The sequence below is a fragment of the Macrotis lagotis genome, chromosome 6 (assembly GCF_037893015.1).
Source record: "Macrotis lagotis isolate mMagLag1 chromosome 6, bilby.v1.9.chrom.fasta, whole genome shotgun sequence".
NCBI classification, from domain to species: Eukaryota; Metazoa; Chordata; class Mammalia; order Peramelemorphia; family Peramelidae; genus Macrotis; species Macrotis lagotis.
This window is the reverse complement of record NC_133663.1, coordinates 81,271,165-81,343,253: the sequence shown is the minus strand read 5'-3', so window position 1 is coordinate 81,343,253 and position 72,089 is coordinate 81,271,165. Positions and strand designations below refer to the sequence as shown.

The following is a 72,089-nucleotide window of genomic DNA, read 5'->3' as shown; positions in this document are numbered from 1 at the left end:
TGTGGTGATTAAAGCAACAGTTCCTATGAACACACAAACACACACACACATACATACATATATATGTACAGGTATATGGTCTATGATTGAGGAAAGGTGCAGTGGATAGGCACTGGCCTTGGATTCAGGAGGATGAGAGTTCAAATCCAACCTCAGACATTTGACTTATTAGCGGTGTGACTTTGGATAAGTCACTTAACTCTGATTCATAACTGAACACTGGACCTGGATGTCTCTGGAAGAGAAAGAGGTTGGTGACTTAGCACAGTACCCCCCCACACACACACACACACTCAAATCCAGTTCATGTTTGTGTCATGGATCTTCTTTGAGAATGAAAGGCAAACATTAATTGAGGAAAATTTAGACAGACCTGCATTAAATTAATAACCTTTTTAACAGTTCAATTTTAGCCTGACCCCTGAATTTCTGCATTCTATGGATGTAGTTCAATTACTGCTAAAAATATTAAAATGTCTTAAGAGAAAAAGCTGCTTCTGTGGACTCAAATATCTTCCCCCCCTTCCTCTTTTGCATTTTATTTATTTTTTAAATTTTTTTTTGATTTTCATTCATGTACATGGATATTTTCCAACTTACAACATTTCCCTCCACCCTTCCTTCCCACCATCCCCCTCCTCTCAGTAGGGAACATTCAGGTTAGCATTTTACATTAATAGTTTGTTAAACATATTTACAAATTAGTAATTTTTGGCATGAGGAATTAGGATTAAGGGAAAGAGATCTGTAGGGAGATAATTTTTATAAAGTGTTCATAAGATTTGGTAGTGTTTTTTTTTTTATTTCTGTATGTTTTGTTTTGTTTTGTTTTGTTTTTCTTCCTCTGGTTGGGGATAATATAGACCATTACCAGTCTAATACGGTTGTCCTAGCTCTATTCTGTCGAGAGGAGTTTGCTTCCATCAAGGTTGTTGATCTCATAATGCTGCTGATGTGAACATTGTTCTCTTGGCTCTATCCCTTCTCTTAGCATCCAATCCTGTAAGTCATTCTATGTTTCTCTAGAGTTTGACCAGTTATGGTTTCTTATAGAACAGTAATATTCCATAGTATTCATGTATCATAACTTGTTTGTCCATTCCCCAATTGATGGGCATTTCCTCAATTTCCAATTCTTTGCATTACAAAAAGAACTGCCATGAATATTTTGGAATGTATAGGACTTTCCCCATTTTTTTGTTTCTTTTGAATATAGTTCTACAATTAGAATTGCTAGGTCAAGAGGGATGAACAGGCATAGTTCCACATTGCTTTCCCCAAAAAAGATTGGTCTGCTCACAACTTCATCGATGTTCCAATCCTCCTACAACCTCTCCAACATTGATCATCTTCCCTTTTTCTCATTTGGGCTAATCTAATAGGTGTGAGATGATACCTCATTGTTGTTTCAATTTGCATTTCTCTAATCAATAGTGATTTGGAGCATTTTTTTCAGATGATTATATATAGCTTTAATTTCTTCATTTGAAAACTGTCTGTTCATATCCTTTGACCATTTATCACTTGGGGCATGACTTGTGACCCTATAAATTTGATAACAATACTTTATATATTTTAGAATTGAAGCTTTTATCAGAACTTCTGGTTGAGAAGATCATTTCTCAGATTTCTGCTTTTCTTCTAATTTTGGAAGCATTGATTTTATTAGTGCAAACCCTTTATAATTTAATATAGTCAAAATCATTTATTTTGCAGTTTATAATGTGCTTTAATTCTTGTTGGATCATAAATTTATCCCTTTTCCATAGATCAGATAGATAGAGTAATTTTTGGCTATTAATTTATCTTGGTATCGCTCTTTATGTCTAAATCCTTTATGTCAAAATCCATTTTGACTTTATTTTGGTGTAGGGTGTGAGATGTGGATCTATGCCTAGTTTTTGCCATACTGTTTTCCAGTTTTCCCAACAATTTTTGTCAAATAGTGAGTTCTTATCCCAGAGGCTGATGTCTTCGGCTTGTCAAATAGTAGACTGCTGTATTCATTTATTGTGATTTCTTTTGACCCTATCCTAATCCACTGATCCATTACTGTATTTCTTAACCAGTACCAGGCAATTTTGATGACTGCTGCTTTGTAGTATAGTTTTAGAGCTAGACCACCTTCCTTTACATTTTTTTTATCCCAGGTCCTTTGCTATTGTTGCTCTTTTGTTGCTACAGATGAATTTTGTAACTATTTTTTTCTAGCTTGTTAAAGTAGTTATTTGGTAGTTTGATTGGTATGGCCCTGAATAAGTAATTTAATTTGGGTAGAATTGTCATTTTTATATTAGCTCGACCTAACCATGAGCATTTGACATTTTTCCAATTATTTAGATGTGACTTTATTTGGGTGAAAAGAGATTTATGATTGTGTTCATACAATTTCTGGGTTTGTCTTGGGAGGTAGATTCTCAAATATTTAATGTTATCTACAGTTATTTTAAATGGAATTTCTCTTTTTATCTCTTGTTCTTGGGCTTTGTTGTTCATATATAGAAATGCTGATGATTTATGTGGGTTTGTTTTATATCCTGCTACTTTGCTGAATTTGTTAATTGATTCAAGGAATTTTTCAGATGATTTTTTTCAGGTTCTCTAGGTATACCATTATATCATCTGCAAATAGTGAAAGTTTTTCTTCTTCATTGCCTATTCTGATGTCTTCAATTTCTTTTTCTTCTCTTACTGCTGCTACTAGCATTTGCAATACTATATTGAATAGTAATGGTAATAATGGGCATCCTTGTTTCACCCCTGAATTTATTGGAAATGCTCTGAGTCTATTCCCATTAAATATAATATTTAGAAAATTTGGACAGACCTGCATTAAATCAACAACCTTTTTTTTAACAGTTCAATTTCAGCCTGACTCCCAAATTTCTGCATTCTGGGTGGATATAGTTCAATTACTGTTAAGAAAAAATAAAAATGTTTTTAAAGAAAAATCTGCTTCTGTGGACTCAAAGATCTTGTAACTCAGTATTCTGTCTCCATTTCTGTATCTCTGTTTCACTGTCCTCCTCTTTGGCTCCATCTATGTGTCTGTCTATCTTTCTGTGTTTGTATCTGTCTCTCTAAAAAACAAATCACTTAAGTATGCAGGGTCTAGCAACAAGCCCAATTGAGTGGACCACAGGATCACAGGATCATTAGGTGAGAATTACAACAACAGTTCTTGTCTGGATCATTGTTGGAGCCAGAGCTTCTGAGAGAGGGTTAACATAGTCATGACATGGTCATAGGAATCAAGAAACCCAGGATTCACTCTCAGTATGGCTAGAAATCTGTGAACTTTAAAAATACTCTGGTATTGTGGAAGCCCTGAATTTAATCAGGAGGAAGTGAACTGTGACTTGGAATTAAAATATTCTTTATTTCTTTTTCACACACTTAGCTTCCCAGGGGACAAGGTACAAAAACCACAGTAAAAGTAGAAGGAGGATGAAAGACTACGTTGGTGATAGACATATAATTTTCCGTTATATCTAACAATTCTATTTGGCATTTCTACCTGTCTAGACTTAACCATACTTGAATGGTTCAGAAGTCATGTAGTTAACCTAACATTCCCAAAGGCATGTAAAATAGACTATAACCTGCCAAATTTAGGACTAGAAAGATCTGAGCCCCAGCCATGTCCTGGCTGTGTGATCTTGGGCAAATTATTTTACCTCTCTAAGTCTCAGTTTCCTTATCTGTAAAATTAGAAGATTGGACTGGCTTCTAAGGACTCTTTTAGTTTTAAATCTTTTACTTAATAAGAATAGGATTCAATGCTGAATTTAAAGAAGGGGCAAAAATAAACTTCAGCCCCTCAATAAAGTTTAATGTGTGGGATCCAAATTAATTAGATTTTTTTCTATAGTTGTCATTTATTCAGGGAGCATTTACTTTATTTTATTTGGTTTTTGCAAGGCAAATGAGGTTAAGTGGCTTGCTCAAGGCCACACAGCTAGGTAATTATTAAGTGTCTGAGGTTGAATTTGAACTCAGGTCCTCCTAACACCAGGTCTGGTGCTCTATCCACTGTACCACCTAGCTACCCCAGGGACCATTTATTAAACAGTACTGTATACCTACTAAAATTAAGATAAAACTTATGTAAAAAAATAAATAAATACATATCTATTGTAGTTACTATATTCTGGAGCTTATATATTTTGGACAGGGAAGTCATAGGTTTGGTGTAATAGAGTGATTGGTCAATAAATTAATTCATCCTTGCCAGGAATGGATTGAGTTTCAAGAGTTAGAGGTGGAAGCAGGAGAGGAAGCTGAGTCTCAGAGAGGTCTGTGTGTGTGTGTGTGTGTGTGCGTGTGTGTGTGTGTATGCATGTGTGTGTGTGTTTCTCTCTGCCTCTTTCTGTCACTTTAACTTTCTCTCTCTCTCTGCCTCTCTCTACCTCTCTGTCTCTGTCTCTCTCTCTGTCTCTCTGTCTGTCTTTCCGTCTTTCTGTCTCCCTGTCTCTCTTTTTCTCTCTCTCTCTCTCCCTTCTTTCCTTCCTTTCTTCCTGAAGTGTATGAACCCGATGAAAAACACTGAGATCAGAAGGAACTAAGTGCATGCATAGCTGTGTGACCTTGAGCAAGTAATTGCAATTCTGAGTACTCTATGAGTCAATGGCCCCAGTCCTTCTGGGTACAGCCTAAAAGAAATTAAAATGTAATTTAGAAATAATTTTTAAAATAAATAAAAATACAATAAAAAAGACATGATATTAATATATACTTTATTAAGTCAATATATGGCTTATAGGGATCCTTATGTATAATTTAGTGACCCATTTCTACTTCAGTTTGGCACCATGAGTGCTCTATTCAATTCTTTAATTTGTAGAGAAAATCAAGACTTGAATTGACAGTTTCCTCTTGTGAGAGATACCTGCATTAAAAAAATGAAGGAAGGAAGGAGGGAAGGAAGGAAGGAAGGAAGGAAGGAGTGAATGAACGACAGGGTCAGTCTCTTTTCTCTAGCATTTTTTTGGCAATGTCTTTGGAAATTTGTTAAAACCAAAAATCATTCAATCAATAGATATTTGCCATTCTTAGTGTGGAGATATATATTTTTAAAAAGTATCCTTACTAATGTTTAAATAAATAAACTTACAATGCCAACAAATAGTTTTCATGGGTGCTAAAAATATATTAAACTATCACAAGTAAATGTGTGTATGTGTGTGTGTGTGTGTGTGTGTGTGTGAGAGAGAGAGAGAGAGAGAGAGAGAGAGAGAGAGAGAGAGAGAGAGACATTGAGTATCCCTAACTTGGAGGTTTGAATTTGTTATGTATTGACATTTAAAGCAAATATTTCTACAAATGCTCAAAAATTTGTCCTGTTTCATCAGTTTTCATAAAATTCTTTAAAATATACTGCATAGTCAATTCATTTAAGAAAGAAAACATGTTATATATGGAAGATTACTAGTTAACACAAAATAAAGCTTGTGATGAATTAATCATTCAATTAATGGTTCATTTGGGGGAAAATGAATTTGACTATTATTGATTATTATTCTAGGGGAAATTATTTTAGAGCACATATTGGTGATTATGATCACCAATCCGTATAATATTCTAAAATGGCAACTGGAGCACAAGTAAAAAAATATATAATTTGCAGGTGAACAAAGATTTAGAGAAGAAATTATTTTTCTCAGGATCATCCAGAATAATTTATGTAATTTTTTTTATATTCAGAATAATTTAGTGAAAAGATGTTCTCTCTCTCAGAGTTGGAAGGTTTTGCTTCTTTTGACCAACGTTATACTTCCCTGAAAGATAGGGAGTGAGGGAAAGGAAGTACTACCCACAGTGACTAGGGACTGGATTTGAGATTCCCTAATCCAGTCCCTTCCAAATTGCAAATGATTACCTAAAATATCCAATTCTGTACTGTTAGAGACAGTTTGAAATATACTAAGCCAGTGCTTTCATTCCTTAGTGGATTTAGGCAATTTAAAAGATGAGTCTCAGGCAGCTAGGTGGTGCACTGGATAGAGCACCAGCCCTTGAGTTAGGAGTACCTGAGTTCAAATCCAACCACAGGGAATAATTGCCTGTGTGACCTTGGGAAAGTCACTTTAACCCCATTGCCTTGCCAAAAAAAAAAAAAAAAAAGATGAGTCTCTTTGGAATGACTAAAGAGTTCACATTTTAGAAAACAGAGGCCTTTGTGGTAAGACATTTGTTTCAGAAATTCTGAGGGACTGGGTAAAAATCAAATAACTCAGCTGACACAGGAAAACATTCTTTCAGCCTTGCCTTGCTGCAACTAAGACTTTATAATGGCACTGAATAAAAAAACGAGAGCTTATAATTGCAGGAAACACACAAGAAATATTTTATTAATCTCCAGATTGAGATAGGCAGAGAATAAACATATTTTAGAAATAGTCCATCACTCTCCTCACAGAGCCCACTTTGGGGTTCATGGCTCCCCAGTCTAGGTATCTCCTGTACTCCCCCGGTCTCAGCAAATACTGCCTTCCTCGGTAGTTGGGCAATTCATAGAGGATCCAACAACCCTCCAGGACATTGAAGGAGTGCATCTCCTGAAAGTGGAATCGATCTTGGAGAGAAGAGCAATCATCAGTAAGTTCCACCATCTGGCCTCTATAGTCTTCTCTCTCATAGATCCGAAGCCGATGTGAGTGGGTCTGTTGAAACAGGACAGAAGATGGAAATTCATAAGAGAGTTGCCTATTTTGGCAAAAAAATTCAATAAACAGGCAAATTCAAGGGATTGTTAAAGGTCTACTACTTTCAAGACCATGTGCTAGATGCTGGAATGCTAACAAAATGGAAAACTGGTATGTATGCTCAAGGAAAACATGTTCCACGGTGGGTGGAGGGGGTGGGGGTGGGGATTTGACATGTCAACAGAGGCCCATGATCTTTTGAATGAAAGAATACTGACAACTGCTTCAGGGAAGGGGAGAGGCGGAGGTAATGTGATCTGAACCTTAAGGATTTAAGAGGCAGAGGCGATGAAGGAAAAAGGGACAGACTGGTGAAGATGGAATGGCAAGTTCTGGGAAAAGCAAATAAACTAATTTGTCTGGAAAACAGAGTTCATGAAGAGGAGAAATGTGAAATAAGACTGGAAAACTTAGGCTAGAGTCAGATAGTAAAGGGTTTTAAATGCAAAATGGGGGGAGTTTTTTTATTCTAGGGGCAAATGATAGGCATAGAAATCACTTGAACAAGTGAGTGACACAGTGTGACTTGTACTTTAGGAAGATGATATTGATAGCCAATTGGAAGATATTAGGGGAATATGGAAATAGGGAGAATGATTGGAAGCCCAGAATCCAACTATAAGGATCACGCACCCAACTCTTCTTTGTCTTTCTGAGATTTAAGGAAATCGAATTAAAAGCAAGAAACATTCAATAAATGTTAGTAATCATTATTTTCATATTTTAAAGTCTCATATCTGTAGTGATCTCTCTATGTAACTCTGGGCCTCAGTTTCCTCATCTGTAAAATGAGATTTGGGCTAGATGATCTTTAAGGGTGGGAATCTCTATTGCTATAAATCAAAGCTATAAATTCTAGGATCCCAAGACTTTCATTGTATAGAATTGGAATCATTAAACCTTATGCACTCTAGAGAAGTATTCCAATATCTCTCTTTGATTCTCTATTCTATTAAATGAACCTGAAGGAGAGCAAGACTAGTTATTTCCCCATTCTCAGGCCACATATTATTAATGGCTTCAGAAAGATAGGTTGGTACATATACTCTCTGTTTTGTTGTTTTAAGTCTTACATTCTGTTGCCCCAAAGCAAGTCATCTTGCAACAGTTCCTATTTCATTTCTTGCTCCAGCTCACATTCCTGCAAATCTTTTCTAAAGATTGAGCAAAAATAGAAGCTCAGCCCTCAGGCTAGTGCTGAGGGAGTGCAGTAGAATCAGATGGAATAAAGAGGGTCCATGGGGGATGGGGCAGAGGGCTGTTTGCTTTTTGAATTTTCCTAGTTATTTCTATAGCTTTCCACTTCTGAGTATTAGTCCCTTCACACTCCCAAACCCCAACAGTCTTCTAGTGGTCTCTTCTCCCTTTTTTCCCCTTCCAAAACTTATTCCTGGGAAAAGATCTGCTAATGGATTCACACTGAGATGTAAATGACTGATAAAGCCCACTTATCACTTCTTCGTGGGGGGGGCGTATATTATAATAAAAACTTTAGCAAAAGCATATACATTCTAAAAGATGAAGTCAAAGGAATGAATCTCCAGTTGTTGATTTTCACGTATCTGTAGGTCGACACTTTGGGGATAATTCACCACTACAATTAGTATATCATATAAACAGTTGACTAACAACTCTGTGTTCTTATTGTAGATGTTGGAAGCCACTGGTATTAACATGGTTGCTTATTCTTTCTCAATCCATCAGAGGTTCATTAATTTTTAAATAACTTCTACATGATGAAGAAAAAGAGAATGTACTCTCAGCTAGACTCACAATTAGATACTTGTTGGGATTAATACTGAAATTTTGTTTGTAAAGATTATTTGGTCCATTATTGACCTAACTTCTCCTATGGTGAGATAAAGATAATACTGAACTTACAGGAGGGATGATCCGGCAGGATCTGATGGAATCATTGTAACCCATCCATTCTTGGTAGTCACGATATTCACCCCTCCGCAGATAGTACTGGCAGCCTGAATAATTGGGGTGTTCATAGAGCATCCAATTACCACTATCAATTCTTACAGAGTTGCAGCGGCTGAAGTAGGATTGGAGATTGGGGTGGTCACTACTGCACTCATAGTAACGGCCCTGGAAGTTCCGGTCCTCATAAAAGGTGATCTGAAATGGAAGAAAGAAGCTTCAAAGATCCGATCTTGCCCCAACCACAGAGTCCATTTTCCTCAAAGACTCTCTAGAAAACATCCCTGCTTGGCTTACCTTCCCCATGGTTGGTCAATGGATGATGGTACTAACAATTCAGTATTATAGGCTACAACCGCAGCAGCCCGCATATATATAGTAGGTTTGCTGCTGCATTGACAAAAATAACACAAAAGGGGCCCAGGGGGCTGTGTTGCTTTTTTTCTTTATATATCATGATCATGAGGGTTCATTGTATGTTTTGCTCTCATTCTCTCCAGAGCCTTCGAATTGCTGCTCCTGCTAATGCTGTGTTGACTTCTAATGAAGACTTTAAAGTAAGTATGATTTGGGGATACAAGCATTGAATACAACCTAGTCCATTATTGTCACAGAATATTTATCTTCCTTAATTTCAGATTCAAATTTGAAAAGACAATGTGGAGAAGTTGAGAGAGTACTGAGCTTGGAGTCAGGAAGACATAGGTTCAATCAATCAGTATCAAAGAATATTTATTTCACATGAACTGATGCAAAGTGAAGTGGGCAGAGACATCTAGAAAAAAGGTAGATGGGGAGAAGACAATCACAAGACCATTAAAAATCATGGTTGCAAAGAATGAGCAAGACTCCAAAGAAGAATAATGAGAGAATATTATCAATCTGCTCCTTCACAGAGATAGGAGGTCCACAGGAGTTACATATTGCACATTTTTGGGTTTTTTTCAGTATATTCAAGGATAGTGTGGTTATGTTTTCTTCCTTTTCTTTTTTTTTGTCTTTAAAGAATACTATTTGTCATCTAGGATGATTCTTTAGAATAGGGAAGAAGAGGGATATTGGAGAAACCATGATGATATTAAAAAATCAATAAAAATATATTTTAAAAATTCAATGTTACAAAATTGCAAAGAATAAATTTGGTATCCAAGAAAAGATATGAGGATAAAACTTCCCTCCATTCTTTTACAGAGATGGTGCCTGTGAGAGGGTCCCTGGGTACGGACTTTGTATATAATGCTAAGTTGCTTTTTTATGTATTGATTGGTTTTACCTATTCTACCCCCCTTCTTCTTCCACTAAAATTTTTTTTAAAACATCTTTGTTATAAGAGATGTTTGTTATAAGGGATAAAGTAGAGATTAAGGGTTCAAGAGGAAATATAGTCTATGTAAAAGTAAGTAGAAATCTATTTTTAAAAGGGGAAATCTAGATTATGTAAAAACAATAGAAATATATTTTAAAAAACCAAATATTTTTAAAGGCAGTATGATATATACTGTATGACATAAAGTACAGGCACTATGCTGATTGCTGGGAATACAAGGACAAAGGTGAAAGTCTCTCAGTGATCTTACATTCCATTAGGAAAGTACAATGTACTCACAGATAAATATATAGAGGATAGATACTACAAAACTCATGCACAACAGAAGGGCACTGACTACCAGGAGCATTATGAAAATTTTAAAAGAGATGGTATTTGAATTGAATTTTGCAGTGTTCTGGAAAGTACAGGTGAGGAGTAATAACATTCTAGACATGTGATTTGCTTCATTGTAAGACATGGAAGTAAGAGATGAAATATGGATCATTTTGTAGTTTATCAGGGAGGGGGGCAACTAGGTGGCACAGAGCAATGACCCTGGAATCAGGAGGACAGGAGTTCAAATCCGACCTCAGACACTTAATAATTACCTAGCTGTGTGACCTTGGGCAAGTCACTTAACTCCATTGTCTTGCTAAAAAAAAAACCCCAAACAAATAAGCAGACAAGTTTATCAGGGAGAGTGATATATGATCAGTTTGCAAAGTATGACTGGAGAATAATTGTAAAGGGATCCAAGTGCCAACAGAGGAGTTTGTATTTTAACTTAAAGGCAATGGTGAGTCATTAAAACTTCTTGAGCAAAGGAATGATGTGATCAGATGTGTACCTTGGAAAAACCAATTTTTCAGCTTTGGATGCTGGGAAACAATTAGGAGGCATTTATATAATCCAGAAGAAAAATTATGACAATTTGAACTAAAGTAGTTGTAAAGAAAAGATAGATATGAGAGGTTGAGAAATAATAAACATTCCTGGTTACAGACTAGAAGTGAATATATTGATATGGATATATTGAACTGAAGATTTAAAAATCTGAAATGGGGTCCTTGGGTGGAAATTTGGCTGGCTGGAAGAATGGGTGGTGCCCTCAACAAAAACAGGGAAGTCAGGAACAGGGGGAAGGTCAAGGAACTTGGTAATTATTTATTTTGGACATGTTGAGTTTAAGAATATATCAAGTATCCAGGTGAAGGGGCCCAATGTGTAGTTGCAAAGCAGAACCAGAGCTCAGTAGAGATGAGAATCATCTATTTAAAAATGATCTTTGAATGAGATCATTAATGAGAAAATATTTAAAAAGAGAAGTAAGGTCCCAAGAAAGAGTACTGTCATACACTAACACACAGCAGGTAGGGCTCATGTGCTGATTGTAGAAAGGATACTTTACAAAGGTTAGTCAGATGACTAGGAAGAGATCTTTGTCAGAGAAAAGTCACAAAAACAGGGATAACAGTGTCCAGCAGTAGAGGATAGTCAATAGTGCTAATGTCTGTGGAGATCATTATTAACTACAGCAATTTCTATCAGATTTGAGAACCAGGTTGCCAGGGTTCAAATTTTGCTCCCTAATGTGACCTTGATCCTCTGGCAACTTTCTAGGTCTTTTCTACAATGTTATAGATAGATTTCCATGTGGAGTTCACCATCCTAATAAAGTCAAAGAACCTTTGTGTAATTTCAAATTTAACTCTTTAGTTTTTAAAAAAAAAATTTCAAATTCCATGTAAAGATATCTTTAACATGAATTTTAAAAAATTTTGAGTAGTAAATTTTCTCCCTCCTTCCTTCTCCTTCCCCTCCCTAAAATAGTAAGCAATTTAATATAGATTATAAATGCTCAATTAGGTAAGACAAAATTTCTATATTCATCATTTTGTAAAATAAAAAAAATTGATCAAAAGAACAAACTCATCAAAAATAAAGTGAAAAAAGTATGCTTCAATCTGCATTCAGACTCCATCAGTTTTTTTTCCTAGATGTAAATAGCATTTTCTATCACAAGGCTTTTGGAATTACTTTGCATTGTATTTATGAGAAGAGATAAATTGTTTATAGTTGATCATTGCAGAATGTTGCTGTTACCTACTGTGTACAATATTCTCCTTGTTATTCTTACTTCACTTTGTATCAGTTCATTCAAGTCTTTCCAGGGTTTTTTGAAATTTGCCTGCTCATCATTTTTTTTAACACAATGGAATTCCATTACATTCATATGCAACAACTTGTTCAGCCATTCCTCAACTGATAGGCATACCCTTAATTTCCAATTCTTTGTCTTCACAAAAAATCAATTCTCTTTTTCTTGAAAGTAAGATTATTCTTTACCCATAGGTGTGATGGAGGGTTGATTGTTAAATTTTTGTGGTAAGCATTTACACCAGAAATTCACAAATGCCATTAAAAGGGTTTAATTTATCTGAATTTCAGAGAGTGATGGAGAAAAATGTTAATAAAGGATTTAGATTAAAGAGAATTAAATGAAAGAAATTATGTAGAACATTAGGAAAAATCACTCAGTGGAAGAAATTTGTGATTACTCTAGGATAGCGTATCTATACCTATGCCATGCCCATTACCTTTGCATTCAGACTTCCTATGTATCATTTGATTCATAAGAATTTTACCGAATCCTGAAAATAATCATGAACTTCTACATTGCTCTCTCCTATTAGTGTCCCCTTTTTCCTGACATCTTCACTTTAGAACTAAAAAAAAAAATCACAAAAATTTACCAGTGGTAAAACCTGAATTTCTTCATACACAGCATACCATTATAAATTACAAAATATTGGACCAGAAAGTCATGGTGGCATATTTGCAATTATTAATAAACCCAATTTCTGACTTTTATTAGTTACTCTAATTGATTTCCTTACATTTGTACACAAATTGGTGGTGTGTTTATTTCCATGGACTAGTTTATCTTTTCAGGTACTTTTACCATCCATTACACCTATGATTTCATTATTTATTATTTTATTTAAGGCAATGGGGTTAAGTGACTTTCCCAAGCTCACACAGCTAGGTAAAGTGGAATGAATATAGTGTTCTGATTTGAAAAGTATTTAATTTATATTGTCTTATTTTCATCCTTACTGCAACCCCATGAAACATGTATTAAAAGGACTTTTATCCCCATTTTACCTTATGAGAGAACTGAGTACCAAGGAGTTTAAGTGACTTCAATGGTAACATAACTTGTAAGTATGAGAGGGAAGAGTAGAACATAGGTGTCTCTTGACAGCAAGCCAAACTATCTACCCTACCATGCTGCCTCTTTTCATTTTGCCTTCCCCTTCTCCCAGTGGCTCTATAGATTAAAACAAAACAAAACAAAACAAAAAAAAACCTTAGATCTGCCAAAAAATGCCTCCTGAGTTGTAGTCCTAGTAAGATTAGTTTGGAATTATGTCCCCTAAGACACTAACCTGAGTATAACTTTTTTATCTAGCAATACCACAAATAGACCTACACTCCAAAGAGATTAAAGAAAATGGAAAAGGACCAATAGTCACAAAAACATTTATAACAGGTTTATTTCTTTTTCCTTTTGGTAATGGTAAAGAACTGGAAATCAAGTGAGTATTCATCAATTGGGAAGTCCTTGAACAACTTATGGTATGTGAATATGAGAGAATGTTATTGTACTCAAGAACAAAAGGGACCACTTTAGAGAAATTTTAAAAATGTGTATGAACTGATGCAGTGAAGAGAGTAGGACCAATAGCAGAATTTATACAGTAACAACAGCCTTGTGAAGAAAAACAACTTTGAGAGATTTAAGAACACTGGTTAATGAATTGAACCACCATAATTTCAGAGTACTTATGATGAAGCATGCTACTCATCTCCTGACCATGAAGTGATGGACTTGATATAGAATAAAACATATTTTTTTAGGTTTGTTGCAAGGTAAATGGGGTTAAGTGGCTTGCCCAAGGCCACACAGCTAGGTAATTATTAAGTGTCTGAGACTGGATTTGAACCCGGGTACTCCTGACTCCAGGGCCGGTGCTTTACCCACTGTGCCACCTAGCCGCCCCATAAAACATATTTTTGGACACAACCAGTGTGGAAATTTATTTTTTCCTTGATTATATATATTTGTTATAAGGGTCTTGTTTTTCTTTTCCTTTTTTTAATTGGAGGAAAGAAGGAGGGAGCAGGAGGGCTGTAATGGTGGGTTTTTGGGTTGTTTTTTTTTTGCAAGGCAGTGGGGTTAAGTGACTTGCCCAATGTCACACAGCTAGGTTATTATTAAGTGTCTGAGGTCAAATTTGAACTCAGGTCCTCACGACTCCAGGGCAGGTGCTCTACCCACTTCGCCACCTAGTTGCATCACTGTAATGGTATTTTACCCCTTCCTACAAATATTGAGAAGCAACAGAAGGAAGGCCAAAAAGAATCAGAAACAAACAGGGAAAGTTTTAAAGATTACATGTTGAATTTATTATATACTTTAAAAAGAAGGACAAGATCTACATAGTGGCATAGTTTCATGTACGATCTTCTCATGTTCTTTAAGGTATGTGAAAATATTAATTTTTTGAGTGTTAAATTTAGAATAAAAACAATTAAAAAGAGAAACTCTTTGGAAATGGAAAAGGACAGCAATGACTATTACTTGGGTGGCTGTGGGGGCAGCATGGAACAATACTAACATCATATTAAATTTTGCCCAGTGGTGTATTAGAATTAGCTTGAACCAAGTTATGAGGGCCAATTGTTAAATTTTCAGATATGCATTACCACCTTGTAAATCAACAAGTTCTATACATCAGGGCTTAATTTATTATTTTTTCAATTGCCTAAGCTTAAGAAAGTGATGGAGAAAAGGTTAATAAAGAAAATGTTAAAGGTGTATCTTGCTGAAATTTTTTTCCCCAGAGACTAATGTTATAACAACACACCTCCGGTTTCATCTTTGTTTTTTTTTTTTAATTTTTTCAAGGCAGTGGTGTTAAGTGGCTTGCCCAAGGTAACTCAGCTAGGTAATTATTAAGTGTCTGAGGTCACATTTGAACTCAGGTCCTCATGACTCCAGAGTCAGGGCTCTATCCCTGCCATTCCCATTGCTTTTCTTTTCCAACTCTCAACTTTGTCAATAGTGTATAGCTCTCAAAATTGTTTCCACTACACATACAGGCACACATGCACACAAACACAATTCCACACACAGGTGAGGACATTTTACAGAACAATGGGGAATGCTCAGAAAAAGTCAGTTCTTCTACAAGTATTTTTTTAATGGAAACAATTGGCAAAATATCAAGAGAAAAGGAGTTAATGAATGGGCATAGTCAGGAAAAGGGGAGGTGTCTATAGTCATGGAATTGGGGAAGGTGATTTCTCAGCTGATACTTCTTAGGGTAGTATTGAGTTTATAAGCAGGAATGTTCTGATTGTGACAATCTGCTTTGGTCATTTGTCTCTACTTTAATAGGATAAGTTATCATTGAATTAAATGTGTTATGGGTCTAAGCTGATGGCTGTACAAGGAAAGTTTTTAGAGTCCTGGGTCATTCACAGAAAGGAACAGAGATGATGAACTAGAATGAAAATCAGGGTCAGTCTGCTGTTTTCGAGACTGAGATAGGAAGAGGATAGCATGATCAGCAGCAACAAACAAAGCTGGATCTGGTACACAAAGAGAATTCCCAGATGTCAGAGCAGGGTTCAGTGGAGCTTACAATCAAGTTGTATTGGGTTTTGCTTGCTCAGTGGTTTCTAGACCCACACAAGCTTTTACTTATGCTTGTTTGTATTTTCTAGTACCTTCTGGGGATCTTTTTACCTAACAGCTAGAAGTCTGATAGATCTTCCTCCATGGCTGAAAAACCTGTAGAACTATGTGAACTGAAGAATGCTTCTGTTGCAACACTGAGCTACTCTCCTCTTGTTCAGTTGTGTATTTATTAGTATATCTCCATATAACCTGATTATTTAAATTTGGTTTTGGAAAGTGAGTCCTGTCTGTGTACTCCTGCAAGAACAGAGAGACTTATTTGTCTATCAGTAGAAAGTAGAAGGGAAGTGAGGGAATTGGTATGAACTAATCTGATAACAACTAATCTGATAATCTGATAATTAGTAACAACTAATTTGAAAGTTACCTATGATAAAAAGCAAAACCAAAACCATCACAAAAAAAAACCAAACCAAAACTGTACTGTAGATTTGATATAGTCCATTCTTGTCTGAAGGCATAGCTCTGAGAAGCCCCCCATGCTTATTTTTCTCCTGGCAAATAAGTAAGAATGCTCATACCTTTTAAATATTCTTTTTACCTTCCTTCTCTCCATCTTTCAACCTTAGGCTTTCTATCCTTTCCCAAAACTTGCTTCCATAAAAAAAAAACCTCTTACAATTCCAAAAGACTCAGATGAAAAATGCTAACTATATCTAGAGAAATAACTATGGAGACTGAATGCAGATCAAAGCACATTATTTTCACTTGTTTTGGTTTTTCCTTTCTTGTGGTTTTTCCATTTTCTTTTGATTCTTCTTTCACAATGTGGCCTATGTGGAAATGTTTAGCATGACTATACATGCATAACTTAGATCAGATTGCTTCTTGTCTTAGGAAAGGAGAAGAGAAGGGAGGGAGGGAGAAAAAAAAGTTGGAACTTAAAATCTTACAAAAATTAATGATGAGGGGGGTGGAGTCAAGATGGGGGTGTGGAGGTAAGAATTGCCCAGAAGTTCTTCCCCCCCCCAAACTGCAAATGTTGGAAAATTATGATTAACCAAATTCTAGAAGGGCAGAGTCCACAAAAAGACTGAGTTGAAACAATTTTCCAGTCTCAGACAACTTGGTAGATCTGCAGAAAAGTTCTATTCTACCAGAACTGGATTTGGAAAGAACCACAGTGTAGCTTTGTCAGTAGTTGCACCTTGCCAGAACAAACCAGTTTTTCCAGGGCCAGCCTGGGTTCCTGAGGTATCTGAGTCCATGGCAGTTTCCAGACCTTTAGGCCCAGAGATTGCCTGGATGTCTTAAATGGTCTATGGGAGAACTCTGCCACACCAGAGTGAGCTTGGAACCAAGGCCAGGCAGTGGTCTCGGGCAACTGCAGGAACTTGTGGAGCCACCCAGAAGCAGCTTTCAGAGGGGGTGGGGAGAGACTGCAGAGGTCTCTCTGCTATCCCTGGGGCAGGGCTCTGCTGATGTGCCCATACTCAGATCCAGGTCACAGTCTGCCCCTATACCATCATAGCAGAGTAGGACCCTTCTCAGGGCTCCAGGGCAGAGCAGAGTGCCTGTGGTCATCTACAGACTAGAACAAGGACTAGGAGAGCAGTCAGAGCCTCTCAGAAGACATTGGAGTAATTAAAGTCCCTGGGATAGTCTACCACATACCCCAAAGTTTCTGTTCAGCTCTGGTCATTTCAACAGGAAAGTTTGAAAGTCCAGTTTCATTGAATGTTCATCTTTTGCCCTGAAAGAGGATGCTCAGTTTTGCTGAAACTTTGGAAGTACAGTAAATCAGATCATAGACTAAGGTAATGAACAGACAACAGAAAAGAAGAATATAACTACAGAAAATTACCTTGGTCCCATGGAGGATCAAAATAAACACTCAGCAGATGACAAAGTCAAAGCTTCTGTATCCAAAGCCTCCAAGAAAAATAGGAATTGATCTCAGGCTATGAAAGAACTCAGAAAAGACTGAAAAGCAAGTAAAGAAGGTAAAGGAAAAATTGGGAAGAGAAATGAGAGAGGTGAAGAAAATCGTGAAAACCAAGTCAGCAGCTTGGTGAAGGAGATACAAAAAGCACCAAAGGAAACAACATATAAAAAAACCAGTTTAAATCAAATGGAAAAAGCAGTTCAAAAGGCCAATGAGAAGAAGAATGCCTTTAAAAGCAGAATTGGCCAGCTGGAAAAGAAGATAAAAAATCTCTATGAAGAAAATAACTCCTTCAAATGTAGAACGGAGCTAAAGGAAGCTGAAGACTTCGTGAGAAATCAAGAAACAATAAAACAAAACCAAAAGAATGAAAAAAACTAGAAGAAAATGTGAAATATCTCACTGGAAAAACAATTGACTTAGAAATCAGATCCAAGAGAGATAATTTAAAAATGATTGGGCTACTGAAAGTCAGTTTTACTTCAAGAAATAATCCAGCAAAATGGCTCTAGATCCTAGAAGCAGAGAAACTGAGGGAACAGAAATTGAGGGAATCCACTGATCATCTCCTGAAAGAGATCCTCTCCAAAATACTCCCAGGAATATTATAGCCAAATTCCAGAACTCCAGAGTCAAAGAGAAAAAAAAAACATTTCAAGCTACCAGAAAGAAACAATTCAATTACTGTGGTGCTGTGGTCAGGGTTTCACAGGATTCAGCAGTGTCTGCATTAAGGGCTCATGGAGCTTGGAATATGATATTCTAGAAGACAAAAGGGCCTGGATTACAACTGAGAATCAACTACCCAGCAAAACTGAACATCCTTTTTCAGGGGAAAAATTGGGCTTTCAATGAAATAGGGACTTTCAAACTTTCCTGTCAAAAATGACTGAACCTGACTTGTCCAGCCAAGATGGTAGAGAGGACAGGCACAGTTATAAAGTCTCCTGACCTTTCCCCATCTATCAAACGAAATAAACCTCTTAACAGAAATCTGACCCACAAACCCAGAAAGAAAAGCCAGGAGAAAGAACATCTACCTCAGGATTTGTCTCCCCCAGAAGCACTGGATGAATTTGGGAGGGTGAGTCTGGGCTCAGAGGGAGTATCAGCCCTGGATCATCCAGATTAGCAGCTGAATTGGAGCCTGGGAGTCTGAGGGCCTGAGAGCCAGACCTGCTGGATCAGTGGTGCCGCTAGATGGCAGGGGCTTGAGTCAACTGGGAAGCAGAGGGACTGGTGTTGGTGCTGTCCCTCTGGAGCTTGCGACAGGGCTGGGGGGGAGAGTTCCACTGCAGGAGAGCTGCGGACACCATCCCTGGGCTCCTCTGATCTGAGGAACTCAGAGTCTACTCCTCCATTACAGCTCAGACCTCATCCCAGAACAGACAAATGCAGACTATCTCTGCCTCAGGGCCAGGTGTGTGAGCTGAAGAGCCAGCCCAGCTGAGGGATAACTTCAGGCCAGGGTAAAGAGCACCATTGATTGAAGGCAAAAGAATTCAATAGCTCCAACTCCTCCCTTCAAGCAAGGGGAGAAGGCCTCAATCAAGGTCACAGACACTCCAGAGAAAGCAACAACACCTCCTACTGGCCAGCCAGAGAAATTGCACTCATTGAGCAAAGCGTCTAGTGATCCCAAGCCCCTGTGAACCAGCCCCTCTTCAACTCAAGGTCTTAGCAAAATGAAGAAGGGTCAGCAGAAAGCTGGATCCATAGAAAAATTCTTGGAAGGGAAAGACCCTAACTCAGAAAGACCTAGAACCTCTGAGGAGAATATGATCTGGTCTTGAGCACAGAAAGACTTCCTTGAAGAAATAAGGAAGGAGCTTAAAAATCAACTGGAAAATTTGGGAGAGACAATTAATACCTTGCAACAAGAAAACAAATCCTTAGAAAGTACAATTGGACAAATACAAAAGGAGAATAAATCTCTCAGATCATCAATTAGACAATTACAAAATGAGAATAAATCTCTCACATCTTTATTTGGACAAATACAAAATGAGAATAAATCTCTCACATAAATTGGACAAATACAAAATGAGAATAATTCTCTCAGATCCTTAATTTGGCAAATGCAAAAAGAAAATAACTCTCTCAAAACCTCAATTGGTCAAATGGAAAGCTCTTTCAAAAGTAGAATTGACCAATTGGAAAAGGAGTTGCAAAAGATTAATGAAGAAAATTCCTCCCTAAAAAAAGAATGGAGTCTGCAGAAACTAATGACTCCATGAGACAGCAAGAGCCAGTTAAACAAAATCAAAAAATAGAAAAAATAGAAGAAAATGTAAAATACCTCATCAACAAAACCACTGACTTCAAGAATAGATCAACGAGGGGCAACCTGAGAATTATAGGACTTCCTGAAAACACTGAAGAGAAAAAAAAGCCTGGAATTAATAGTACAGGATGTAGTGATGGAAAATTGCCCTGATATCATGGAAGCAGAAGCCAAAGTAGTTATTGAAAAAATATTGATCCCCTCCAGAAAGAGATCCTAAAATGAAAACACCAAGGAATGCTGGGGCCAAATTCCAGAACTATTAGATAAAAGAGAAAATCCTGCAAGCATCCAGAAAGAAACAATTTAAATATCAAGGAGCCACAGTAAAGATTATGCAGGACCTGGTTGCATCAAAATTAAGGGATCAAAGGGCCTGGAATGAGGTATTTTGAAGAACAAGGGAACTTGGAATGCAGCCAAGAATCTACTATCCCACAAAGTTGAGCCTTCTCTTTCAGGGAAAAAGATGGACATTTAATGAAATGGAAGAATTCTGAAAATTCCAGATGAAAAGACTAGAGCTAAATAGAAAATTTGGACATTAAACAGGAAGTTCAAGAGAAATATGAAAAAGGTAAAAAAAAGGGGGGGCAGTAAAAGGAAAAAACTGCTATCCAGTAAGTTGAACCTAGCTATATCCTAGCATGGGGAAAAAGATTCTCATAAATTTTGAGAACTGTAACTCTAACAGAGAGAATATACCTAGCCAGAAATGATGGACATTCATGATCTATCCATGAGACTGCTATCTAAAGCAATGTAACTGGCTTTAACCCCACTTGGGAGAAAGACTCTAATAACTCTCAAGATTTTTAATGCTATTAGATAGAATATACTGAACTAGAAGTGACAGACACTCAGAATTTTCTATGACTCAAATAGCATGATCTAAAAAACACTACCTCCTTAAAAAGGGGGACAGGAAAGAGATGGGAGAATGGAGGGGATTGAATGGGGTAAATCTCAGTACATTAAGAGGTACAAAAAAACCTATGGTAATAGAGCGGAAGAAGGAAGCAGATGAGAAACACCTGAATCTTCTTCTCATCAGACTTGGCTTAAAGTCAACCTACACATACTCAGTTAACTTATAAAACATCTAACCTTTCAAGTATTAAAAGGGGAAAGGGGGGAAGGGGAAATAACAAGAGGAAGGGAAGGGAAAAGGGGAAAAGGGAAAGGGGAAAGAAAGGGGAGGGGGTGATATAGGAGGGCAAACACACTGAAGGGGGTGGTATTCAAAAACAAAAGACTGGGGAATATAAATAAAGAGGGGGAAAGGGGGAAAATACAAACAGAGGGAAGATAGCATGGAGGGTAATAAAGAATTAGTAATCATAACTTTGAATGTAAATGGGATGAACTCTCCCCTAAAACGTAAGCAAATAGCAGAGTGGATTAAAAACCAGAATCCTGCAATATGCTGCTTACAAGAAACTCATTTGAAGCAGAGAGATACATATAAAATAAAGGTAAAAGGTTGGAGCAAAATATATTTTGCTTCAGCTGAAGTAAAAAAGGCAGGGGTAGCAATCCTTATCTCAGACAAAGCAGCAGCAAAAATAGATAGCGTTAAAAGAGATAAGGAAGGAAACTTTATTCTCCTAAAAGGTACCATAGACAATAAAGTTATTTCAATACTGAGTATATATGCACCCAATGGGACAGCATCCAAATTCTTAGAGGAGAAGCTGAAAGAACTACAGGAAGACATAGATAGCAAAACTCTACTAGTGGGAGACCTCAACCTCCTGCTCTCAGATCTAGATAAATCAAATCATAAAATAAACAAGAAAGAAGTTAAGGAGGTAAATAGATTGTTAGAAAAATTAGATATGGTAGACTTATGGAGGAAACTGAATGGGGATAGAAAGGAATATACCTTTTTCTCTGCAGTACATGGAGCTTATACAAAATTTACCATGTACTAGGACATAAACACCTAATGATAAACTGCAGAAAGGCAGAAATAGTGAATACATCTTTCTCACATCACAATGCAATAAAAGTCATATGCAATTTTGGGCCAAGGAGATATAGGCCCAGAACAAATTGGAAACTGAATAACCTCATTTTAAAAAATGAGTGGACCAAAAAACAAATTATAGAAAGAATTAACCATTTTATCCTAGATAATGATAATAATGAAACAACATACCAAAACCTATGGGATTCATTCAAAGCTACTCTGAGGGGATATATAATAGCTTTAAATGCTTACATGAATAAATTAGAGAAAGAGGAAATCAATGAACTAAACATGCAACTAAAAACATTAGAGAAAGAACAAATCAAAATCCCCAATTAAATGCCAAATTAGAAATTCTAAAAATTAAAGGAGAAATTAATAAAATCGAAAGCAAAAAACTATTGAATTAATAAATAAAACCAAAAGTTGGTATTATGAAAAAACCAATAAAACTGATAAACCTCTGGTCAAATTGATTTAAAAAAAGAAAGAATAAGACCAAAGCTAGTATCATAAAGGAAAAAGGTGAACTTGCCACCAATGAGGAGGAAATTAAAGTAATAATTCAAAATTATTTTGCCCAACTCTATGGCAATAAATTTGATAATCTAAGTGAAATGTATGAATATTTATAAAAATAAAAGTTGCCCAGGTTAAATGAAGAAGAGATTAAATACCTAAATAACCCTATCTCAGAAAAAGAGATTCAACAAGTCATCATTGAACTCCCTAAGAAAAAATCTCCAGGGTCTGATGGATTCACAAGCTAATTCTATCAAACATTTAAGGAACAATTGGTTCCAATTCTATATAAACTCTTTGGAAAAATAGGGAAAGATGGAACTCTGCCTAACTTTTTCTATGAAACCAATATGGTGCTGTTACCTAAACCAGGAAGAGTTAAAAGAGAGAATGAAAATTATAGACCAATTTCCCTGATGAATATAGATGCAAAAATCTTAAATAAAATCTTAGCAAAATGATTACAACAAGTTATCACTAGGATAATACATTATGATCAAGTAGGATTTATTCCGGGAATGCAGGGTTGGTTCAATATTAAGAAAACTGTTAGTATACTCAATTATATCAACAACAAACCTATCAGAAATCATATGATCATATCAATAGAAGCTGAAAAAGCTTTTGACAAAATACAGCATCCATTCCTACTAAAAACACTAGAGCGTGTAGGAATAAATGGACAGTTCCTTAAAATAATTAGCAGTATCTATCTGAAACCATCAACAAGCCTTATATTCAATGGGGAGAAGCTAGAGGCATTCCCAATAAGATCAGGGGTCATCACTACTATTCAATATTGTATTAGAAATGTTAGTGTCAGTAATTAGAGGGAAAAAAAAGAAATTGAAGGAATTAGAATTGGGAAGGAAGAGACAAAACTCTCACTCTTTGCAGATGACATGATGGTCTACCTAGAGAATCCCAAGAAATCATCCAAAAAACTACTGGAAACAATTAGCAATTTTAGCAAAAGTTGCAGGTTATAAAATAAACCCTCATAAATCCTCAACTTTTCTATATATGTCTAGCAAGATACAGCAGGAAGAGCTAGAAAGAGAAATCCCATTCAAAGTAACCTCAGGGAGTGGCTAGGTGGCATAGTGGATAAAGCACCAGCCTTGGAGTCAGGAGTACCTGAGTTCAAATCTGGTCTCAGACACTTAATAATTACCTAGCTGTGTGGCCTTTGGCAAGCCGCTTAACCCCATTTGCCTTGCAAAAACATAAAAAGAAAAAAAAATAGAGTGGTGGACCAGTGGGATAGACTAGGTATAAAAGCAGGAGATGATTATAGTAATCTGCTGTTTGATAAACCCAAAGAGTCCAGCCATTGGGATAAAAACTCCCTCTTTGGTAAAAACTGCTGGAATAATTGGAAGTTAGTATGGAAGAAACTTAGATTAGACCAACACCTAACACCCTTTAACAAGATAAGATGGAAATGGTTACAAGACTTAGACATAAAAAAACAATACTATAAGCAAATTAGAAGATCAAGGACTAGTTTACCTGTCAGATCTATGGAAAGGGGAGCAGTTTATGACTAAGGAAGAGTTGGAGAACATCACCAAAAATCAATTAGATGATTTCGATTACATTAAATTAAAAAGCTTTTGCACAGATAAAACTACTGTAACCAAGATCAAAAGAAATGTAGTAGGGGCGGCTAGGTGGCATAGTGGATAAAGCACCGGCCTTGGAGTCAGGAATACCTGGGTTCAAATCTGGTCTCAGACACTTAATAATTACCTAGCTGTGTGGCCTTGGGCAAGCCACTTAACCCCGTTTGCCTTGCAAAAAGCTAAAAAGAAAATAATGAATAAACAAATAAATAATTTTAAAAAAAGAAATGTAGTAAATTGGGAAACAATCCTTACAACTAATGATTCTGACAAAGGACTCATTTCTAAAACATATAGAGCACTGAGTCATACTTTTAAGACAAAAAACCATTCCCCAATTGACAAATGGTCAAAGGATATGCAAAGGCAATTTACAGATGAGGAGATAAAAGCAATACATAGCCATATGAAAAAATGCTCTAAATCATTAATTATTAGAGAAATGCAAATTAAAGCTTCTCTGAGGTACCACCTCACACCTCTCAGATTGGCCAATATGACCAGAAAGGATAATGATCATTGTTGGAAGGGTTGTGGGAAATCTGGGACACTATTATACTGTTGGTGGAGCTGTGAACTCATCCAACCCTTCTAGAGAGCTATTTGGAACTAAGCCCAAAAGGCAACAAATATGTGCATACCCTGACCCAACAATACCACTACTCGGTCTATATCCTGAAGAGATGATGAAAAAGGGTAAAAACATCACTTGTACAAAAATATTTATAGCAGCCCTGTTTGTGGTGGCAAAGAATTGGAAATCAAGTAAATGTCCTTCAGTTGGGGAATGGCTTAGCAAACTGTGATATATGTATGTCATGGAACACTATTGTTCTATTAGAAACCAGGAGGGACAGGATTTCAGGGAAGCCTGGAGGGATTTGAATGAACTGATGCTGAGTGAGATGAGCAGAACCAGAAAAACATTGTATTCCCTAACAGCAACATGGGGGTGATATTCAACCTTGAAGGACTTGCTCATTCCATCAGTGCAACAATCGGGAACAATTTTGGGCTGTCTGCAAAGGAGAGTGCCATCTGCATCCAGATAAGGAGATGTGGAGTTTGAACAAAGTTCAAGGAGTATTCCCTTTAATTTAGAAAAAAAACAGATATCTTATTGTCTGATCTTGTTACCTCTTAGACTTCTTGTCTCTTCTTTAAGGATATGATTTCTCTCTCATCACACCCAATTTGGATCAAGGTACAACATGGAAACAAAGTAAAGACTGACAGATTGCTTTCTGTGGGGGGGGGGGAAGTAAGATTGGGGGGAAAATTGTAAAACTCAAATAATATCTTTAATAAAAATAAATTTAAAAAATGACTGAACCTGGACAGAAAGTTTGATCTTCAAGTACAGGACTCCAATGAAACATAGAGAGGGTGAATGGGAAGGGCTGAATGAGGGATTTAATGATGTTGAACTGTGTGTGTTCTTGCATGGGAAGAAGATACTGTTAACTCATATGAACCTTCTCATTTATTGGAACAGTTAGAAGGATCATATATAGACAAGACATAGGAGGGAACTGAATATAATGGTACAATATAGTATAAAGATGGAGTCAATGGGTGAAAAAGGAATGTTTTGGGAGAGAAAGAAAATAGAGTTAGAATGGGCTAAGATATTTCACCTTTAAGAGTCAAGAAAAAGCTTTTGCAATGGAGTGGAAAGAGAAAGGTGAGAGGGAATGATTTAGCCTTCATTCTCATCAGAAATGGCTCAGAGAGAAAATATTATTCACATTTAATAGGGTATAGAGAACTGTCTTACCTCAGAGGAAAAATGAAAGGAAAGGGTTGGGAGAAAGTGGACAAGGGGGAAAGGAAGGGGGTTGTAGGAGATGGAGGAGAGGGAAGATTGTGGGAGTGGGTAGTCAAATACAGCATACTTCTGAGGAGGGACAAGGTGAAAGGACAGAGAGAAAACAGAATAAATAGAAGTGGGGAGGAATAGAATGGAAAAAAATAGTTAGCAATTGCAACTATGAAAAACATAGTGAAGCAACTTCTCTGATGAACTTATGATAAAGAATGCAACCCATTCCAGAGACAAGAATCGATGAAGACAGAATGAAGTACACAGTTTTTTTTCCCACCTTATTTCTCTTGAAGTTTCTCTTGAGGAGAGGGGAGTTTAGGTTTACTGTTACAATAAGGCTATTGTAGTAATGTGAAAATAAATGTCATCAAAAAATTAATGTTGAAAATATCTTTACAACAACAATAACAACAAAGAGAACTAGTATTTAGATCCTATTTTAAGGTTTGCAAAGTACTTTACAAGTATTACCTCATTTAAAATCACAGTAATCCAGAGATATTATTTTCCTTATTTACAGGACACTGAGGCAAACAGAGATTAAGTGATTTGCCCAGAGAAAGTCTCCCAGCTGGTGGTTTGCATGGTGCCTAGGACATAGTCCTTAATAAATTTTATTGTTGCATGTATGTATATATAATCTACATCTACAATTATCTAGTCACTATAGTTGAACAATCAATTGGGCACAGAATTGAAAAGGAATAGAAAAGTGGGCTAATTTTGGAAATTATGCAGGGGATTTAATGATCCTAGGCTGCTATTTCACACAAAACTTTTGTTGTTTTTGAACACCAATGTTATAATCTAATAACCTTTGAAGTGAGAAAATATGTAATGCTCCTTGAATCCATCTTCTTCTGGCCATTCCCATTGTTGCCATCCTGTTTATTGTCTCTCCTGGATTATTATCTCAGTAGCCTTCAATTTTTGTTCCCTATCACCACTAGAAAAACTGTATGTCTCTTTACCTGTAAAATAGCCTTTTATAGATTTTACTAAATTGCTGACTATCAGTGGTTATAGCTGTCAGTAGTATGGATTTGAAATAAGAAGAGGTTTGAATCCACTTATTATCTATGTGACCTCTTTGAACCTCATTTTCCTCATCTGTTAAATGAGGGGGTTGAATTAGATGACCTCTAAGGTCCCTTCTACTTCTAAATCTACAATCCTATAATCCTATGAATGGGCAAAGAATCACCAGTTGGTGACTTTGGAGGGAGGAGAAAAGAGAAGCAAAGAGGGAAAGGGAAAACTTTGATCGGCAATATGAAGTGACAGGTAAGAGAGGGTAGAATGCGAGGAGGAGCATTGGTTGTCCAACCAATAACCAGTGGTGCAGAATATAATGCTTGATGGGCCCAGTGGTAGGGTAAATGCTTGTTACAAAGTGGATTTACATGTGATATGATAGTTACGGATTCTTCAGGGTTGAAGTCCCTCAATGCCCCATTCTGTGACCAATTATAGAACTACTTTAAAGGAGTTATTTTCATCCTAACTGAGGCTCTTTAGCAATTGTTATGTTTTTCTTTTTGAAGAAGAGTATAAATTTATCAGACTAAAAAATTGAATGGGGGGGTATAGTGAAAATAAGTTTTATTACCTTAATAAAAGAGAAGGAATGTTTGTCAACTTAGCATAACTGATTCCATTTTGTTTTATGCCTACATTTTATGAATGAGTCATTTTGAGTAATTTATCTTCTACAAGATATTTTTCAATAATAAAATAAATGCTTGTGTGGTGTGATTTAGTAAATAATATGCATGTACTCTTAAACAGTGATATGAGGATCCTCTGATAAGACAGATCAATGAAAACATATTAAAACAACTTTTTCACATAATTCATAGAGTAATTACCAATTATATTATGTGGTAAAAAATTTAGGAACCCTACATTAAAGATTAAAAAAATCAACCTGTGATTCCACCCATCATTCTGTTCTTGGGGCTTGAGTGGGTTGGTTTATTTCCACTTGAGACTTGAGCAGTTTATATTTACTAGGGGACACATTGATTGATGGAGAATTGCTAGGTGACCACCTCAGAAAGACACAAAAGGCCGTTGGCTGGGCAGAAATGAACCTTGTAGTGAGTGCTCTATATTAAAAAACTTATTGGAACCTCCAAGACTCAAGATAGTGTTTTGCTTTTAGGGGAGAGAACTTTTCCCTGGTTTGATTGCATTATTAGCCATTCTCTCACACTAGTTAGCATATGTAATGATAAATCATCTGTGTCCAATGATGAATTATGGAGACACCACCTTTCTAATAGTTAGAGAGCTGATTAGAATCAGAATAGTCTGGGTTTGAGATATGCCTCTGATAACCAACATTTGAATATTCCCCAAGCAACCTTCTATGTCTATAAAGCACACAATAATTTTTGACCTAAAAAATATTGATAGATGGAGTTTTATCACAAGGGAGATCTCTGCATTAACAAATTCCCTGGTCAGGAAAAACATACAGAGACTAAAAGGGGAGGGAGAGAGGGAGAAGTATGGGTCATAGTTTAATCTGACCCTGGAGCTGAAAGTAACTTGAAAGGTACATGTATGTGCATGTGTATGTGTCACAGATATGATTCCTTTATTCATATCAAAAAGGAGTAATAGCCTTTTGGAGGAGAGGAACATATTCTTCTCTTCTTCAGGACCAGGAGTGATCTAACCCATCATAGACATCTGGGATTGTGAGGTTTTTCCCTTCTCTTTCCTGGTCAAGGAATTATCACATGATGTAAATAGTAAATTGGGAGTTGAATTGTTCCCAGAAAAACAAAACAAACAAAAAGAATAGAGGGAGCTAGAAGATGAAGGACTAGGGAGACTCAGAGCCTAATAGAAAAAGGATGAAGAAACTATGAGGAAGCATTCTCAACAGTAAGCAATGGCAAGGGCAGAGACTCAGATGTTTTCCCCTCCCAGGGGAAAGAATCACAGGGAGAAGAACTGAAAATAGGGAAAGTTAGAGAAGGAAAAAAAAATTTTTAATCATTGAAGCTTATCCATTTGTTTGGATAAAAAATAGACAATGAGCAAGGGGAACATGGAGGAATCCCTTCTCCCTCTCCCCTTTCCTTATTTTAGCTACCTGCAACTGGTGTCCATTTTGGGGATTTTTCCCTTCGTCAGGTTGTTTTTTTTTCCCTAACCCAGTTTTACTTCTCATAAACATCTGTGGTCCATTCAGCCTTGTATTTCTTTATGTCCACTCATTTGTGATAGGATAGCTCTCATAGCTCTAACCTTACAAAAAGGAATTAAGAAAGAAGCTTCCTAGATTAAGGCTTGGGGTAATAACTTCTGGTCCATTGTTAAAGAACTTCTCTAAATAGGACCATATTTTACATACTTTTATCTTGAAATTTTGTTATTTTTTTTAAAAAGACACTTCCTAAAAGTGGAATTGAAATGAGATAAGATTTGAGGATTCTATCTCATTCTACAAATTTAGTATTCTTTTAAAGAACATAAGGAGTTAGAAACTCTTTCTTTGGTTTCTGACCAGAGTATCAAGTATGTCCAACTGAATTAATGATATAACCTTTGTTTATGATGTATATGTATGTAACCTCCTTTTTGTTAACCTTTCTGATCTAAGATAATCTCATTTCAATCCAATCCAAAACTTCAGACCATTCTTAGACAGACCTGCTTCCATCAAAAGAGTCAAATAAAAAAAGAGGAATCAGTTAATGCTAGGAACACACAGAAAATATTTTATTAATTTCCATATTGAGAAATGATAAGGATAAACATTTTTTAGTATAAATCCATGACTCTCCTCAAAGAGCCCACTTTAGCATTCATAGCACCCCAGTCTTGGAATCGCCTGTACTCTCCAGGTCTCAGCAGATACTGTCTTCCTCTGTAGTTGGGCAGCTCATAAAGGATCCAGCAACCCTCTAACACGTTGAGGGAGTAAATCTCATGTAAATGGAGACGATCTTGAAGGGAAGAACAGTCTTCAGTAAACTCCACCATCTTGCCTCGGTAGTCTTCCCTCTCATACATTCTAATTCTGTGAGATACAGTCTGGTGGTCCAATCAAGAGAAAAGACAGAAAAAAGGGAAATGAGAGCTTCTCCGCATTTAATTAATAGTCATAGACTGGGTAAGTTAATTCCATCTTTTCAAAAGACCTAATATTTAATATTCATTCAATTTACTTCACTGAACAAAGTAGAATTTGTAAAATACTTGTTTCATTGATAGAGATTTGGAGGAACACAAAATAGTAACATTTTTCATATGATGTGATTTATTATCAGAAAAACCAAAAGGGTATTCAACTGATTAAAAGGATCAGAAATAATAAGCAAATGTTTTAAACATGATTGTATATATACATATATATATATATATATATATATATATATATATGTAAACTACAAAACTACATCAGATTACTCACTGTCAAGGGGAAGGGGGAAAGAAGGGAGGGAGGCAGAAAAAATGTGAACTCAAGACTTGCAAAAGAATGAATGTTGAAAATAATCTTTACATGTAATTGAAAAAATAAAATTAAAAAATCAAAATATCAGAAAGCCCCTGAGAATGACATTCCATGAAAACTATGTCATTTTCAGTCTATTAATTTTGGTCCCTGGCTTAGTTTGGAGGAAGATAATTTTTCTTGCAAATAAAGATAAGTTTAACGTATTAAGTCCATTTACAAAATGAATGACCCAACATTGATCTGAAACTTGAAACTTAGAAAATGTTTAGAATATTTATATTTGCTAGGAGCGCAGGATTCTCTGGTATCCTGGTAGTGTATTTTTAGTACTTTTCCCCCTATCACCAGGATATCTCACACCCCAAACATAGATCTCCATGAGTTTAAATATAAATTTTTGAGAATATCAATGTATAAGTACAATGTATTTTAGTGTACACATTGCCTAAAGGAAAGCAGGTGAATGAGTTTAAGGCAAAAGCACCCATATTTGATTTCTTCCTTCTGATTTTTCTGTTATTCTTGTGGTGACTACCTTGTTAAGCACTTTTTTGGTTTCATGTGCCTTAGTCTTTCCTCTTGAGTACCTTGTAAATTCTTTGAGACTAATGATCAAATCATATATTTTATCTACTATAATATCTTTTGTGTATGGGACACATACTATGTATTTTTTAAAATTTCATTTATTTAAGGCAATGGGATTAAGTGACTTGCCCAGAGTCACACATCTAGGCAATTATTAAGTGTTTGAGGCTGTATTTGAACTCAGATTCTCTTGACTCCAGGGCCAGTGCTCTATCCACTATGCCACCTAGCTGCTCCCATACTACATATTTTTTTAATCAATACTTGTTAATATATTAGCTGTTCATCATTCTTTATATTAATTGGCATACCTTTATTAAATTTGAATAAAATGTACCTTCTTTTTTTAACTTTGTCTGAATTCTGCCAGCTACTTTGAATATTTGCCTGTCAAATTCCCATACATTTTCACATAGCTTGAATATTCTAATTTGAAGTTCACTGACTTTAAGTTTTTATTATAGTATCATAGATTTACATCTGAAAGCTACCTTTGAGGGCATTAAATCTCATTTACAAGTGAAAACACTGAGGACTGTGGAGGTTAAACGAATTGCCCAATATTAAAAAAAAAAATGACAGATCTGTAATTTGAACCCTTTGAGTCCAAATCCACCAAACTGAACTCACATGAGGGATGATGCGGCAGGACCTGATGGAGTCATTGAAACCCATCCACTCATGGTAGTCTGGATACTCGCCCCTACGCAGGTAGTACTGGCAGCCTAAATAATTGGGTTGCTCATAGATCATCCAGTTGCCACTATCAACTCGTACAGAGTTGCAGCGATTGAAATAGGACTGAAGGTTGGAGTGGTCACTACTGCACTCATAGTAACGACCCTGGAAGCCACGGTCCTCGTAGAAGGTGATCTGAAATAGAAGAAAATGGATCATGGTCCTGATTTCCTAACAAACTACATGTAGCTCAAATCCCCCAAGAAATATTGTGGAATCTTCATGCATTACTCACCTTTCCCATGTCTGTGCGATGTTGAGTCCTGTCCTAGAGGCAATAGCAGTGACAGCCCCTATATATATAGCAGGTTTGCTGCTGCGTTGGCAAGAACAACACAAAAGAGGCCTAGCGTGACTAGTAAGGGGATTTTCACATTCTCTTTTTTCTGTTCTGTATCATCGTTAATAGGTGTTCATTGTATGTTTTGTTCTCATTCTCTCTCGTATATTCGAGTTGCTGTCCTTGGTCAATACAGGGATTCCTATTGAGGCCTTCTGAAGAACTATAATTTGGAACATTGTTTACTTAATAATAGAGGTAGAGCTTTGGATATTTCATACAATGTCTGTCTTTGGAGAATGGCCTTGCAATATAAGAAAGGAAGAATGGAATTTGTGTTAATTGGGAGGAATATAAAAAGTCATATAACATGAAAATATGGACTAACCAGGGAAAATTATCCAATTACCTCTATACATTAATATTTAAAAATGTAATTTTTACATATTGAGGGATTTAGGTTAACAATAAGAAAGTGCAAAGTTATAGAAGACATTGGAATATATCTCAAAAGAAGTCTGTGGAATTTCCTTCTTTTAAAAAACTAAAGAGTAGAACAAACATCTACCTATCTGCCTGATGTAAGATTGCTTGAGTACAATCTTACTGAGAATTCAGATGAAAGGACAAAGTAAGTTTTCAACTTCTCTTGTCTTTCAACAGCCCTAGGATTAAAAGTGAAGAAGATTTAAATCTACAAGTCACGTAGAAATGATGTATTTGCTTATTTCCTTAAAGGGAGCAATAATCTATGCAGGTCAAGTCAATAACAATGTTGATTCATTCATTTAACTTTGCTATATTTGACTTTACACTATTCAACTGTAATGAACTCAGTGCTCATTTCAATCTCAGAGAATCTCTCTTCCTTCAAAATTCAACCCAAGCATCCATCTTCTACATGAAACCTTCTCTGACCTCCCCTCAATCACTAATGCCTTCCCTCTAGAGCTACCTCGGTTTTATGCATTTATTCTCTTTATATTTATTCACTTTATATTTCTATATATTTCTATTTCTTTATATTTCTATATGTATTCATTTCCCTGGTTAAAATGTAAGCTCCTCAAGAGTAGGGATTATTTCATTCTTTGTATTTGTATCTTTAGTGCTTACCATTGTGTCTGGCATGATGTAGGTATTAAATCAATACTTACTGATTGATTGATCATGGTATAATTATCATTCTTTATGCCTGAAATATATTCCCTGCTTACTCAGTTTCACAGAATCCATATACTTTTTAGTACTGCTGTAGATGACCTTATTGTAGTAGCATATATGGTTCTCTTAGCTCTATTTTCTTCCCTCTGCATTACTTTATACAAGTCCTCCTATGTAATAATAAATAGCTAGGATTTGCATAGTGTCTTGGTGCTTGCAAAGTGCTTAACAAATATTACCTTGTTTTAGCCTAGGTTAATGGACATACTTAAGTGTCTGCAGTCAAGTTTGAACTCATCTTCCTGACTCTAGGTCCAGTGGACCAACTGGTCACTTGTGTTTCTTTGTATTTCTTTGTATATGGAGCAAAAATATTCTGCTATACTCAGATGTTATAATTTATCAGCTATTCTTCAATCATTAGGTTGCCATTTTGTTTCTAGTTTCTTTGTTACTATGAAATAGTGTTACAATGAATATTTTGTTATAAAAATGTAGATCTTTAATTCTGTCTTACTGATAGGCATATGGTATGAACTCAGGATATGAACAGTCTGGGATGCATTTAAAACTGAGATGTGAAGTTTCTAAATTGATCAGGTTATAAAAACAAAATACTTTTATGTGGTAAGCCCAATAAAAAGCTTGTTCCTGGTTGATTGTATATTTGCCACAGCTCTTATGCCTGGTTAGAGTCCATATAAACCTCAAGGATTTTGACTGAACATGAAATGAAATGGGGTTATTTAAATCCAAGAAAGGAAAGAAGTAATAATTAGAAGCTGGGTATTCAATTATATCAGATTCATCAGACCGGAAGAAAAGCGGACAGAGAACAGCCTGAAAGTTAGCAGATCTATGTTCTAGCACTGTCTCTATTATCAACTAACTATGTGATAGGGTAAAATAGCTTGTGCTCTTAGTTCTTCTCCTCATGTGCAAAATGAAGAACTTAGATCAAAGCTCTAAGATCTATTTTAGCTCTAAAATAATATCCTTCCCATCTTGAGAGATCATTTAATTTATTGGGGGAGAGAAAAAGGGAATAAGTATTTATGAAACACCTACCAAGTACTTTATAAGTATTATTTCATTTGGTCTTCACATCAACCCTTGTAGGTAAGTTTTATTATTTTTCCTATTTTACAATTGAAGAAACTGAGGCAGTTAAGTGATTTGCCCAGGATCATATAGCTCTTAGAAAATAGACTACCTGACTCTAGACCTAGAATGATCTAGCTACTCTGACATTTAGTAGCTTTCAAAGTATGGATCATTTGGGAGTCCATGGAAGTCTTTCAACATGTTTATAAAAAGTCTCTTATCATAATATACAAGATTTGATTCAATGGACTATTTGCAATGTTTATTTCTTTTGTTTATGTCTCTGTGAAAAATAGTGATGACAAAAAATGTCCCAGTGTATAATGTCCTTAGATATTTTATAGACAGGATATCACTGTTTGTATATTCCAAGTATATGGTAAAGATGTTAATTTTGTATCAGCTGAGACAATAGTCAGCAGACTCCTTGGAATAATACTGAATAATGGATGAGAGATAGATTGGAGACCAGGTATGGGGGTAGGAGAAGAATGAATAATAGCTAGAGAAGAGGAATAAGAACCTAGTGTGTCTAAGTCAGAGGCATAGTGGGCAGAATTTCTCAGTGAATGTGGAGCTGGTGGAAATGTACCAGGAATTTCTGAGTAGACTGGCAAAGTGTTTTATGTAGCCCAGATTGTCATCAGATTGGGAGTCAATTTATCCTGAATCTGAGAATAAATCCTGTAGGGTTGTGAAGATAGGCCTTAAGGACTATAGACACTTGTTGACAGGACTCCTATTGAGTTGGAACCTAGGAAGAGAAAGTCAACTCCTCAGAGAGTACAGAATGGGGAAGACCAGGCAACAGAGCAGAGGAATTTGATACTAAGAAATCTCTAAACCACTCCTGGACAAAATTAGACTCTGTGACTATAATATGTATCTGAGTCCTAGGCAAGGTGGTATTTTGGAGCTACCGGTAGTTAATCTGTAAGGATTTATTAAGTGCTTACTGGGTTAAGTACTGGGGATACAAATAAAGGGAAAAGCAGGTCTCTGCCCTCAAGGAATTTACATTCTAATGAGAGATAAAAACAAAAAAATAACTAGGTACATACTACCTATATAAACTCTATCTATGTATCTATGTATCTATGTATCTATGTATCTATGTATGTATGTATCTATCTATGTATCTATGTATCTATGTATCTATCTATGTATGTATCTATCTATCTATCTATGTATGTATCTATGTATCTATGTATCTATCTATCTATGTATGTATCTATCTATCTATGTATGTATCTATGTACCTATCTATCTATGTATCTATGTATCTATGTATCTATCTATGTATCTATGTATCTATCTATCTATCTATCTATCTATCTATCTATCTATCTATGTATCTATGTATCTATCTATGTATCTATCTATCTATCTATCTATCTATCTATCTATGTATCTATCTATCTATCTATGTATCTATGTATCTATGTATGTATGTATCTATCTATCTATGTATCTATGTATGTATGTGTGTATGTATGTATGTATGTATGTATCTATCTATCTATCCATCTCTTTATGGAGAGAGAGAGAGAGAGAAAGAGAGAATAGTTGTCCCCAAAACCTTAGTGCACTTCTAAACTACTAAAAGCTTAAGGAAAGGCACTAGTAGCTAGAAGGGTTGGGAAAAGTCCCTCAAAGGTAGAATTCTAGTTGAGTCTTTAAAGAACCAAGGGAACAATGCTATTTAAAATAAGGAACAAGTGGGGTAAAGCCATTGATCACCCTAGTTGTCTATTTCCACCATTCACTAGATGATGCTATGCCATGACTACCAAGCTTTTCCATATCAAGAGAATCTGCTCCTCTCTCCTTAGTTTCTTCCCTTTATAGATGGCAATGCTCATCTCAGTCTCATTAGCTTAAAGAGTTTGGTGTGGAATCTTATCTAATCAGATTCCTTATGGATCCAACTCCAATCCTGCTTAAAAATAACTCTACCCCCCATCTCATTCTCTTTGGATGGATATATCATTGATTTACTACCTCCAAATCTACCTTTTCCTCTCTCCTCTGCCAAAGGATAAGAGAGATTTGAGTTAAAAGAGAATTTCACTCTCATCTCTGTAGTAACTGATGTTTGACTTTCCATTGGTATAGAGAAAACTCAATCCTCTACAAGTCATTCCCAGGCTAGCTTGAGCAAGTAGAACAGTCACTCATTTAGTCAATCAATAAGCATTCATCTCCATACTCCCACACAAGAGAACTTGGACTTGGGATTCTGGACTCTGAGAAGGCCTCCAAGTCATCTCTATCCTGACTTCTCCTATTCAGTCAGCTGGACAATAAATATTTGTTAAGTGCCTACTTTGAACAAGGTATTGGTATATAAAGAAAGGCAAAAAATAGCTCCTGCCAATTGAGAAGCTCTCAATCTAAGAGGGGAGATGATATGCAAATCACTATGTAGAAACTAGCTACATATGCAATTAGAAAAAAATTGATAGAGGGAAGACACTAGAATTAAGAGGGCTTGAGAAAGGCTTCCTGGAGAAGATAAGAGAGGGAAACAAAGAGAGAGAGAGAGAGAGAGAGAGAGAGAGAGATAGAGAGATGAGCAAGGAGAACATTTCAGGCATTGAGGACAGACAGTAAAAATGCTCAGTTCTGTTGAATGAATGTTTAAAAGATAAATGGCAAAGACTTTTTTGTCTGAACAATTCAGCCCAGAAAGAAAATCATCTTACATCCTCTGGTGACAGAAGCAACAGCAAAAGAGTCAATTTGAGATTGGGCCACATAGATGAATTAATTTGCCTTCATTTATTTTTATTACTAGTAAAATCAGTACTCTGGAGAAGGACATGATAAACCTTTCCTGTATCTTTGCCAAGAAATGACTCCAAAGGAGATCACAAAGTGTTAGACTTAATCCTGTTTGCCTCAGTTTCCTCATCTGTAAAATGAGCTGGAGAAGGAAATATCAGACCACTCAAATATCTTTGCCAAGAAATGATCCTAAATGGGGTCACAAATAGTTAGACATGATGAAAAATTGATTGAACAACAAAATCAGGTTTCACCTTCCCATTTGTCCTAGTGAAGTTTGTTCGTTTCAAGTAAAAACAGGTAGAGTAAGGGTTTTTTACTTTCTTGAGGAAGACGGAACAAATTAGATAACCATTGATCGTCTCTTTTTCTCTGTCTTTAGATAAAAATGTTAACAGTCTAGACAGATAAGAATCTGTCTGGTTTTAAAGGTCTTCCAAGAGCAATTGTCCCATCCTATCCTGCTATGCCTTTTCAATGTGTTAAAGCTCACAATGTAAGGGGATATGTTCCTATTTATAATTCAAATTCTTGTTGCAACTTAAGCACGTTTGCTACTATTTAGGCTTCAAGGAAAAATGGATTATTGCTGACATATCTTTTTTCTTTATTTTTCAGACATTCAAATAATGTTTCTAAGTCAACTAGAAGCTTTGGTTCTTTCTATAAGTGAAATAGTATCATTTCCTCTAAGCTTTTTAAAGCTTTTTACATTTTAGCAATTATTTTCTTGATTTTTTTCTCTCATACTATATTGAAAACAGGGAGGATAAAATTCCCAAAGTTTGTCTGTGACAATCTACTGTAGGACTGATTGGTTTGAGTTATTGACCTTGGGGTAGCAATTTCTTCAAATAGAGAAAGATCTAGAAATAAAGGATAAATTGAGTGTGGAATCCCTTATCCCTTCGTGAAAGTCTTAACTTTAGTCAGAGGGAGATGTCTGCAGTCAGTAAGTCAACCAACATTTATTAAGTGTCTACTATGAAATAAGCTCTGGGAACATTAAAAAAAAGTAAAAAAAATAGTTCCTGACTTCCATGAATAATTAGTTTAACAGTGAAGATAAATGCTACCTGGATGGTAAATTACACCTTGAAAGTTTTAATCTGTCATCTCTGCAACTTCTGTCCCGGGGTCTTGCTCTGATTTATGACTTGCTTATCTGGTCCACTGGTTCAAACTTCACTCTCTACTCTTGGGCCATCTCACTGATACCATGTGTGTAACTTCAAGCTAGTCAGCAGGATGGTTCAATGGGTAGAGCACTAGACCTGGAGGTAGGAAGACCTGCGTTCAAATTTGACTTCAGTCACTTAATAACTTGGTGACCTTGGCCAGGTCACTTAATTGCAGGTTTTTAATTTGTAATGGAGTTGTATATAACACATAGTAGGTGCTATATACATATTTATTCCCTTCTTCCATTCCCCCTTTTACAATCCTTGAGCCATGATTCAATCAATGCTGTCCTTATTCCTGAAATATGTCAATCTACTTCCCTATGGCTGCCCAATTGTGTTAGGGACTATTGTACGTGGGAGCACTTAAACTATCATCACCTGGTTTCCTTGAGCACAAGAGTCTTATTTTACTAAGTGCCATGGGAGAGGGAGTGGATTAGAAACTGGGAAAGATATTTAAGCACTGGTATTTGGGCCTTGGAGACCTAGGTGTATAGGGAGAAACTTGTCTTCCTTGTCTCCCACCCCTTCACCATTCACCTGGGGAAAGCTTAAGGGAGTCTAGAAGGGGACTCAATATAATGATATCCAAACTGGTACTAAACATATGGCACCTGAAAAGGAACATGAAGGCAGAGTTATCTGAGTGAAGTCCAGGATAAGGATCAGCAGATACAAGCAACATCCAGGCACAACTTGTGGAAGAAGAAACAGATTTTGATTGTTACCAGGGGGCTGATTTTAAACAAAGAGGTGTAGAGTGCAAGTGAGAAGACAAATAGTTCAACATTGAGGAGTCAGGGGAAGTAGAGTCTCTGAGTCAGTACCTTAGGGGACAAAGCTTCTTCCTCAGCAGCAGTCAATACCAGCCCACTAAACCAGATGCAGAGGACCTTTTGGCTGCAGCTGCTGGTCTGATTGTGCTATAGGAGTTAAGTAGGACCCAAACCCCTAAATCTATGATCAACTTTAGAAAGTTCTCTTCATTGCTGCAGACCCTGATGCAGACCCTGATGCCTACAATGAATTTCACTCCAGAAATGACAAGTTTCACTTTCCAGTCTACAGCCAGGCGCACAGTGGCAGTTGCTCCAGCACCAGAGGGCTGTGAATTGAACACTAACTGCACTTTCTATGTTGAGGGTAAAAATGTCACATGCTATTGGATAGTTTGTTATGGTGTTGACTACTGTTCACAAAATGCAACAACTCCAAATTGTACTGTCAAAGTAATTTCAAATGCTTTCTCTCATTCTCTGCAGAGGGAAGGAGCAGGGAGAAGGGGAATCTTACTCTTTTTTTGGAACTTTGAAATTCAAGCTTATGTCTCAGATAGAATATAAGATTCACTATAGAAAGGGCAAGACCCCCCCCCCAAAAAAAACTTATTTTAGAAATCAAGGGATCCCTATGTCTTCTCCTTGGTTTGAGGAGGGGGGGGGTTGGGTAATAGGCTATTGATTGGGAAGCTTCGTGATCAATTAGTTAAGAAAAAAAGGGGAAGAAGATTTTTTTCTGAGATTGGGAAATTTAGGTTTTGTCTTTTGAATGAAGCTTGTGCCTATGGCTAATATCTCTGTAATAGAGTAGCTAACTTTGAATTTTGTGAAGTTGTTTAAGAATGCATCTATTTTGTTTTTGGATTGGCTATTTCAAGATTTTCATGAATATATATGTGATTCCTTAAGAAATTCTGTTTGTTTTCAAAAGTTATTTTTGACAGGTCTTAATTTGTATGTTATGTATATATACATATATATATATATAATCATCAATAGGACACTTTACATCTCTCTACTGGCCTGGAGATGTGGGAAAATGTTTCTATATTCTGAGATCTGGTACTGGCTAGGGTATCAATCTCAGCTTCAAAAAAATGTAATAGGTATTTCAAGGAATTTGGGAATATTGGTTTTTACTATTGTTTATGCTATTTTTGAACTTTTGTTTACAATTTATGTGGCATTCATTATGTAATAATTTTGTTTTAAAAAAAGACAAGAAGGGGAATATGTTAGGGACTGTTGTATGTGGGAACACTATCAACTATCATCACCTGGTGTCCATGAGCACCAGAGTCTTGTTTTACTAAGTGCCACAGGAGTGGGAGTAGATTAGAGACTGAGAAAGATATTAAGCACTGGTATTTGGTTGAATAAACAGAGACCTTGGAGACCTTGGTGTACAAAGGGAGAACTTGTCTTCCTTGTCTCCTGTCTCTCCAATGCTCTCCTGGGGAAAGGATAAAGGAATTTGGAAAGGGACTCAACTTATATGTAATTGAAAAAATACTGTTAAGTGGAAGAAATAAACTTTGAAAGACAAAAAATATTTAAAATTTTTTTTAAAAAACAGGCAATTCAGTAACTCTTTGAGTATAATTCCTCATCGCTCCATAAATTGATTGGATCAATTCACAGTTCCACTAATAGTGAATTAGTGTTCCAATTTTCCACATTCCCTCCAATATTTTAACTTTCAATCATTTTAGCCATTTATCTGCTGGGTATAAAAATATCTCAAGATTGTTTTAATTTGCATTTCTCTAATAAATAATAATTTAGAAGAGCATTTTTAATATGACCATAAATTGCTTTAATTTCTTCATCAGAAAACTGCTTGTTCATATCCTTTGACCACTTATCAATTTGACAAAATTCTTTATATATTTTAGATGAGAGCTTTGAGCATTTTTCAGTTCCTTAAGATCTTGGTAATTTGTTTTATTTGTACAAAACTTTTAAATTTAATATAATCAGGGGCAGCTAGGTGGTACAGTAGATAGAGCACCGGCCCTGGAGTCAGGAGTACCTGAGTTCAAATCTGACCTCAGACACTTAAAAATTAGCTAGCTGTGTGGCCTTGGGCAAGCCACCTAACCCCATTGCCTTGCAAAAACTAAAAAAAAAAAATTTAATACAATCAAAATTCTCCATTTTATATATCACACTGCTCTCCATCTCTTGTTTATTCATAAATTGTTCATCTATCCATAAGTCTGATAGGTAATATATTCCATTCCATGCAAATTGTCTTGTAATATCTCTCTTTATATCTAGATCATGTGTCAATTTTGATCTTATCTTGGTAAAATTTGTAAGACATTGGTCTTCACCCAGTTTTTTCCAGACTGCTTTTCAGTTTTCCCACAAATTTTTACCAAATAATGAATTCTTATCCTCTAAACTTATTTCTTTATACTTAGAAAAAACAATGGTACCACATTATTTGCTGCTGTAAATTATATGTCTACATATATCTACATATTCATATCAGTGTTCCACTGATCAACCATTCTATTTTTTAAGTATAAAATCTGGTACTGCTAAGCCTTCTTTTATATTTTTTTCTTTAATTCCTTTGATATTCTTGACTTTTTGTTCTTCCAAATGAATTTTATTATTTTTTTCTAATTCAGTAAAATAGTTGTTTGTTAATTTAATTGGGATGGCATTGACTTTCCCAAGTAGCATTCAGGAACATATAAATAAAATTAAAGATGGTGAATGATAGAGGTAATCCAGAATTTGATTTGGCAAGGCAACTAGCAACAGGACAGGTAGACAAGGAATTCAAGAATAACTGGTAGTTATTCTGATAGTTCATTAGGTTGGTCAGATCCAAAACTATGAAGGAAGGAGAATGAAGTCAAAGCCAGAGAAATGAATTGGGTCAACCAACTTGGCTGACTGGAGCCCATCATAAAGACAAAGACAAGATAATGAGGTTGTAGTCAGAGAAAGGAATATCAGAGCTCTGGATCATAGAGGTGAACAGTCATCAGAGCAATGGTATGGCCATGTCTGTATGTGACTGAGATAAAGGTAAGAAGGAAATTTGGAATGTTGAAGTATTGGGAGACCAAGGAAGCAAAGTGGGATGTTTATGAGTAACATTACTGAAGAAGACCATGGCATCAGGGAGGTAATGCCATGACAAGCAGGTGAATTGGATTTGAGTGAGGTGGTGCTGTGCTAAGTCACCAGCCTCATTTTCCCCTCTGGAGTCATCTGGGTCCAGTGGCCAGATATGAATCAGGATGACTGGAGATGGTCCTGGATGCTGGGCAATCAGGGTTAAATGACTTGCCTAGGGTCACATAGCTTGTAAGAGTCAAGTGTCTGAGACTGGATTTGAACTCCTGTCCTCCTGACTCCAAGATCAGTGCTCTATCCACTGTGCCACCCAGCTGCCCCTGTTAATGTGTATATATGTATTCATATACATTTATATGTGTGGGTATATATATATATATATGTATATATATATGAATGTATGTGTGCATATATATCTCAAAATATTAGGACTAGGATTGTGCTGAAGTTTCAAAATACAGGAAAACAAAAATTATATGACCTTAGCAACTAAATTTAAATTAAACATTTCTTTGGTCAGATATGTTCTAATTATTAAAACTGTACTGGAAACTTTTTACGCTAGACTATTCCTCCTACTCAAATACTTATTCTTATCATGAATGCATTTTTTATGTTTAACCAAGTGTTATTGTTACAAATAAATATTTAATAAGATTGGAAGAAAGACAGGAACCATTTAGTGCTGGAAACACAAGCTAAATATTTTATTCGATTTTAAAATGAAAAAAACTGAGAGTAACCATATCTCAGTAAAAATCCATGACCCGTCTAAAAGAACCAGCTTTAGCATTCATGCCTCCCCAGTCCAGATATCTCCTGTACTCCCCAGGTCTCAGAAGATACTGTCTTCCTCTATAGTTGGGCATCTCATACAGGATCCAGGAACCCTCTAACACATTGAGGGAGCGTATTTCATTCATATGGAAGCGTTCTTGAATAGAGTGACAATCATCCATGAGTTCCATCATTTGACCTTTGAAGTCATCTCTTTCATAGAACCTCAACCTATAGGAACCAGAGTGCTAGAATAATAGAAACAAGAAATCCATGATGAAACAGAGAGTAATCAAAATTTTCTTACTCAATATCTTCTTAATTCCAATTTTATTATCAGGAAAAACAAGTGAGGAAAATTAATTTGCTCCCCCCCCACTTGCTGGACTTGGAGTCTGGAGAATCTGAATTAATATCTGGCCTCAGACACCTACTAACTGCATCACCCTGCCAAGTCAGTTAATACTATTTGCCTCAGTTTCCTCACTGAACTAGAGAAGGAAATGGTAAGCAACTCCAGGATCTTTGTCAAGAAAACCCCAATAGGGGGCACCTAGGTGATGCAGTGGATAGAGCACCGGCACTGGAGTCAGGAGGACCTGAGTTCAAATCTGACCTCGGACACTTAATGATTGCCTAGCTGTGTGGCCTTGGAAAAGTCACTTAATCCCTTCACCTTGAGTCAGACTAAGCAACAACAATGATTCCTAGGTATGACTAAGGATAGAGTTCAGCAATCCAGTGAATCTTTCATCACTTTGTCTTTTTAAAATAGCTTTCTTAAAGTAAGATTTTATCATATAATTTTCATCTTTATTATTAGAGGATGTTCCTATAAATAAGTTAACATATGCAAAATGCTTTGCAAACTTGTCTAAATGCTACAGAAATGCTAGATGTGAGAAAGTGTAAACTGGTAAATTAAGCATGATTTTTTTTTACTTTAAACTAGGTTAAATTTTATAAAGGCTAATTTTAAAAAGTTCACCAATCCTTGGATTCTTTTATTTTTAGTCTTTTTTGCAAGGGGTTAAGTGACTTGCCTAAGGTTACACAGCTAGGTAATCATCAAGTGTCCGAGGTCACATTTGAACTCCAGTCCTCCTGACTCCAGGGATGGTAATCTATACACTATACCACCTAACTGCCCCAATCCTGGAATTCTTAATCTTTTATACTCACAAGACATTTTTGATATGCTCTTTTCTCTCTACTTTCACAGCCTTGCCCAGATCCAAACCACCTTGAACCCTGTTCTATTGATTCCTTCTCTAGAATTCTATGATTCATTCCATTCAATGTGTTCATTTTACAGATGAGAAAATTGAGTCCCAGAGAGAGAAAAACATTTGTTCAAAAGTCACAGTGATGGTAAATAAAAGAGTTATGAATTGAATTTAGCTTCTCTGACTCCAAAACCATCTACTACACCAATTGAACTCTGTCTGTAGGCTCTGCTCACCTCCATGTTATCCTGCTCTCAATAGCAAGGTATATTGTTTAAGCATTATTTTAATAATACCACCTTCCCAGATGTTTTTCCCAGAATCATAGAATATACAAGACAATTTTCTGCACATAGTCTTCAAGGTCCTACTGTTTCAGTGTACTTCTTCCTACTACCCTATAATTTTTTTCTTCATTCTATCAGGGCTAAGTGATATTAAATCAATGCCCTCTGGAATGACTAATGGGATAGTGGGAAAGCAAACTGATAAAACAAACACAAAATGTTTAAATGAAATCAGAATTTCCAGATTACATTTATGAAAATTTAATGGACTGGACTTATTGATTTAAACATAAACCAGAGCAGCTATATTTTTAGGGTTTGGTTTTTTTAGGTCTTTTGCAAGGCAAATGGAATTAAGTGGCTTGCCCAAGGCCACAAAGCTAGGTAATTATTAAGTGTCTGAGGCTGGATTTGAGCTCAGGTCCTCCTGACTCCAGGACAGTGCCCTATCCACTGCCACCTAGCGGCCCCCAGAGCAGCTATTTTTTGATAAGACATAAATTTATGGGGCAGCTAGGTGGTGCAGTGGATAGAGCACCGGCCCTGGAGTTAGGAGTACCTGAGTTCAAATCCAGCCTCAGACACTTAATAATTACCTAGCTGTGTGGCCTTGGGCAAGCCACTTAACCCCACTGCCTTGCAAAAAAAAAACCCAAAAAACCCTTTAAAATTTATAATCCTTCTGATGCCATGTGAGTCAAGAGTCTTTGAGTCTCCTTCATTTTTTAATGCAATTAAAATATGGATCCTGGATTCCTATAATTAAAAAGCAACAGAAATGAACCCATGAAAAATTGATAGGTTGAGAGATTTCACCAGCCATCAGACTCTTGAGAGAGACATATCTTTAACTCTGAGGCTAGGCTGCATTCACTAAACTGGCTGGCTAGATTTAGTTTGAGAAAAGAACATTTTAAAGTACTTGACTTCCCAAAAAGACTTCAAATGGAACCTCACTTGGGGGATGATGCGGCAGGACCTGATGGAGTCATTGACTCCCATCCACTGCTGGTAGTCTGGATAATCGCCCCTCTGTAAGTAGTACTGATGACCCAAAAAGTTGGGGCGCTCATAAACCATCCAGCAGCCACTTTCTACACGGATGGAGTTGCAACGGTTGAAATAGGCCTGCAGGTTGGGATAGTCACTGCTGCATTCATAGAATCGGCCCTGGAAGCCTCGGTCCTCGTAGAAGATGATCTGTTGAATGAAGTATTGAGGAGGGTTGAGAAATCCACCTTATCGTATAAATATACTGTTTCAGATCTGCCTCGACATTGCTTTCCTGTGGTCTTACCTTTCCCATTTTGGAGAGAGACGTCGATGCTCACTTAGTGTTGTTTGCCGCTGTGGTGGAAGCTACTGTATATATAGCAGCCTTTCCTGCTGCCTCCGCAGGAATAACACAGACGGAACCCATTTTGGTGAGTAAGGGGATTTTCCATGTTCTTTTTTTTCTCTGATCATGGTCAGGGAGAATCATTGAATCTTTCCCTCTCACTCTTTCTGGCGTGTTCGAATTGTCTTAATTCACTAACACTGTTGTTGCTTTTGAAGTGAGAAGGGTTTACATTCTCTCATAATGGAAGAAGAGAAAGAATGAGATAGTTCTGTCCCATGATTTCCCTCTATGGAATATTCTGTATGGCTGAGTTCCTAACTGTGACTGAGCTAAACAGATTGCTCTCCCTAGAGTAAGGATTTTTTAGTCATAATTTTAAAATGGACATAGTACAGTGTCCTATAGGAGAGGGACTGAATAAGATTCTTGATTTGAAAAAAAATATGAGATTCTATAAATTCAAATAATTGTTATTATTGTTGCTATGACAACTTTGTTTACTATCAGAATTCATTTAAGCAAATTTGCCTTGGTGAAAGCTATCTTTGGTCTCTTTCTGCCCTCTTTTCTACACCTGTCTCTCACTTCCTTGTCCTGCCTTCTATCTTTTTTTTTAAACTCTTTGATGACTTAAGACTACTTTGGTATTATGCTCATATGTTATCTCTACTAAAGAAACCTGCATCATAAAACTCTCTCTTTCCTCCTTCCTTGCATTTTCCATAATAAAATTTCCAATCTGATGATGCTATTGGCTAGATATTAGAACTAGCTAATCACTGAAAGGCAGTGAGACTGAGCCAACCATTCTGGAGAGCAATATGGAACTATGCTCAAAGAGCAATAAAACTGATCATACTCTTTGACCCAGCAATACTAATACTAGGTCTATATCCAAAAGAAATCATTAAAATTGGTAATAGTTCCACATGTTCAGAAATATTTATAGCATCTCTTTTTTGTAGTGGAAAAGAACTGGAAATTGAGGGGATGCCCATCAATTGGGGAATGACTGAACCACTTATGGTATATTAATATTATGGAGTACTTTTGTTCTGCAAGAAACCATGAATGCTTGGACTCTAGAGAAGCATGGAATGAGTTAGAAAATCTGATGCTGAGCAAAGTGAGCAGAACCAAGAGAACAATGTAAACATTAACAAGAAGGCTGTGAGTTGATCAACTATGATGACTGTAGCTTCTCTCAGTTCATAGAGCTAAGACAACCCTGGAAAACTTGTTAGGAACAACACCATCCACATCTAAAGGGGAAAAAAATCACCAAAAACCCCACTGAATCTGAATCAATACTATGTTCACTTTTTTTAAACTGCTCTTATATATTTCCCTTATTATCCCATTGTTTTATTTCTTTTTTCCTTAGTCCTAATTCCTCATTCACAAAATGACTAATATGTAAATATGTTAAACACAAATGTACATATACAACTTTTTTCAGGCTGCTACTGTGGGGAGGGGGTGCTAAAGGAGGGTGATAGAAAAACATGTAACTTAAAAATATACAAGTGGATGAATGCTAAAAAACTTTCATAACATGTAATTGAAAAATAAAAAAAGAAAGACAGTTTGGTATAGTAGAAATACTACTGGATTTAGAGTCAAACTGGTTTTGAACCCTAGCTCTTCCACTTACTGTTTATGTGAACTTGGGCAAGTCATCTCTGGGCCTCTGTTTCTCCATCTAAAGAATGATTCCATTGGACTAGATGATGCCTAAATTCACATTTAGCATTAAATCAATATTTCTGTGATTTAATTGTATGATCCTTGACAAATCACTTCACCTTTGTGAGATTCAGTTCCTGAAAAATGAGTACAATAATGCCTATATTAGTTACTTCACAGAATTATTGTAATCAACTATAAATATTGATGATGATGATGAAAGTATTTTAACAATCCATACTACAGTGACAGTGATTGATAGAATAATTATAAAGAGAATAAATATCAGGGGCGGCTAGGTGGCGTAGTGGATAAAGCACCAGCCTTGGAGTCAGGAGTACCTGGGTTCAAATCCAGCCTCAGACACTTAATAATTACCTAGCTGTGTGGCCTTGGGCAAGCCACTTAACCCCATTTGCATCTCAAAAACCTAAAAAAAAAGAAAAAAAGAAAAAAAAGAAAGAGAATAAATATCAAATTGCCATATATAAGAGAGAGAAGAAAGACACTATTGGTTATGGGAATCAGGAGAGGATTCATGTAGAAAGTGATTCACAAGCTGCATCTTTGAGAAGGAAAGAAATTCTAGAAGGCAGAATTAAGAAATGAAAGTACTATAGGTATAAACACCAGGTGTCACTATGGAGGAGTTTGTCTGAGGACTTTCCTTCCTTCTGAAAAAGGGAGGAGCAGACTATACCAAATTATTTCTGTGCCTATCTTCAAGGTAAGTTTTGGGCAGAGTTTTCTCTTTGACTTTTGCTTCTCTTTCATTTCATTCCTTCCCATCCTCTGATATGGAGGTAATGATTACTAGCCCAGAATCAATGTGACCCAGAATGCTACAAATAAAAATATTAATTCCCTATTAAACCAGGGGCAAATTTTGACCTAAACTTAAATGCATTTTTTTTTATTTTGGAGTTGGAAAGCTAAAATACAGATTATTATTTAAAATCATAGGAATTGGGGCAACTAGGTGGCACAGTGGCTAGAGCACTGGCCCTGGAGTCAGGAGGGCCTGAGTTCAAATGTGACCTCAGACACTCAATAATTACCTGCTGTGTGATATTGGGCAAATCACTTAACCCCACTGCCTGGCAAAAAAAAATGAAAAAACAAAACAAAAAATAATAGGAATCAGAACCCTCATAACCTCTGGATTCTAGGAAAGATATAATCTCTCTTCCTATTAAATTCTGTGAATTCATTGTCATTGGTTCCCCAACCCTCCATCAATGTTTTCTATGTATGATACACATGGAGATTGTAATTAAGAGTGATTCTAACTTTATCTAGAGCAAAAAAAAAATTAAAACACCATTCAAATTGCAAGTAAACCATTTAAGTATATAGTAAATACTTAAGACCACATGGTAATAAAGCAGAGAGAAAAACAGAAAGTGAATTCACCAAGTCTGCAGCAGTGTCTTGGGGTAGGCACAGTCAATTATTTCCCAGACAAATTCTTAAGATTAGTGAAACAAGGAACAAGGGGCAGTTCTGCTGCACAATCCTTATGGCCAGTTTCCATTTATAGCATCCTCCATTGTTATATTCTGTGATTACTCTCCTCTATTGATCTTTAATCATTAGTTCTTATTGCCCAGATCAGTTTAATCCTACTCATTCTGATCCAAAATGCATGTTAGACCCTATCTCTTCCTGATTTGGTAAGACTCTTCTGTCTCTGAGAAACTGAATTACATTTCCCAGAGTGCCAATACAGTTAAATCCTTGGAGATTCCTTCTAACTACAGAGATTTCTGCCCAAAGACCCTCCACAGGTGTGGGGGATAGGCAATGCGAAGATCTGGAGATAGGAAATAGTATCCATATGAGGATCGGAGAGAAGGTTAGGATGGATCACAGAGATCTGGAAGAAAAGTAATGTGTAATAATGAGTCTTGAAAGCTATGTTGGGTCCAGGTTGTGAAGGACTTTAAAAGACAAATTGAAGAATTTATATTTTATCTTAGAGGAAACAGAGAAAAACAAGTTTACTGATAGCAGAATTGTATGGTCAGATCTGTACCTTTGTAAACTACTTTGCCAGCAGTGTGAAGGATAGATTGGGTGAGTGAGAGTTATTAAGGAGGTCACTGAACTATCCAGTTAAAAACTGATGAGGTCTTGAATTAATGTGGTAACTGGGAAAGCACAGAGTAGGGTTTAGATTGATTGCTAGTTAAAGAGGTAAAGTTACAGATCAGTAGTCAAAACTAGCATTTCCTCATCAAGTACTATGAGGAAAATGCAAAAATCTCTCAAGGGTTGGATGAGACCAAGGGATCTAGTAAAAGATTCTTTTGGATATATATATATACATATATATATGTATATATATATATATATACACACATATTTAGGGATAATGGATAATTTTAACTCAGAGATCACTCAGTTTATCTCAGGGTTAAGAAAATCATCCAGTCCAGGAGGTGATATTTGGGTTCTTTTTATTCAAATAGAAAAGGGTATTTTCTCAAGGTTATTTTCAAGACATCTGGAAGACATTATTAGAATTGACGATTAAGGATCAGGACATATCTTTTTAGCATCCACATCTTTGGAGGAAGATTTGGCAGCTGATTAGCTATGTATGGTAAGAGCTAAATAGGGAATCAAAGATAATGCTAAGATCACGAATCTGAAAGAGTGGAAGGATGTTGGAATTTTTGATAGAACCAGGGACTTTTGGAAGATGAGGCAGGTTTGGGAGGAAAAGAGATGTTTCTGAGTTCTAAGAAGTTTCGGACTTGTATGATGTTTTCTGCCTGTCCCACCCACCTCCTCACCTTGTTGTGAAGATCAAATGAGATATTTGTAAAGAATACCATAGCATCTGGCACAGCAGTAGGCACAGATAAGTACTTGTTTTTTTTTCCCTTCTTTTCCTTCCTATCTTTGACTCCCTCCCCCTCCCCCACCCTAGGTACATGTCATTGAATGGGATCAACATATGACTGGGTATGAAGTACTTAGGGAATTTTTAAAAACCTGCTGGCTGTATGTACCCCAGTGAGTCATTTAATTTCTCTGGATCCTTTCTTCCATCTGTAAAATGGGCACAATAGTGTTTTCATTGTGTACTTCATGGAGTTAAGGGGAAAAAAATCACTTTACACACCTGAAACATTATATAAATGGCTAAGTGAGACTTGGGAGCTTTATTAGGCAGTACATGACTGGATGTAGTGTTCAGGATTCCTCAGCATAATACTTGTGTATTTATTCATAATTTCCATATATTTTATTTTTTTTTCATGATTCATACACCATGCCATCCCTAGAGTTTTCTTGACAAAGATACTAGAGCAGTTTGTTATTTCCTTTTCCACTGGATTAAGGCAACAGAGGTTATATAATTTGCCCAGGATTTCACAGCTAGTGTCTGAGGCTGAATTTAAACAGGTCTTCCTGACTTCAGGACCAATGTTTTATCTTCTGAACCACTAACTGCCTCCAACATAAAATCAACATTTTTTTAAGATTTTATTTATTTTGAGTTTTACAATTTTCCCCCCAATCTTCCTTCCCTCCCCCCCAGAAGGCAGTCTGTTAGGCTTTACTACAATGTTTCCATGGTATACATTGATCTAAGTTGAATGTGATGAGAGAAAAATCATATCTTTAAGGAAGAAAAATATAGTATAAGAGATAGCAGAATTATATAATAAGATAATGGGTTTTTTCCCCTTCTAAATTAAATGTAATGGTTCTTGGTCTCTGTTCAAACTCCACAATTATTTCTCTGTATACAGATGGTATTCTCCATCTCAGATACCCTAAAATTGTCCCTGATTGTTGCACTGATGAAATGAGCAAGTCCATCAAGGTTGGTCATCACTCCCATGTTGCTTTTAGGGCATACAGTGTCTTTCTGATTCTGTTCATCTTGCTCAGCACCAGTTCATGCAAATCCTTCCAGATTTCCCTGAATTTTCATCCCTCCTGGTTTCTAATAGAACAACAGTGTCCTAGGACATACATATGCCACAGTTTGTTAAGCCATTCCTCAATTTAAGGACATTTACCCAATTTCCAATTCTTTGCCACCACAAAGAGGGCCACTATGAATATTTTTGTACAAGTGATATTTTTATCCTTTTTCATCATGTCTTCAGTAGTGGTTTTTCTGGGTTAAAGGGTATGCACATTTTTATTGCCCTTTGGGTACATAAATTCAACATTTAAACATGCCATTGGAGCGGTATAGCATCTAGCCCTAGAGTCAGAAGATGTATCCTTGACAATACTCCAAGAATTTCTTCTCCCCCAATTCCAAGAGTGTGCCTGTATTGGTGCAAGTGTTAGTAGGATTCTTACCACCAGAGGCTAGGGGATCCTGAGGTTCTTTTTCCCCCCAAGGCAATGGGGTTAAGTGACTTGCCTAAGGTCATACAGCTAGGTAATTATTAAATGTCAGAGGCCATATTCAAAGTCAAGTCCTTCTGACTCCAGGGTCAGGGCTCTATCCACTGCACCACCTAGCCGCCCCGATCCTGAAGTTCCTTTGTGTTCCTGTGCTTTTACATACATTCTCATTGTAATCTCTCCTCTTTGAATTTTTGAAAGAGTAGCTCTGAAATAGATGGCAGCTAAAATGGGTGAGGAATTGATTCAGTAGGCAGCTGTAGAGGACAGCAATCACAGACATCAGTTTATAAAATGATTCCATGGCTAGAGCTGCAAGGACCTGCAAATATTCCTAATGCTCAGATGACCTGAAGCTTAAAGCTATGCACATGTTCAGGAAGGATTTTTGACTCTTTGTTAAGAAGTATAAACTGGGGGTGGCTAGGTGGTGCAGTGGATAAAGCACAGGCCCTGGAGTCAGAAGTACCTGGCTTCAAATCGAGTCTCAAACACTTAATAATTACCTAGCTGTGTGGCCTTGGGCAAGCCACTTGACTCCATTTGCCTTGCAAAAACCTAAAAAAAAGTATAAACTAAATTAAAAAGTATTTTGTTATTATAAAAATTAACTTATTTTTGTTAGCTCTTGTTTCTGCTTTACTTTCATTTCTGAATGTATCACTATTCTCCTCACCCTTATAGAAAATTGTCCTTTATAACAAAGATTAAAAAGAAAATGAAGATGCAGTTCAGTAAAAATGAGTCATGAACTATATCTGACACACAGAGTAAATGATTCATGGTCTCCTACAAAGAAGAGAATTTTATTCTTAAACCAAGCTAGATCATTATAATTGCATAGTATTTACTTTCTTTTGTTGTTGTTCTTTTTGTTTACATTGTTGCAGTACTTTTTATGCACTACTTTTTAAAATTTTATTTATTTATTTATTTTGAATTTTACAGTTTTTCCCCTAATCTCACTCCCTCCCCCCAACCCCTACAGAAGGCAATCTGTTAGTCTTTATATTGTTTCCATGGTATGCAGTTATCTAAGTTGAATGTGATGAGAGAAAAATCATATCCTTAAGGAAGAAAAATAAAGTATAAGAGATAGCAAAATTACATAATAAGACAATGTTTTTTTTAAAAAAATTAAACGTAATAGCCTTTGGTCTTTGTTCAAACTCCACAATTCTTTCTTTGGATACAGATGGTATATTCCATCACAGATACCCCAAAATTGTGCCTGATTGTGGCACTGATAGAATGAGCAAGTACATTAAGGTTTGATCATCACCCCCCATGTTGCTGTTAGGGTGATATACTACTTTCTTCATGCTGTATCAGTTCATCTAAACCATGTTCCTTTGATTCTTCATGGTTGCCATTTATTATGATATAACGATATACCATTTCTGTCATATGTCACCATCTCTGTAGCCATTTCCTAACTGACACCCTCCTACTTTGTTTTTAATTCTCACAAAAAAGTAATGCTTTGAATAGTTTGTATGTTTGACTATAGAAGCATTTTAAAGTGTAACTAATAAATATTGGAATAAATTGAAAACAATAAAATAGTTGGTGAAATATAGATACTATATATATAATTTTTCTGATTATCATTTGTTTCTTTTAAATGAATTTTATTGATATTTTGTCTCTTTTATCACCATAATTATCTCAAGTATTTTCCCCCGCCTCCTCCCAGAGAACCATACCATATGACAAATAGTGACTTTTGGAGAGAAAAAAAATCAGCACAGTTGATTGATATGTTGAAAAAAATTGAAAAACTGTGCAATGTGAAACGCTTATGGACCTTTCAATTTTCACAAAAGAGTGGATTGAGGTTGTCTTTTCATGCCTATTCAACTGAGTCCAGCTGATCTTTTAAATTTTGTAGCGTTTACTTTTCGTTCTTTTGGAATGAAGTCGTTCTTTCCATTTACATTGCTGTAATAGGTAGCACAGAGGATAGTGTTCTGGGCCTGTAGTTTGACCCGTGTTCAAATCCAGAATTGGTCACACTAGCTGTGTGACTCTGGGTAAATCACTTATCCCTGTTTAGTTTGTTCATCTGGGAAATGAATTAGAGAAGGAAATGACAAGACACTCTAGTATTTTTGCCAGGAAATCCTCAAATGGCATCCTGAATAGCAGGTGCAACTGAAACAACTTAACAAAGTTACTGTGTCTTTTGTTTTCTTGTCTCTGTTTACTTTATGTTGCATTAATTAATGTAGATCTTTCCATGCTTCTCTGAATTAATCACAAACATTTCTTAGTAGAAGTAATATTCCATTACATTCATATATAACAATTTGTTTAGCTATTCTCCAGTCGATAGTCATCTATTTTGTTTTCAATTTTTAATTCTCTTTTATTTTCAATTCCCAAAAAGTACTGCTAGTATAGTGTAGTGGAACTTTTTTCTTATCCATCTCTTCCTTGAGTTATAAGCCCAATAAAGGAATTCAAAGAGTATAGGTTACTTTATTTTATTTTTTTAGTTTTTTCAAGGCAATGGGGTTAAGTGGCTTGCCCAAGGCCACACAGCTAGGTAATTATTAAGTGTCTGAGGCTGGATTTGAACTCAGGTACTCCTGACTCCAGGGCCGGTGCTCTATCCACTGTGTCACCTAGCCACCCTAGTTTACTTCATTTGCAAAATTAAAAATTGCTTTCCAAAATGGTTGTATTGTTTCCCATCTCCACCAACAATGTATTCATGTGTCTATCTTTCAACTCCTCCAAAATTTACAGTTGCCATGTTGGGGGTCATTTTTATTGACTTTCAGACTGGCAGGTAGATTGTTTTCTTTTTTTGTGTGGGATGCATTTCTATTATTATTATTATCGATTTAGAATATCATTATTTCTTCATTTCTCTTTTTAAAATATTATATAATAATAATAATAGCATTTGCACAATTTTTTAAGTTTGCAAAGCACTGTTCATATTATCTCATTTGATCCTTATGACAATTCTGTGATGTAGGTTTTTTGTTATCCTGTTTCTACAGATGAGGAACTGAGACTGAGAGAGGTTAGGTGACTTTCTCAGAGTCACATAGCTAGGAAATATTTGAACTTGGGGCTTCCTGACTCTAAGTTCCATTAATTAAGAGTTCTATTTTATAAAACATGACCATAGAAAGGTAGTGCATTCTCGCTCTCAGTTAATTTACTACCTGATGATTAGATCATGACTCATTTGAGTTCAATATATCCTAATTAAATAAATTCAAATACTCAAACATTTTTTGAAGTGTTACTCTATGTAAGTAATTATGTGGTTATTTCTGTCATCACTCTTTTCTCCTTTTCATTTCTCTAAGCTGTTGAGTTTACACATTAGCTAGCCTTAAGTTAGGCTTTATCCTGCATTAATGAAACCCATGAGACCCTGCTTCCTCTGCTTAGCTATTCTTAAACTTGTTGGAGTATAAAAGACATTACTGAAGTCCCATATGATAAGAAAAGGCAAGGGGAAGCTATGTAGTGAGAATTATAAGAGAGAAACAGTTCAAGTAGCATATTAATACCCAGACTGCAAGATGGTGACAGAATAACAGGAAGGACTCCAGTGCTTTGGATAGATTATCTGTGTAGGATTTGTGGGAAATTCTCACCTAAGAATTACTAAAATGAGAAGGTATGAAGGGATTGAAGTTTACATCAATGGAGGGAATAACCATGCAAATGAACTCACAGATTTACTAAAAAACTATGGGATCTAAGTAATTTAGAGCCCTAAGAAAATCTTCTGAATTAAAAAAATACATCTATCCATGTAATTATTTTTTTTAGGTTTTTGCAAGGCAAATGGGGTTAAGTGGCTTGCCCAAGGCCACACAGCTAGGTAATTATTAAGTGTCTGAGACCGGATTTGAACCCAGGTACTCCTGACTCCAGGGCCAGTGTTCCATCCAATGTGCCACCTAGACACCCCTGTCCATGTAATTTCTTTAGAAACTTTGAGAGAATGATAATTGTATGAACAAAAAACAAAAAAGGTGAATTAAGCATCACACAAAGTAATTATTTTATTCACTCAAAATGAAACAAATTTAGAGACAGTGCCTCTCAACAAAAATCTACAACTCTTCTAAATGAGCCCACTTTGGCATTCATGCTTCCCCAGTCTTGGAAGCTCCGGTACTCTCCTGGTCTCAGCAGGTACTGTCTCCCTCTGTAGTTGGACATTTCATAGAGAATCCAGCAGCCCTCCATCACATTGAGGGAGTAGATTTCATTGCGATGGAATCGATCCTGGATGCAGTGGCAGTCATCAGTGAGCTCTGCTATTAAGCCTCTGTAGTTGTCTCTCTCATACAGCCTTATTCTGTGAGAACTGGGGAACTGGTTTGATATACCCAAGACAAGGAAAAAAAATAAACTATTAAACAGCCTTCATGACTCAGAGTCATTTTATGTATTTCCTATTCTTCCCAAATAGATACTGGCTTAACACACAATAAAATAGATTCCATATTTCAATAATCCTGTAGTAGTATGTCTATATAGCAGAATCCAATGACCCCACATAGTATTATTACATATATGATATATACAAAAATTAAAATTATAAAGTATTACAAATGCATGACATAATTTAATTGACCTTTAATATAGGAGGTTAGTTTATGAACACCAACTTTAAATCTACTTCTCTACTTCCATAATCCTTTAAATCATCTGAAAGATGATATGACACGATAGATGGAATAATGGACTTGAAGTTAGGAGAACCTAAGTTTAAATCCATCTCAGATACTTCTTAGTTATAACCCTGGGCAAGTCACTTACCTTCTCTATAATTCTTTATCTATTGCCCAAATTTATCAAAGTTTTGCCTCTGAGAGTGGAAGAGTGAAGAGAGTCCTGGAGTCAGAAGACTTGAGTTCAATGTTCTGTTCTGCTACTCATTACCTTCATGACCTTGGGTAAGTCATTCAAATCTCAGTAAGCCTCAGTTTTCCTATCTGTATTTAGGAGTACATGTTGGAAAGTACAGCAGATAGAGCACTAGTCCTGGAGTCAGAAGGACCTGAGTTCAAATATGACCTCAGACACTTGACTAGCTATGTGACTGAGGGCAAGTCACTTAGCCCTGACTGCCTCGCATCCAGGGCCATCTCTAGTTATCCTTACTCATACCTGGTCAGTGAACCCAAATGGCTCTGGAGGAGAAAGTGAGGCTAGTGACTTAGTGCAATTTCCCCCCTCATTCAAATCCAATTCATGTGCTCTGATGTCAAGTTCTTGGTGAATGAAGGACAAACAATAACATCTGTAAAATGAGGGGGTTGGACTTGGTAACCTCTATTTTACACTTTAGCTCTAAATCTATGACCCTATCATTTTATTCAGTTAAGCCTTTGGAAGTCCTCAAGTAAAGACTGGAAATTTACTTGTTGGGAATGATAGAGTAAGAATTATTTTCATGTATAAATTGTATTACTTGATCAGTAAGTCTCTTTTAATTCTGAAATTCTGTGATTCTGTGAATTGAATTCCTCAAAAAGAAAAAGTAATGTTCTTTGCTCCAGGGTTCCCCACTGTGGCCTCTGAAGTCAGATCTGGCATAAATATGACAGGATATGTTGGCCATGAAATTTGTTGTAATTTGCCAAATTTCTACTAGGTGCATCACATTTTTGATTATTCAACCAAACAGTCTAGTACATATATTTTACTGTATCAACTATGTCTCTCTCTTTTTTTTTTTTTGCAGACAAATCAAGATAAAGCAATCCGTACTTGAGGGATAATTCGGCAGGATCTAATGGAGTCGTTGAAGCCCATCCATTCTCGATAGTCAGGGTACTCGCCCTTCCTTAGATAGTACTGGCAGCCTAAGTAATTGGGGTGCTCATAGATCATCCAGTTTCCACTGTCGACTCGAACAGAGTTGCATCGGCTTAAGTAAGACTGAAGGTTGGGGTGGTCACTGCTGCACTCATAGTAACGACCCTGGAAGTTCCGATCCTCATAGAAGATGATCTGCACGAGGAAAATGCCATTTGATAGAAAGAATCAACCCAAGAGCACATTGCCACAAATCAAACTCACCCCTATTCTTCACTCACCTTTCCCATGTTTGATGGCCTGTTGATTCAGAAGTCAGTGGAGTACTTGAATCTGATAGGCCCTCTTATATATACACACCCCACAAGGCTTTTGCTAGGTCTGCAGTAGCAATACAAAAGCTATGTAAATGTGGCTAGTAAGGGTATTTCTTTCCTTTCCCCCCCACCCTATATTATCAGTGCCATTCATTGTATGCATTGCTGCCATTCTCTCTGGCGCATTCGAGGCTTATACTATTGCAGACATAAGTGTTTTGGAGGTCATTGGAGATAGGTAGTATAGAAAAGACAGATTTAGAAAAGGGAATGAGACAGAAAAATGAGACAAAAAACTCACTGCTTTGCTTAAATAAAGAAATATTGGGAATAGAAATTATTTCCTCTAAAAATCTTAAATTATTTTTAATGGTCAATTTTTGAGGTTTTATCAATCAAGAGGAATTTTCCTCATTTTGCCTATAAAAATCAGCTTCTGGTCATATACCAATGGAAGGAAAGAAAGGAAAGAAGGAAAGAAAACATTTATTAAGTGCCTACGATCTACTGTGTATGGTGCTTAGTGCTTTACAGCTATCTCATTTGATCCTCATCACTTCTCTGGGGTGTAAATGCTTTATCTTCATTTTACAATTGAAGAAACAGAGACAGAGTTAAGTGACTTGTCCTGGATCACATAGCTAATAAGTGTGGGAGGTAGGATTTGAATACATATCTTCTTTACTTCAGCTGATTAATTTCCTCTACTTTATATCTATTAGGATCCTTACCATGTAGGCTAGACTAGTTTGTTTGGTTCTTTTCTCTTAAAAGGCAGAGGCTATAAATCCAAGATTTGATTGGTCCAGGAAACTAAGGCTTGAAATATTAGTGTGGCTTCCCAGATACCTAAGGACATAAGAAAGGTCCATCAGACTTGAAGGAGTTGCACTGCCTCATAACTTGATGCTCAGTTGCATCTGTGTATGGAAACAAAGGAGGCTTCATCCACCTGAATGAGTGCTTTATTTATCAATATGCTTTCCATATTATCACTAATTATTATTAACTATTAAATGACCTATAATTGTCTCATTTTTTACTTCCAATCTCAAACTTGAGCTACCAAAAAAGCCTGAATTAGACCTGGTCTACAACCACCTTCCTATCCCTCATTAATCTTCCTTAAACGTTCCCCACTTTTAAGGTCTAATCCAAATTCCTTCTCTTTCATGGAGGCTTCTATTATTCCAGCTCTTTATAGAATGGTTATGGTAATAGTAGTCTATATGGCATAATTTAATATTTAATTATAAACTGTAATATATTGTTTGTTATCTTTCTGTGTATGTTTTTTCTTGGTCCTCAAATGAATTTTAAGCTTCTTGAAGGCATGGTCTGCCCAACTCTCCCTAACAAAATACTGAATAACAACTTCTCGATAATAATTTTTTAATTGACAGATTAAAAAGAAACTCGGGGGCGGCTAGGTGGCGCAGTGGATAAAGCACTGGCCTGGAGTCAGGAGTACCTAGGTTCAAATCCGGTCTCAGACACTTAATAATTACCTAGCTGTGTGGCCTTGGGCAAGCCACTTAACCCCATTTGCCTTGCAAAAACCTAAAAAAAAAAAAAGAATCTCGGATAATAGAAAATAGATAAAAGTGGGAAAGAGTATGCATGGGAAAATGAAGGGAAAAATCAGGGTTTGAAGGAAGGCTGAAATTTGCATTGCATTTATCTCATCTAATCATTCTCTTATTTTTTTTTTCAGAAGGGAAACAATCTCAGAGAGGAGAAATGACTTACCTAAATTCACTGAGTAGGAAATAATAGAACCATGATCCAGTCCCATCTCCTTAAATACACTTTCATGACATTGGATTATTTCCACTGGTGATTATTTTGGAAGACTAAATGGTAAAAAGGCTGTGTGCGATAGTGGTTAGGAGACTAAATTCAAGAAAAGTGGGTTCAATTCCACCTCTGACAAATAATCATGTTATATTGGGCAAGAAATTTAATCTTGATGCTTTAAGCAATTCCCTGGAAATTCCATCAACATGTTTCCCTTTCTCCCTTAAACTAAAGGAAGCCAACATAGGACTTTAAAGTGTGTGTCTCTGTGTGTGTGTGTGTGTGTGTGTGTGTGTGTGTGCGTGTGTGTGTGATCTTTCATTAGAGATATTCTCATATTTGGGATCTTCACTAATTCTGGGTATCTACTTCTTTGGAACAGACTTGTACACATTCCATAATTTCTATTTTGTGTCACCAACTTTTCATAAAACATTATTCTATAATATTGTAAATGGTATGATGACAAATTTTAAAAAATCTATTTGAGTTTCCCAGGTGGAGGCAATAAGCCAAGTCAACATTCTCTTAAGAGTGTCTGAATCTTCATATCATAGCAGAATCAATGAAAAAAAGAATACAAGTGTAGAGTTTCCAGGGAAGTTTTGTTTAAAAGGAAAGTTTCTCTTACTTTAAAATGCTTAAGAACCATCATAAACTGTTCATTTAGCCTGTTCCAAAGTTCTAATACTATCCTCATTGTCAGCAAATCTTCCAAAGGTTGGGCTAGTTTTATGATTTTCAACATCTTTGGTTAATCATTTACAATAGTTCTGCTGAAGCAGCAGGAACCCATGATAATTTGGAGGGCAGTGTGGAGGATTGGACTCTGATGATTCTTACAGTCTATACTCATGGCTTACCATACCATATTGTTTTGTGTTTAAGGTTCTCCTTATCATGCATGTGGGTCTTATCTAACTAGAATGAAGACCTTTTCTGTTTTATTCTATTTGGTATCTTCTAAAAGTCTAACCTTTGTACATAATGACCCTTTGATAAATTTGCTGTCACTCAGCTATTTCAGTCATATCTGACTCTTTGTGGGGTTTTCTTAGCAAAGAAACTCAGGAGTCCCATTTTGCACATGCGAAAACTGAGGCAAACAGGATTAAGTGACTTGCCTAGGCTCATATAGCTAGTAAGTGTCTGAGCTGAATTTGAACTCAAAAAGATGAATCTTTCTGATACCAAGCCCAGCAATCTATCCCTTTGTTACTATTGCCTTCCAACAAACATTGGATGATTAATTGAATGCATATTATACAACTATAGTTTTTTCATGTGTTTGTTAGACAATGTTTTGATAACAATGTAATTTCTAGTTCTTGGCTCATCTACTCAAGACAAATTTTTCAGGGCAAAATCATCAATATTTACTAGTTCCTGAATGACTATTTCAAGGACTTTTAAAATGGTGTAGTGGATAGAGCACTGTTCTTGGAGGACCGGAGTTCTAATTCAGCCTTAGTCACTTTACACTTACTAGCTTTGTGACCCTGTAACCCTGATTGCGTCACATCCAGGGCCACCTCTAGTCAACCTGATTCACATCTGGTCACTGAACCCAGATGATTCAGGAGAAGAAAGTGAGACTGGTGACTTAGCACAGCCCTGACCCCTTTTCACTCAAATCCAGTTCATGTGTTTATCATGGCATCACCTCCATGATGTCATAGTCTTTGAGAAAAAAGGACAAACATCATCATCATCAACAGCAACAATAGCTAACGTTCAGTCTTGAGTCATAAAAGCATTTCCCATATGATAACAATTCTTCTAGAACCTAGACATAGCTGAAAATGACCTTAGATATCATCTAACCTAAGGTCCTTATGTTCTAGATGAGGAACTCAGACCCAAAGCGATGAAGTGATTGCAGAATTGGGATTTAAATCCAAGTCCTCTGACTACAAAGTCAGCATTCTTTGTAGATTTATTTCTTTTTTTAAATTAATATTTTATTTGTCTTCCAATTATATACAATAGTAGTTTCTACCTATCATTTTCTGCATGGTTTTGAATTTTACACTCCCCCCGCCCCACAGAAGGCTATTTAATAATCTTTACATTGTTTCCATGCTGTACATTGGTTGAAACTGAATGTGTTGTGAGAGAAATCATATCCTTGAAGAAAAAATAAAATATTAAAGATAGCAAAATTATGTAGTACATAAGACACTTTTTTAAAAAATTGAAGGTAATAGACTTGGGTCTTTGTTTAAACTCCACAGTTCTTTCTCTGGGTACAGATGGTATTCTCCATCACAGATGCTCTAAAATTGTCCCTGATTATTTTATTGATGTAATGAACAAGTCCATTAACGTTGATCATCACCCCCATGTTGCTGTTAGGGTATACAGTGTACTTCTGATTCTGTTTTTCTTGCTCAATTTCAGTTCATGCAAGTCTTTCCAGGCTTCTCTGAAATCCTATCCTTTTTGGTTTCTAATAGAACAATAGCATTCCATAACATACATACAACCACAATTTGTTCAGTCATTCTCCAATTGATGGACATTCACTCAATTTCCAATTCTATCACAAACAGGGTTGCTGTGAATATTTTTGTACAAGTGATGTTTTTACCCTTTTGCAGGATCTCTTCAGGGTATAGACCCAGTAGTGGTATTGCTGGATCAAGGGGTATGCACATTTTTATTGTCTTTTGGGCATAATTCCAGATTGCTCTCCAGAAAGGTTGGATGAGATCACAGCACCACTAACAATGTATTAGTGTCCCAGATTTCCTACATTCCTTCCAACATTACACACTGTCATTGGTCATATTGGCCAATCTGATAGGTTTGAGATGGTACCTCAAAGCTGCTTTAATTTGCATTTCTCTAATCAGTAATGATTTAGAGCAATTTTTTGTATGACTATGGATAGCTTTGATTTCCTCATCTATAAACTACCTTTGCATATCCTTTGACCATTTGTCAATTGGGGAATGGCTTTTTTTAAAATAAACTTGACTCAATTCTCTCTATATTATTTTGGAAATGAGTCCTTTGTCAGAAATATTAGTTGTAAAAATTGTTTCCCAATTTATTATATTTCTTTTGGTCTTGATTACGGTGATTTTGTTGGTGCAAAAGCTTTTTAATTTAATGTAATAAAAATTATGTAGATTGATTTCTAATGTGATTTTCTTGTTGCACCCTTAAACATTACAACATATAACTGAAAGATTAAAATTGGAGATTTTACCTTTTGCCATATCCAGATTGATAAAATAAAATACTCCTCCCCTTTTTTAGTTTTGAATAATGTTTTACTATGAGTGAAAAGAGCATATAAAAATATATGTAGTGTGATTTCATTAACTAAATATTATTTTATCTTATTTTCTAGTGAAAAAACTATTCTCCTTCCTTCTTCCCTTCACTTCATTAAAATGAAAAATTTAAAAACACTTATAAAATCCAAGCAAAACAAATTCTTTTATTGGCCAAAATGATGTGTGACTTTATTATGACCAAAAGATGTGTAACTTTAGGGACTGAGCCAATATGACAGACTGCAACTTTCCAGAAAGATCTAGCAAATCCAAGAAAAATCAGTGAGTCATTTTTCTATCCCAAGTCAGCACAGAGATGCAGATATAGTCAGCTGGGACACTGATCGTGTCACATCCAAAGTGTTTTCAAAAGTAGAAACTAAAAGAGAACCAAGGCTTTCCATCAGGACAAGAAGAAGTCCAATATCAACTTGGATCAGCTCAACTTTGTGCAAGCTGCAAGAACAGATACTAACTTGTAGTTCAGTCACTCGTTATCTGGTTCAGGGTCACAGATCAGGGTGTGCTGAAAAGAGTTGTAGACCTAGGAGTTAGTTGGGATCTCAGTTCCATCCTCCAGAACAGTCTGAAACCATCAGAGGGAATAATCTAGTGCAGGAATCCCAAAGCAAAGGGAAATTGCAGTTTTAAATCTGCAGAGTTTTCTAATTGCCAGCAGAAGTTTACTGAAACTATAAGAGGCAAGCCCAAAGATGTGTTCCTTGGACCCAAAACCAGGTTGGGAATTTGCAAAGCACAGACCAAGAGGGCAACAATCAGACTTTGTCCTGGATCAGATCACTCTGGAACCGCAAAAATTTCCAATTCCTCAACCTGAGCTATCCTTGAGATGCTGGAGAAATACTACATACTCAGTACACTCTCCATTCCCTCTCCTTTAAAAAAAAAAAGTAATAGAAGAACCAAAGAGGTCATAAGCTTATTTCTGACAGACACAGGTTCTGAACCTAACTCAAAATCCAAAGTCAGGAAGTAGGTAGGAAGTATGTTCAAACAACAACAAAAAGCATTTGATCATACAGAGCCAGTGTTGGGGACACTCAAGACACAAACCAGAAGAAGAGAGTGACTTTAAAATTTCTATCAAGCAAACTTCAATGGAAAAAAATGGACCTATTGGACACCTATATGACTAGAATTGTTGGAAGAAATGAATCAAAAGCATAAACCAAAAATTTTAAATGATTTTAAAAATCAAAGAAGAATACTAGAGAAAAAAGAGACCTAGAAATAATAACAATGGAAGATGACTAGATGGAGAATTAATAGCTTAGAAAAAGAGGTGCAAAACTTGATCTAAGAAGAACAATCCATGAAGTTAACAGAATAAATAGAATCTACTGATTTCATGAGACATCAAGAAATTCATACCATATGATATTTTTCCTATTCTCCTGTAAATCTTCTACAGGGAGACCATTCAATGTTCTTTGTGCATTATGATAGATTTCTTGATAATGTGTAATTACAACTGAAATATGAGGGGTATCTATTGGTATACAACATACTGTTAGATCTGCTTTCTATTCTATTTTTTCTATCCCTCCCCATTTTATGATTGAACTTGTCTCATTGATGTTAATAGTAATTATTGTCGATTATTTCACTCCATCTTCTTTTACATATTTCCTTTTATTGAATTCCTATTCTAAAGAAAAGGGTAGGGGCGGCTAGGTGGCATAGTGGATAAAGCACCGGCCTTGGAGTCAGTAGTACCTGGGTTCAAAGCTGGTCTCAGACACTTATGAATTACCTAGTTGTGTGGCCTTGGGCAAGCCACTTAACCCCATTTGCCTTGCAAAAACCTAAAAAAAAAGGGTAGTGAGAAAAGAAGTGTGTTCAGCATCAGTACTCCTTTTCCCCCTCAACCTTCTGACAACTTGGGTTCTTATTTTTCTATTATTTTAAACCCCTTTTCAGCATGAACAACTCATCTCTATCTTGGTCATGCGTCTCTCTGCTGATAAATTTTATAATATTTCTCCTGCATGATTCTTCGTTAGTAGTACATTGTTCACTACTCAAGTCCACATGAGTTTCTCCATTGCTTTTCGGGTGACAACAACTTTATTCTTAGACTGTGATATTCATGACTCAAAGTCATATAGCTAAACAGAAAAAATATTTATATCAACAATATAGACCTTTGATTCAGGGAGAAGTTTGGGAACATTAAGAGTAAACAAATAGGTATATTCCATAGAGAGGTCATTGATAGAAGAAATTCTCTATAAATACCAAAATATTTAGAGCAACACTTTTTATGGAAACAAAGAACTGATAGTTCTCCTCAATGAGTTTACATTTTCAAGCACAGAAAAGAAAGTATAAGTATGGGGATTAGGTGGAAAAAGAAAACACCATGGCATGGGAGTATCTTGCCCCAAGGGGCTGAAACCAGAATGGCAAGCAGATAGAAAGTAGAGAGATCTGAGTCCAGATTCTGCCTCATATAAAGGAAGGCATTGCGAGAAGTTTTTTATTCTATTCTCTAGCCTTCTAAACAGAGAGGAAAGGAACTGAGGAAGGTAGAGTCAATCAAGGCTTGAGTAAGCAACATGATGGTGAGTTTAGAAGTGATGAACTCCTAGGAGTAGCATCTTGTTCCCTGGCAGAGAAGATATTTTCCCCCATCCCCACCTACTCCTTTGAAGAGATGGGAGGCTCTCAGGTCTGAAATATTGCCTATATTTTCAGACGTTTTGATGTAGAACATTTTTATTTATTCTTTTTTTTACTTTCTCTTTTTTCTTAAAAAATATACTGTTATAATGGATAGCTTATTTGAAAAGGAATGGAAAGGATACTGTGAGAAACTTAGGCAATGTTAATAGAAAACATCACTAAAATTTATTTTTTGAAAAAAGTGTAGCGTACATTTTATTAAAATGGAATCTAACCAATTTTTTCTGTCTTGTTCAGTTATGATCCATTTCTTTTTCCATAAAACACATTCATTCTCCTATGTATTTGACAGGCCATTAAGGTTGTATATTATATTCTGAACAACAGACAATCTTCATTCACTTGGTTTTCCTGTGAGAATTATTAGGCTGAATGAACTCTTTTGAGGAAAGCACAATGCTCTCCTGAATATTTAGGTTTTTTTTAAGGAGTTTATATAGCATGTATCATAAAGGGTGCTGTTTGAGGTAATGTAGCAGGATAGAAAAAGTGGATTTGGAGTTTGGACCCCTCTATCATAAGAGGCAAAATGGAAAGTAATTAAATGTTAATTATGGATAATAAAAAAATAATCAAATCCTGAAGTAAATTGAAGTTGACTGATTGTGATGTTGAATTTATGTAAAGTATATTGTGACATTTTAATAACCTGGGTCAAATTTCCTTTTAATGCTTCAATATTCCATGAAACTTTCAATCTAATGAGGGTTCTGATCATCCATTAATATCTATGTCTAGTTATGAATAGTTATTTTTATGGCTGGTAGAGGGTTTTCTTAACATTTTCATTTGCATGAAATACAACTTGGTGTATTATCTCCTGGAGTTAGGAGACTAGAGTTTGAATTATACCTCATAAAAATACTAGTCTTGTGGTCATGAGCAAATCACAACTTCTTAGTGCCTGTCTCCTTATCTATAAAATGAAAATAATAATATTTATACTGCTTACTTACCTGATTGCACTTTGCAAATCTTGAAGTACTATGCAACCATTAATTATTCATTTATTTTCTCTTCATCCATTAGAGTAAATTTTTTTCCTAAAGACACAGACTTCTCTTTCCTTTACCTTTTTCTTCTTTTATCTATGGCCTCATACCATTTTTTGTATATTGTGAGTATCCAATAAACTTAGTTGCCTAACATGTTCAACATACAATAAAATAAAATATACAACAAATGCTTTTCACAGTGACATTATCTTGTGGTTGCAGACTTCCCCTGTGGGCTTGCCATTTATCAGCACTTAAATCCTATTCTAATTTTGACATTGAAAAGAATTGAGAGCTCTAGCAAGTTCTATAAAGCTGGTGAGGCTTCAAGTATGATTCTGACTAGAGCTTGTAGCCTATCTGAATTCAGAGAGGCTCATTAACAGAAGGATTGTCTTCTAGGCGATCATTTTTCCCACTTCGAGCTCCATGAAATAATGTCATTAAAAAAAGGACAAAAGCCAAGGAGTGCCAGAAATACAATCTACATATTTATTTAATTTTTACATCAGTGATAACAAGAGACAATTTAATTTAGTATGTATCTATGACCCTTCTCAGAGAACCCACTTTGGCATTCATGGCTCCCCAGTCCAGGTATCTCTTGTACTCGCCAGGTCTCAGCAGGAACTGCCTTCCTCTGTAGTTGGGCATCTCATAGAGGATCCAGCAGCCATCCATGACATTAAGGGAATATATTTCATTCAGGTGGAAGCGATCGTGGACACAAGAGCAGTCATCGGTGAGTTCCATCATTTGACCTTTGTAGTCTTCTCTCTCGTATAACCTCATCCTATGGGAGCCAGTCTGTTATAGGTGGAAACAACAAGATAAGAAATAAATGAAAAGTATTTTCTGGATTTAGGAAGGAGTCCCATGATTCACCTATGTTTATCTGCACAAGATAAGGCTTTCTAAAACATACTGACTTTCCTGCTTCCCTTCCCACTGTAGTGTTGTTTTTCCTGGAGCCAGCCCTAAAGATGGCACTGGATAGAGTGCAGAACCTGGCAGGCACATTTGAATTCAAATCCAATCTCAAATTCTTCCTAGCTGGGTAATCCTGGCCAAGTCATTTAATCCTATTTGCCTCAGTTTCTTAGTCTGTACAATAAATTGGAATGGGAAATGGCCAACAACTCCAGTATCTTTGACAAGAAAATCCTAAATGAGATCATGAAGAGTTGGACGTGATGGAACAGCCACAGCAACTTTAAAAATAAATCTGATTAGGAACCATTGATAGACAGGGATCTCTGTCTTAAAATTTTTCCTTGATATAGCAGGGAAAAAAATGAACTGAAGGAGTGAAAAGTTTTTCTTTTTGAAATACTGAATGTTGCAAGTACATATGCTGAATTGTATAAAGAGTATTACATCCCACAGTTCCTTCCTTCAATTAAATTTAATATTTATTAATTCTCTCCAAGTAATGCAGTAAAACAGATAGCAAGTAGTCCTTAAAGCCAGGAAGGGCTGAGTTTAAGCTCTGTGTCTAACACACTTATACCATGTCATCTTGGACAAGTCATTTAACTTCTGTGATCTAGCAACTCTCTCTTGCAGAAATGATGACTATCGATATGAAAAGAAAAAAGATGTTCCTCATGGAATGAACCTTCATCAAAGAAATGACCGATTCTTTCATTATCCCTTACTAAAGGGCCTCTCATATTCTGGGTGTTTCTGGTTTTTTTGTTTACATTAAGATTCGTGGTCTTTATTTTTCTTGCTTGAATGAATTATTTCCATTTTTCTTTAGTCAATTCTAACCAATTTACCTAAGTCTAATTCCCAATCTGAATTTTAATTTTCTTCTCCCATCTGCTACTTTCCTCCACATAATTTAGTACAATCAGAAAATAGATCAAGCATAGTCTTTTTCCCATCAAAATTTATTTAAAAATTTAAAGTAACACTAGGATGAGGATCAAGCTCTATGGAACCCATGGCCACTGATATTAGCTCATCACCCAACAAGAAATGAAACTCACATAAGGGATTGTCCGGCAGGACTTGATAGAGTCACTAAAGCCCATCCATTCCTGGTAGTCTGGATACTCTCCTCTTCTCAGATAATACTGGTGACCAGAGTAATTGGGCCGCTCATAAATCATCCAGCAGCCACTGTCCACCCGGATGGAATTGCAGCGGCTAAAGTAGGATTGCAGGTTAGCATGGTCACTGCTACACTCGTAGCAGCGGCCCTGGAAACCTCGGTCCTCAAAGAAGATGATCTGCAAATGAATATCAAGGAGGTTATTGGGCATTCAATGGGAAATGATGGTCTTCGTTTAAAAACAAAAACAACAAATTTATGGCATCCCCATGCTTTACTCACCTTTCCCATGTCTGGCTGGCGGTGATGCAGAATTCAGTCTAACAGCAGCGGCTGTTTGTATATATAGAGCGGGCCTGTTGCTGCATCGGCAAGAACAACACAAAAGAGGCCCAGTGGGGATAGGGAGGGGATTTTCATGTTTTCTTTTTTTTTCTTCTAGTATGAGGGCAGGGGGTTCATTGGACCATTCCCTCTTGCTTTCTCTGGTACTTTCCAGTTGACCTTGCTCTCCCACTGAAAGCTATTGAAGTCAGCAGAGCCATTATGGTGCTGGGCACAATGGACCAACTTCTCACCCTATGCAGCCATATAGAAGCACATGTTTTCATGAATGGACTGACTTCATTTAGACTTCTGTCCCTATAGAAACTGCTGAGGCTGAGCTCTGTCTGTACTGAGGCTGAGTCAGGAGCAAAAGCACATGAATGGGCATATTCCTAAATGACTTGGAAGGCTGATGGGCAGTAGGGAATCCCAACAAGTTAACGCCTGGATTAGGAAAATTGCGTTGGGATTCCTATGATGAAACTGTACAATTTGGAGAGTCCAGAAAATGTTATCTGAGAAAATTAGGGAAAATATAATATGAATTAGCAAGACTACAAAGAGAGACTGTATGCAGGAGGAGATTGAATTATGTAATGTTAAATTTTGAGTATGAGTATTTGAACTTTGGAAGATTATTTGAACTTTTGGAAGGTGGTTTGATGTAGTAGAGAGGAGTCAGGAATAATTGGGTTCAAATTCTACCCAGGTAACTCCCTAAAACTATAAATTACAGTACAGTTGCCAATATTAATACGTATTGTAAAAAAAGTATTGATATTTCATAATTCTCTTTTTTCAAACACTGAAGGACTTCTTTGCATTTTACTTCATCTCTATGTGACTCAGTTTTCTCATTTATCAAATAAGAAGGGAACAGATTCAATCTCTCCAAAGTCCCTTTCTAAATTTATGAACCTATAATCTCAAATATTTCCAACCCAGCCCTGACCCCATTTTCTAGGTAGAGGGAGTTGCTACACCCCTACAAGAATGGAATCATAGGGCTGTATCCCTTACTCGCTGAACAAACATACTTTCAGAGAACTTTCAAAGACCAGAGAGCATTTTACTCATTAAGAAACTAAGGCACTGAGAAGCTAATTGATTTAATCTGCATTAGTTATAAACTAAATGTCTGAGGCAGTATATGAACCAACATCTTCCTTGTCTCCATGTCTTCCATTGTCCATGTTGAGTCTTAGGGAATCCATTCTACCTATTCCATATCACCCTTTAAAAATCAATTTATCATTTTGTACAAAATCCTAACTGAACTTCTTGTTTAAATTTGACTATACAGGGGAAATTCATTCATTTGTTCATTTATTTGTTTGTTTAATAAACATTTATTAAACATCTATAATGTTAGACATAATGCTAAGCACTACAAATACAAAGCCCAAAATGAAATAAATAGACCCTCACATGATTTTGCAACAGAAAACAACATTAAAATAGTTAAGCAAATGCAAAATATATAAAAAGTGATTTGGGGAGGAGGAGGGAGAGCATTAAGAATGCAGGTTTCTCTCTACATGTTGGGGAGGGGTGCTGGAAAAGCATTCATAGCAGGCAGCAAGGACACAAAGAAATAATAATACCCCAGCTTCCAGGTTCAACCTGATACATTGTCCCTTCTCCTGTTGTTCACAGACCACATCCCAGGCTTTCCAGCTATCAGGACCAATTATCTAGTGAGGTAAAACACATGACTTGTGGCTGATAGAAAATTTCATTTTGTGGTTCCAAGAACAATTTGCCTCTGTCACCATGAAAGCTTGAGCTTGTAGACTCACATATTAATGGTCTTTCTAAGACATTAATAGATTTAGTTTGATCAGGGCAATGTACCATAGGATCATTAACTCTTTATTTTCAGAAACTTTGTCTCTTGTAATTCAGTCCAAGGTTATATTAGCTTTTTCAGATGTCATATCATATCATTCTGTTGAGTCACACTGAATTAATGAAACACTGAAACACCAATATTTTCTCAGATAACTTATTTAGCAACATCTCCCTCATTTTGTACTTGTAAAGTTGATTTTCTTTTTAACAGAGTATAAAACTTTATATTTATTGCCATTAGATTTTATCTTAATAAATTTGTTCCTTTGTTCTAGTCTATCAGGATCTTTTTGGTCTTGATTCTATTTCCTAATTCATTAGTCATTTTTCTTAGCTTTGTGTCATTCCATCTATGTACCTCAGTCCAAGTCACTGACAATAAAGGGTCAAGCAGAGATTCCAGGGGTATTTCTATCAAGAATTCCTTGCAGGGGCGGCTAGGTGGCACAGTGGATAAAGCACCAGCCCTGGAGTCAGGAGTACCTGGGTTCAAATCTAGTCTCAGACAATTAACAATTACCTAGCTGTGTGGCCTTGGGCAAGCCACTTAACCCCATTTGCCTTGCAAAAACCTAAAAAAAAAAAAGAATTCCTTGCAAATGGGCAGCTAAGTGGCGCAGTGGACAGAGTCCACTCCAGGTCCTGGAGTCAAGAGGAACTCAGTTCAAATATGGTCTCAGATACTCAATAATTACCCAGCTATATGACCTTGGGCAAGTCACTTAAACCCATTGCCTTGTCTCCCCCCCCCCCCCAAAAAAAAGAATTCCTTGAAAGTTTAATTTTTAACGATTTGGCTAGTTTGGAATCTATCTATTTGTGCTAACACTTGGCTAGACCTCATCTCTTCATTTTCCTTAAAAGAATAGTTTAAGAGACTTCATTGTCACTTTTCTAAAATCAAGACAAACCATAATATGGTTCATTTAATGAAGGAAGTGCTTCCATCATTAGGTCCCCATTTTTTAAAATGACAATTTTTACAAATCCAATAAATATTCTTTAAAGAGGTTTTCTAGAAGATTTGAAATTCTGTAAAAATTTCAATCATTAATTATTTAATGGATCTTTATTTGTTGTTAACAAATAGCATTCTTTGTTGTCTTAAGAACTAAACTGGAGATGAATCCAGACCACAACTGTTAGCCTTGAATGTGTAACTTGCTACACAAAAAATTTCACTAACAAATAAAAAATACACCTATGGGGAAAACCTTTTGTTGAAAGTGACATGGTTGTGAACTCA

The 72,089-nt window shown here is 36.2% G+C and overlaps 5 protein-coding genes across 6 annotated transcripts; all 5 read right to left on the bottom strand.

The window, feature by feature from the left end:
- Positions 1-6,389: 6,389 nt before the first annotated feature.
- On the bottom strand, positions 6,390-8,936 carry LOC141491720 (gamma-crystallin D-like). Of its 2 annotated transcripts, none has more exons than XM_074192576.1 (3): positions 8,928-8,936; positions 8,577-8,828; positions 6,390-6,662 (listed from the first exon to the last, which is right to left on the bottom strand). In XM_074192576.1, the coding sequence occupies exons 1-3, from the start codon at positions 8,934-8,936 to the stop codon at positions 6,390-6,392; spliced, it is 534 nt and encodes a 177-aa protein (XP_074048677.1). The 2 variants fall into 2 exon arrangements, with proteins under 2 accessions (XP_074048677.1, XP_074048678.1); XM_074192577.1 differs by having other exon boundaries at positions 8,586-8,828.
- A 20,660-nt stretch (positions 8,937-29,596) lies between these two features.
- Positions 29,597-31,863, bottom strand: LOC141491719 (gamma-crystallin D). Its single transcript, XM_074192575.1, has 3 exons — positions 31,855-31,863; positions 31,512-31,754; positions 29,597-29,869 (listed from the first exon to the last, which is right to left on the bottom strand). Exons 1-3 carry the CDS (start codon positions 31,861-31,863, stop codon positions 29,597-29,599), a joined length of 525 nt encoding a protein of 174 aa, XP_074048676.1.
- Positions 31,864-42,762: 10,899 nt separating this feature from the next.
- On the bottom strand, positions 42,763-45,609 carry LOC141491718 (gamma-crystallin B-like). Its single transcript, XM_074192574.1, has 3 exons — positions 45,601-45,609; positions 45,261-45,503; positions 42,763-43,038 (listed from the first exon to the last, which is right to left on the bottom strand). The coding sequence occupies exons 1-3, from the start codon at positions 45,607-45,609 to the stop codon at positions 42,763-42,765; spliced, it is 528 nt and encodes a 175-aa protein (XP_074048675.1).
- A 10,173-nt stretch (positions 45,610-55,782) lies between these two features.
- On the bottom strand, positions 55,783-57,797 carry LOC141491717 (gamma-crystallin D-like). The gene is made up of 3 exons (XM_074192573.1): positions 57,789-57,797; positions 57,460-57,702; positions 55,783-56,058 (listed from the first exon to the last, which is right to left on the bottom strand). The coding sequence occupies exons 1-3, from the start codon at positions 57,795-57,797 to the stop codon at positions 55,783-55,785; spliced, it is 528 nt and encodes a 175-aa protein (XP_074048674.1).
- Positions 57,798-67,140: 9,343 nt separating this feature from the next.
- Positions 67,141-69,033, bottom strand: LOC141491716 (gamma-crystallin D). The gene is made up of 3 exons (XM_074192572.1): positions 68,948-69,033; positions 68,601-68,843; positions 67,141-67,413 (listed from the first exon to the last, which is right to left on the bottom strand). The coding sequence occupies exons 1-3, from the start codon at positions 68,954-68,956 to the stop codon at positions 67,141-67,143; spliced, it is 525 nt and encodes a 174-aa protein (XP_074048673.1). The 5' UTR covers positions 68,957-69,033.
- Positions 69,034-72,089: the final 3,056 nt, after the last annotated feature.

Bases quoted from the DNA above. Each gene is read 5' to 3' on its own strand.
- LOC141491719 (XM_074192575.1), bottom strand. The intron at 29,870-31,511 runs GTGAGTTCAGTT...TTGGACCACCAG, and splicing joins CCTGCCGCATCATCCCTCAT to ACTGTATCTCACAGAATTAG.
- LOC141491718 (XM_074192574.1), bottom strand. The intron at 43,039-45,260 runs GTGAGGTTCCAT...CTATTATTCTAG, and splicing joins CCTGCCGCATCATCCCCCAA to CACTCTGGTTCCTATAGGTT.
- LOC141491716 (XM_074192572.1), bottom strand. The intron at 67,414-68,600 runs GTGAGTTTCATT...CACCTATAACAG, and splicing joins CCTGCCGGACAATCCCTTAT to ACTGGCTCCCATAGGATGAG.
- LOC141491720 (XM_074192576.1), bottom strand. The intron at 6,663-8,576 runs GTATTATCTTTA...CTGTTTCAACAG, and splicing joins TCATCCCTCCTGTAAGTTCA to ACCCACTCACATCGGCTTCG.
- LOC141491717 (XM_074192573.1), bottom strand. The intron at 56,059-57,459 runs GTACGGATTGCT...ATATCAAACCAG, and splicing joins CCTGCCGAATTATCCCTCAA to TTCCCCAGTTCTCACAGAAT.